The sequence below is a fragment of the Lotus japonicus genome, chromosome 2, assembly GCF_012489685.1.
Source record: "Lotus japonicus ecotype B-129 chromosome 2, LjGifu_v1.2".
Taxonomy (NCBI): domain Eukaryota; kingdom Viridiplantae; phylum Streptophyta; class Magnoliopsida; order Fabales; family Fabaceae; genus Lotus; species Lotus japonicus.
The window spans coordinates 56,429,689-56,501,136 of record NC_080042.1 but is presented as its reverse complement, the minus strand read 5'-3'; the positions used below and the strand labels follow the sequence as shown (position 1 = coordinate 56,501,136).

General features: G+C 41.1%; 3 protein-coding genes and 1 non-coding gene across 6 annotated transcripts; 2 read left to right on the top strand and 2 right to left on the bottom strand.

The window, feature by feature from the left end:
* Positions 1–26,236: 26,236 nt before the first annotated feature.
* Positions 26,237–26,343, top strand: LOC130741577 (small nucleolar RNA R71). The gene has a single exon (XR_009020468.1). It is a non-coding gene; the product is annotated as a small nucleolar RNA R71 (small nucleolar RNA).
* Positions 26,344–31,672: 5,329 nt separating this feature from the next.
* Positions 31,673–56,851, bottom strand: LOC130738463 (AT-hook motif nuclear-localized protein 7-like). The gene is made up of 6 exons (XM_057590447.1): positions 56,806–56,851; positions 56,617–56,686; positions 34,405–34,472; positions 33,144–33,275; positions 32,569–32,730; positions 31,673–32,003 (listed from the first exon to the last, which is right to left on the bottom strand). Exons 2-6 carry the CDS (start codon positions 56,630–56,632, stop codon positions 31,923–31,925), a joined length of 459 nt encoding a protein of 152 aa, XP_057446430.1. The 5' UTR covers positions 56,633–56,686; positions 56,806–56,851; the 3' UTR covers positions 31,673–31,922.
* Positions 41,538–43,788, top strand: LOC130738464 (60S ribosomal protein L9-like). 3 transcript variants are annotated; one of them, XR_009019418.1, is made up of 5 exons: positions 41,538–42,068; positions 42,194–42,262; positions 42,411–42,529; positions 43,013–43,079; positions 43,225–43,788. XR_009019418.1 is itself a non-coding variant. In XM_057590448.1 (3 exons), exons 1-3 carry the CDS (start codon positions 41,955–41,957, stop codon positions 43,058–43,060), a joined length of 231 nt encoding a protein of 76 aa, XP_057446431.1. In that variant the 5' UTR covers positions 41,538–41,954; the 3' UTR covers positions 43,061–43,788. The 3 variants fall into 3 exon arrangements, 1 of the variants encoding a protein (XP_057446431.1); XR_009019419.1 differs by lacking the exon at positions 42,411–42,529 and having other exon boundaries at positions 43,225–43,384; XM_057590448.1 differs by lacking the exon at positions 42,411–42,529 and having other exon boundaries at positions 43,013–43,788.
* Positions 47,709–50,596, bottom strand: LOC130738462 (uncharacterized). The gene is made up of 5 exons (XM_057590446.1): positions 50,180–50,596; positions 49,981–50,096; positions 49,800–49,909; positions 49,472–49,708; positions 47,709–49,385 (listed from the first exon to the last, which is right to left on the bottom strand). Exons 1-5 carry the CDS (start codon positions 50,586–50,588, stop codon positions 49,196–49,198), a joined length of 1,062 nt encoding a protein of 353 aa, XP_057446429.1. The 5' UTR covers positions 50,589–50,596; the 3' UTR covers positions 47,709–49,195.
* Positions 56,852–71,448: the final 14,597 nt, after the last annotated feature.

Genomic DNA, 71,448 nt, shown 5'->3' with positions numbered 1-71,448 from the left:
CATCTTCGCGATACTTATGGTTTGATTTTCCTTTGTTTTCCTTTTGCAGCTGAGCCGATTCCGCGACCGACCTCTCAAGCCTCTCCTCGGGTAACTTCTGCTACTGTCGAAGTTGAGGATGATGAAGATGATGTTGCTCTAGCTGATAAGCTCAAGATGCCTAAGGTAATACTGAACCCTGTGAAACTTTGACCTTTATTCGACATGTATATCTTTGTGATCGTTTGTTTTTTGTCTTCAGAGTCGAAAACGAGGGGCCACCCCTACCACTTCTGCAAGCAAAAAAAGGGCTAAAGGTGCTGGTGAACTTCCTGTGGGAAATCCCTCCCCGGCTAAGTCAGCCAGTCAGCGCGAGGAAATGCAGCAAGGTGTTGATCAGCAGGCTTCCAGCCCTCTGCTTCAAGGTACTACACTGATTCCTGTCGAGATGGCTCTGGCCAAGAAGACCTCCAGGAAGAGGTCTAGTCGTAAATCTGGCAGCTCCTCTTCCCACCATTCCAAGAGTTTGACCAGCTCCAGTCCTCTCAAAGAATCTGGCCCTAAGGTGAATCATTAACTCACATCTCGTCTCAATTCGCTTTCTTTTCCTCTTTCTCAATCGTTTTTACTTTTATTCTTCAGAGGGTTGGCATGTCTAAAATGGCTGTACCTCGAGCCACATGGTTTTCTTCTAAACCCCCACCAGTTGTCCTGTCTAGCTCTCCGAGCAGTTTAGAGTCCTCTAGTTCGAGTTTAGACTCTACTGAGTCAGACCCTGTGTGGGACAAGCTGACATTCTATTTTAACTCGAAACCAATTGCTTGGCAACATCCTGGTTGTGAACCCTATTATACCAAAGAATGTCGAGATAACCTTTCTAATTTTCCTCCGCAGGACATGCAGAACATGCCTTCCCCTGCTCGTGAAGAAAATGTACCACATGATGAGGTGCAGGGTAGTGAGGGTCAAGTGCCTCCAATCATTCAGCCTGACCAAGTGATTGGTGTGATGCCCCCTCCCAAGGCTGATGTTCTGGTCTCGACTCATTCTGAACCTTCCTCTCGACAGCCTCAAGCTTCTCCCCAACAGCCTCAACCTTCTCCTCAGCAACCTCAACAAGGTGCCAGGGTCGCTTTGCTTTCTCCTCATGCTAAGGGAGGCTCAGCTTCCTCTAAGACGGCTGCCTCTTCCCATACTTCTGGTGAGAGGCTCAGTGCTCTTTTAGTCGAGGACCCTCTTTCCATCTTCCAGAGCTTCGATGGTACTTTAGATCTCGAGTCTCCACCACGCCAAGCTGAAACTACTGAGACTGCTCAGTCTGGTGGAGCGGCCGACGATAGCCGGATTGAAGAGGCTTTTGTGAAGTTAAAAGGGCTGGTTTTCGATGCGGGCTTTATCAACGGGGTTCGAGCTAACCCTCGATTAGGCCAGGAGGTTAAAGAGCTGCTTGCCTTCCTATTGGGCCAACGACTTGACCAAATTCGAGCAGATGCTCTCGTCGAGCTTCAGACTCTCTTGGTCGATATCTTGGCCACACTTGACAAAGCCATTGCGGTGGAGCAACTCATTGAGACTAAGCAGGCACAAGTGGCTTCCAACACCAATGGACTCCTGCCTTCGAAGGATGAAGTTCTGAAGCTGACTGCTAGGAAAGCTCTTATAGCAGATGAGTTGTCAAGTGTTGATGCTCGACTGGACGAGCTTCAAAGGGAGGTGGCGAGGCTAGAGAAGCAGAAGGCAATGTTGATTGATGAAGGCCCAGCTGTGAATTCCCGGCTGAATACTCTTGCTGCCGAGTGCACAAATGTGATGTTATCAACAGCTCAACTTTCTAAAGAGGTTGCAGCGGAGCGGCGCGTGAAGCAAAGCTTGGATTCCAGGATTGCTGCTGCCGGGGTTCAGCTTGAAGCCTTCAAGTCGAGGATTTAGGCTTCATAATTGTTGTTTTATTGTAATGGCCATGGATCTATTGTGGCCTTTGTTGCCAACTTTGTGACAATCATTCCTGTAACTCTGTTCGACTTCTGATTAATGAATGAATTTGTATTGGCAATGCTCGACATGTTTTATTTCTCGATTTGCATTTTATTGTCGATTCAGTCTTTGTTGCATTACTTCCTGCATTGTATTGTTGAGTTTCACACCATTTAACTTGGCAACCTTTCACCTTCTAAATTTCCTTGGAAACCACGATAATTTATAACGCTTTTATCACGTTCTCGTTCAACGATTTAAGAACTTCCTCCACTTGTGGTGGTGGCTGACGTGGCTTGCCGTGTTTGGCTAACGCTTTGGTAACTGCATGCTTGCATTAATGCGGCTGTTTGTTACTTCCCTATTATAAATGGAGCCGTTTTTTACTCGTCTTTCACCAGCAACTCTTCTTCCTTCCATTCTCATCTTCTTCCTGCGATCTAAGAACCTTTCACCCTTAACCATGGATAGCAGAATCATCCTTCATCGTATCAGGGACCTGGCTTTCCAGGATGACCTTTTCCAGAACCTGTATGACTCCTCTGCTGGCCTTGATGAGCTTTTAGAGCTCATTGATCAACTGCTTCATAGGCCAATCATCGCGCGCGTCAGAATTCTTCTTCAGGAATTCCAGGGGCTCCTCTTGGAAGCCAAGCCTCTATTTGAAGAGTTCCGGGAGCTTTCAGTAATGGTGTTCTTTCAAGAACACCAAATAGATGAGTGGAGGGAGAAATTCGATTTTCTCCAGGCCTCTTTGGATCAACAAGATCCAGAAGGTCTCGTTCGATTAGCCGTCGAGATATCTACAGCCTCCCTTGAAGACCTGGTTGCTCGTCAAAAGAAGGCTCGACTTGAGGGCCAGATGGTGGCGCTGGTGGATCGATTAGCACCCATGCAAGCTAGATATGACGGATACAGGGCCATTCTTCCCTTTTAGGCTTCTAGTTTTATTTGTATTTTGCCATACCTGTAATGTTTTTCCGATCAATGAATATAATTTGGCAATTTTAACGCTCATGTTTCATTCGATTTTAAGTTCGTGCAACATTGGCTTATATGCTTTTAAATACTTGCCATTTATTGTAACACATTGACGCTGATTGCTCAATTCCTTAATTACGTAAGCATTAATAGGTAACGTTTTCTCGACTGCAAATGGCCCTTCCCAATTGGGGGTCCATTTCCCATAAGCTCTATCCTTTTTATCCATTGGGAGAATAACTTTCCACACGTAATCACCTGTACTAAAAGATCGATCTTTAACCTTTTTATTGTATGCTTTAGCTATGCGATCCTTTTGCCTTGTTAAAACGTCCAGTGCCAAGAGCCTTTCTTCGTCGAGGTTAACCATTTCATCTAGCATCATATTCCAGTAAACTTCACTTGGAATTTCCTCTTGTCTTTGAATTCGACACGATTGCAAATATACTTCTGCGGGTAGCACGGCTTCTTGGCCATAGGCCAGTCGAAAAGGCGTTGTTCCTGTCGCTTCCCTTGGTGAATTCCGGTAAGCCCACAGGACTTGGCTTAACGACTCATGCCATCTTTTTGGTTTTCGACCCACATGCTTCTTGATTAAGCTTATTAGAATTTTATTGGCTGCTTCTACTTGGCCATTAGCCTGAGCGTAGTAAGGGGTCGAGGTTAAAAGCTTGATGCCCCAGGATTCTGCAAAGGCTGCCACTTTGCGTCCCACAAACACTGTGCCTTGGTCTGTCGTGATGGACTCTGGTAATCCAAATCGATACACAATATGGTTTTGTATAAACTCGATTACCGTTTCTTGTGTCACGTTTGGTAGTGGAATGGCTTCGACCCATTTAGTGAAATAGTCGACTGCCACAATAATATATCTATGCTGCTTTGATGAGGGTGGGTGAATTTCGCCAATTAAGTCTATTGCCCATCCCCTAAAAGGCCATGGCTTGATAATAGAGTGCAATTCGCTAGCTGGCACGTGCTGGATTCCTGAATGTTTTTGACAATCTTGACAGCCTTTTGCATATTCAATGCAATCTTTCATGATAGTTGGCCAATACAAACCTTTCCTGAATAGAATCCATTTCATTTTGGCCCCTGCTTGGTGAGCACCACACAGGCCATCGTGAGTACCTGATACAGCTATAAATGCGTCGTCCTCGCTTAAACATTTCAACAATGTGCCGTCGACGTTCTTTTTGAACAACTCGTTGCCTAAGATGGTGTAACTTAGAGCCCTGTACTTGACTTTTCTATCAGTTGACCCTACTGGGTTCTGCAGGTACTCGACAATTGGCTTTCTCCAATCGTTAGGGGTTAGGTTATCAATGACCATAATGTCGAGATCCGAAGGGCTCAGCTTTTCTTTGATCTTAATTAGCTCTGTCAACTTTAGCCTATCTATCATATACCCAGAAGCAATCTGCGCCAATTCATTGGCTTCTTGGTTCTTTATTCTAGGAACATGACCTATTCCGACCTCGTCGAATTTAGCCAACAAATTGTTTGCTTTTACATAATATTTGGCTAGATGCTCGCTAACGCACTTGTATTCTTTGGTGAGCTGCTTTACCACCAACTCGGAATCTCCTTTTACGACAACGTTCTTTGCCCCCAGAGCTAGCAAGATCTCGAGGCCCGATATCAATGCCTCATACTCAACTTCATTGTTCGAGCAATTATCCTTGATCCTAAATTTGAATTTAGTGGGGATGCCTTGCGGGGACATGATGAACATCCCGATTCCGGTTCCATTCTTATGGCTGGAACCGTCGAAATATAACTTCCAAGGCTGTATGCCCACGTAAGTTACGATTTCTTTAGGCATAGTATGATCTGCTAAGAAATCAGCAACTGCTTGCCCCTTAATTGCTTTTAATGGGGCATAAGTTAGTGAATATTCGGTTAGGGCCAAAGCCCATTTACCAATTCGACTATGCAAGATTAGTTTGGATAACATGTGCTTTATTATATCATAATGAGAAAAAACCATTACATCGATTGGCTTTATATAATATTTCAGCTTTACACAAGAGAATGGCTTTAGCTTTGTTTTTGTTGATCTCGATGCCCTTTTTATGCACCACAAAACCCAAAAAATCACCTGCAATAACACCAAAGGCACATTTAAGGGGGTTCATCTTTAAGCCATATTTCCTCATCCTCTCAAAGGATTTCCTTAGATGGGATAAATGGTCATCCCTTGATGGGGATTTCACCACAATATGCCATCAATGTAGACCTGCATGAAAGTTTCAATAAAATCATGAAAAATGGTATTCATTACCCTTTGGTAGGTCGCACCAGCGTTTTTCAACCCAAATGGCATGACCACCCACTCATATGTCCCCAAGGCACCAGGACATCGAAAAGCTGTCTTCGACACATCTTCTTCTGCTATGAAGATTTGGTTGTAGCCTGAATAACCATCCAACAAGCTTAAGTATTCGTGACCAGCAGCGGAATCCACCATCATTTCAGCAATAGGCATGTGATACTCATCTTTTGGAGTGGCAGCATTGAGATCACGAAAGTCGATACAAACCCTCATCTTTCCATTCTTCTTGATTACTGGGACCACGTTGGCTAACCAATCCACATATCGAGCTGTCCTGATAAACTTGCACCTGAGGAGCCTTTCGATTTCTTCTTTGATTTTTACTAACATGTTTGGATGGAACCTCCTAGGTAATTGCTTGACTGGTTTCTTATCTTCTTTGATGGGTAACTGCAATTCTACCAGTTCTCAACTCAGTCCTGGCATTTCATCATAATCCCAAGCAAAACAGTTTTTGAACTCTTTGAGTAATTTCACCATCCTATCTTTTAACTCTGGGTCAATAAGAGCACTGATGTATGTTGGCTTCTTTTCTGAGCCATCACCCAAGTCCACTTCTTCCAAAGGGTCCTGTGCTTCCATTTTCTTGGAAATATCGATCGCTGGCTTTTCGAAACCCAATGGGCTATCATCGTAGATGCAATCCAGCCTTAAATTACGGAGATCTTCAAATTCTTCGACACTCTGCTCGTCTTCTTCCAAGCGCGTGTTATCCTTATTCATTGTTGCCTCCTCCTGAGATGTCATTTCGACAGGCAGAATTGAGACATTAGCTTCATCAGTAGCCATTTCTTTGGCCATTCTTTCGGCCTCTAAGGCCGTTCTTATTTTGTTCTCGGCTGCGTAAGCCGAAATTCGAGCTATGCTCGAATTAATCATCCTTACCACTGGTTTGCCACTCAGTAGTGGCATCTTTTTCTTCATCGCTGTGCCATCCACTCATGGCATCAGGTTTGCATGCTTCATTGAGGTTTAGTCCCCGGATGGGATCCAATGTCACTGGGTACTCTGAGTATGGGTTGAAGTACTGATTAGCCACTGTGTCCAAAGGAGCAATTGTGGCCAGGCTCTTCTCAAAATTCTTTTTACCAACATAGCCTGTTTCTGCTAGATAGTAGCTTTGATCTGCTTTTACATTTTCGACGACCCCATCAGCCTTCCAAATAGATATACGTTGGTGCAAAGTCTAGGGAACTGCCCCCACGCCGTGAATCCATTCTCTACCCAGCAGAAAATTGTAATTGGCCTTTGAAGGGACCACAATGAACAATGTGGAGCGGGCCACCGTTCCTACGGTTATATTCAGCATGATTGCCCCCAGGGAAGAACCTGTCTTCCCTTCGTAATCAGAAAGTACCATATCATGTGGGATTAAATCTGCTTCAGTTTTACCCAACTTTTTGAGCATAAACCCAGGCATCAGGTTGATTGCAGCCCCTCCGTCGACAAGGACTTTGTTAACTCCTTTCTCTTCGACTTTAGCCCAAACAAATAGTGGCTTCAAATGGCTCTTCATTTGCTCGGTTGGCCTCTGGAAAACAGCTCTCTCATCCTCAACAGATCCTCTCTGCATCACATAATAACACAAAGGGTTATTATCTGGCTCTTCCTCGACATAGTAATCTTCTTCACTTTCTGTGACCTCTGAGATCCTGTCGAATTCAGCAGGTAAGATAGACACTATGCAAATGATGTTGAGGTCTTCTCCATCACTGTCATCGAAATCTTCGAGCATATCTTCATCCTCATCTTCAACAGCGTCTTTCCCCTTTTCCTTCGCCAATCGTTCCTTGTTTAATGGCGTGGTCCAGTTGATTGATAATCGACGCCACACTAGGTTCATTGCGAGGGTTATCTTCTGGCTTTATGTCCCATAGTGAACGGAACTTGCCACCTCTTTCCCTTTTAGCTTTCCTCTTCCTCAAGAAGCGTCTGAACTGAGTTCTGGTCATTTGCTCAGGAGTATAGTAGTTCCCAGAGCCATAGGAATAGCTTCGCGACACACGGGAATTGTTGATGTAAGAGGATCCCTGGCCCAGGTCGATTTTCTGCCACTTCTGGTGTTGTTTTGGCCTTGGAGGTGCTGGCCTGAACCATTGGTTTTTTGGCAACCCAGCATCAGGGACGTAAGTCTTGTCTTTATTCTTTGACTTCTGGCCTCTATGGCCATCGAGTTCCTGGCCTCTCTCAACCCACTCCTCATGGGGATATTTCAACCTCCTAGACACAGGCACTTTGTTCTGATAATGCCTTTTCATTTCAGAATCTTGGTAGGCTTTGGCTGCAGACTTGTCGAAAACGGCGCTGCATCGAGGGCACAGCATGACTTCCTTCTCGCCATCTTTGCTCCGGGACAGAAACTCAACAAGAGTTTCTCTGGCCTTAGGGTAAACCTCCTCTAAGCTCACCTCTTTCTCGACCTCTGGCTCTTCGACAGCAATGTTTTCCTCCTTTGCTTCTCCAAGTGTCAAGCCCAGATCTAGCTTTTCAGAAATGTCGACCATGCCAATGTAGAAAGGCTCTACATAGTTGGCCTCAGCTACTTGCAATGGGTCAGAGTCAATCTTCATTTGGCCTTTGGCTTTTTCATCATACTTGAGTATTCCTGAATCCAATGCCCCCTGCACAAGGTCCCTGAAACGAACACACTGTGAGGTCCAATGACCAAAAAAGTTATGATATTTGCAGTATTTCTTCTCTTTCCTTTGTTCAGGAGAAGGAAGTTTTTGGTCTTTAGGGACCACAAGCAAACCATCAGACACAAGTATATCATAAATTGCATCACATTTAGTCACATCAAAAGTATAAGTTTTTACAGCAGGAATCGTGTTCTTGGGGTTTTCCTCCCCGAGTTTGTTTTCATATGGTTTTAATGCTTTACAAACATAAGGATCGCCTGGCTGGAGTTCAGCCAGATTGACATCACTTAGGTCGACGTCTGTAGGGACTTCTCGATAAACACATGGACTTTGACACACTGGGTCAGTGTCTATGTACGCTATTTTTTCCTTCTTTGGCCACTTAGTAGTCTTGGCCCTTTCTTCAGACTTTTCAGCCTTTAGTAATTCGATATGCCTCACTCTGTCTGCGAGAAGAGACATATCTCGAATGTACTGGGTATCGATTTTCTTCCTGATAGAATACTCCAGACCACCAGCGGCTAAGACCACTAACTCATGTTCAGGGACATGAGTGAAACATCGAGATTTAAGCATCCTAAACCTGTTTAGATAATCATCAATGGATTCTGCTGGCTTTCTTTTGACACTAGCCAAGTCTTTCAAACTCACTTTGCACTCTCCCCTAAAGAATTGCTCATGGAAAATTCTTTCCAACTGGGCCCATGTATGGACTGACCTAGGAGCGAGGGTGGTGAACCAGGTAAATGCATTCTTAGTTAAAGAACTCGGGAAGTACTTCATTTTTAAATTTTCATTGATGGCTAAATCCCCTGCTTCGATTTGGTACATGGCTATGTGTTCTACAGTAGACTCTCCTGAATCCCTAGAGAACTTAGTGAATTTGGGGACCTTCCAGCCTCGAGGAAGTTCTGATTCGAGAACTTCCTCTGTAAAGGCCGACACAAAATGGGGTCTATTCGCGAAACCCACGTTGAAGCCATGTTGGTTCAACAATTGTTCCACTACAGCAGCAACATTTTGCTGCCCCCCAACATTCTGATGTCGAATTCTTTCTAGCACACCATCAGCGTGTTCTTCCCTGTTCACCATATACACATTGTGCAATGGTGGCTGCACCGCCTCGTTTCCCCTAAACAAAGGGTTTGCCCCCATATCTTGGTGTTGTGGCGCTTGATAACGCACAGGGGCAGGAGCATGAATAGGCAATGGGATTTGGTTAATCCCTGGTGCTGGTTGCATTTCGACTGGTGCCCCCAGGGCTGTAGCCAAACGATCCATCTGACGTGCCAAATGCTGATTATTGACAACATTATTTTGGAGCACAGGGTTAATTATTTCACCTATCTGACGAGATAGCATGTTAACCATTTCATGGTTACTATCATCTACTTGCTGCCTAATGGCTTGAAGTGAACCAGTGTTCATACCTGTAGACAAATAAATTTGTGAACTGGACCCAGGGATAGGGCCAGGAGGGCTAACTTGACTCCCTAAGTTCAACATTGTTCCATTTGCCCCAAAGGGGGGTATGCTAAATGGTGGAACATTCTCGGGGAATGTCGAATATGTGCCCTGTATGCCTTGCATTACAGACATAGGCATACCATAAGGCATATCTCCTCTTGTAACCGTTGGAACAATTTGTGCCTGCACTGATGTAGATACAGGCATTTCCGCAACTGCAGACATTGCCACGTTCTGGGTTGGCATAGTGGTGCCAGGCCCCATCCCAGTGGACACTTCTTCGTTATTGTTACCACTACTTCCCCCAGGGCTGCTCTGATTACCCACGTTAGACCCTTGGGGGGAGGTTCTTCCTCGATTGCTTGCCATGCTTATAGTCTTACCACTTCTCAGGTGCATATAAAACGTAAATCACAATCAAGGCAAGTAACAAATACCAGATATCATGCAATAGACCAAACACACAAAACGCTTCTGTAAAACTTAGTTTTCACAAAAACGGTCCCACTGGGCGTGCCAATTTGTTTACACTGATTTTTGGTAAACAAATATCCTCTTAGTTCGACTAAAGGAAGTTTAGATTTCAGGGTCCTTTTGAGAAAACGTCTTGCCAAAGTGTCATGTGTGAGTTAGTGGTTTTCGACAATGATGATCGGCTCAAAAGATAACTGGATTTAATTACATAAGGATCAATTACATGAAGTCAGACAAATCAAAATAACATGAACACTATCAGGAATATGGAATTCGACAGGAAACTACACAAAAGAGCTGGAAATTAACAAGCTTCATGCACAAAAACTAAAATGCTGGTTCTGCAACGTACTCCTCCATCATCACGCTTTGCTCCTTGAGTCTCATTGATGCGGACATTAGAGCTTTCTGGTGAATTTTTCAGAGTTTGAGTTGGGAACCCTTTTTTCTGAATCGGATTTTCCTATTTATAGAGCTCCATGTCCTGCGTGTCCTTGGCGGTTTTCTTCCTTGTTGGACGGGTTAGTGGGTCTGATTCCCCACGATCTGATACTTGCTCCGGAAGTTCCATGCGTAGTGGTGGGGGTTGTGTTCTTCAACTGCCTCAACCGTTTCTTGGCCACGTTTTCGACTAACGTGGTGAGAATCTGACTTGGTCAATGCGGCACGTGTTACATGTGCCTGCGTTTAGCAATAATCACTATTGTCGAATTCGGCTGCCTCATGAACTTGGTGCATTTTCTTTTTCCTTTCCTTAGTCCGAATTCGACTACCTTAGGTATTTTTGGGCCGAATGCGTTTTTCTTTCTTGGGCCAAAATATTGGGCCAACAGGATGCTAGTATTATCGATGTTTTTGAGGGGTTTGTTGGGTGTATTTGGGTTTGTTCTCTTTTTCCTGACTTGGTTTTTATCCCAATGAATTTTTCCTAATAAGATTTTAATGAAGCACACTCTTAGGATTTTGTTTTTAGACATTTTTGTGAGGAAGCTCTTAGGTGTTGTTTCTAATCGATGTTTGGGAAGCATTGCTTGTACTCTGTCATTAGAACCTTTATCTCATGTTTCAATATTTATCAATAATACTTTCATTATAAAAAAAAATAATGAATAATATAGTGGATGTAGTTTTTTTTTTTCAGTTTTTAATTGTATTATTTAATGTATTTTAAAAAAAGGAAATTTGTTTATTTCTTAATGTATTTGATGTTCCGGTAAGTTTTACACACATACACACTGACGATTAATTGACAAATATTGATATTGATGATTCGTTGATTTAAGCTATGTTTGACAATACCTAACTAATAAGCTAAATGTAAGCTAAAAAGCTAGCTAGTTAAAAGTTCATGAGCTACTTGATGGCTAAAGCTTAAGACTGAAAGCTGAAAAGCTAGCTAGTTAAAAGTTCATGAGCTACTTGATGGCTAAAACTTAAGACTGAAAGCTGAAAAGCTAGTTGATCGCAAAATAAAGGGCCTGTTTGTTTACTGTTTTCAAAACAGTTTTCAGTTTTTAAAAACTGGAAACCTGTTTGGTACGACCTGTTTTCGAAAACTGTTTTTGAAAACAGTTCTCATTTTCAGTTTTTATAACTAAAAAACCAAAACAGGTAAAAAATGTTTTCAGTTTCAGTTTTTAGTTTTCAGATATCAGTTTTCTAAATGTTCGAAAACATGTCATTCAAACTATTTTCTTCTTCTAAAAACTGTTTTTAAAAATTGTTTCTGAAAACTGTTTTAAAAACTGAAAACTAAAACTGCTATCGAACGGGCCCAAAATGTTTGAGAAAACTAACTGCTGAACAAGCTGAATTTAGATAATGACACAAAATGAGACACTTATATATATGAATTATCTTATATTTAACATTACTTTAAAATTGTAATATTAATTTCAAAACAATTATCACTTTAAATTATTTAATTCATTTCAAACTCTATCTCATAAAAAATACAATTTTTTCACTTTTCATATTTTTATTACATTAATAGGATAATAAAAAAATAACATTATATTTAACTACTAAATTATTAAATAAATTTATATTTATATAGGTTCATAAAATATTTAAGGCAGGTGCAATGATGACAATTTCATGTGAGATGAATCTAATATGAAAGTATCATAGTTAATGTTTTTTTTTGAAAATATCACATGTTAAAATGAAAAAAATAGCGAAGGAAACTTATTAAAATGAAAAAGATAAACATGAGAATAAATTGAACAAGTTTTAAGCTATAAGCAACCTCAAGTAACTTTTAAAAAAAGCTTTAAATTAGTGAAGTGAGCTACATTACTACACACTTTAAAAAAGATTTTAACCTAGTCAAATAAGCTTTGAAGATGATGCCAGCCAATTGGGGAGAATTAGCGCTTTTCTGGAAGCCTTCCTCTAGGCATCAGGCCAAAAAATTAACTTTGACAAAACTTACCTTAGTGGATGCAATGTGTCACAAGACAGGTTGATTGAGTTGGCTGAGATTTTTTATGTGAATGCCGAGGGACTTCCCTTTGTGTATCTTGGGGTGCCACTTGATGACAATCCTAGGAGGAAACTCTTTTGGACTCCTATGATTTATAAGATGAGGCGCAAGTTGTCTAAATGGAGATCTAAATTCTTTTCAATTAGTGGGAGATTGGTTTTGCTGAAATCAGTTATCTTTGCTATTCCTATTTATTACATGACGGTCTTCAAAGCCTCGATTGGAGTTGTGGGTGAATTTGAGAAGATTATGCGATCTTTTTATGGGGAAGTAATGACGGCCATAGAAAGATAGCTTGGATTTCATGGGAGCAAATCTGCAGAAATTCTCAATTTAGAGGCCTAGGCCTCGGCTTCCTCGGCTGGAGGAATAAAGCCTTTCTCTTGAAGTGGGCTTGACGCTTTGGTAAGGAGAAGGGATCTTTGTGGAGGAAGGTGATTTGCTATAAATATGGATGGGATGACAATCTGCTAGTCTTCCACCTTGTGATAGGCAGATTCAACTCTTTCTCCATCGTGATACAAGACATTCTTAAAACACTTTCAGAGGATACCGTTCTTGCAAAAGAATTATGCAACTAGCTGCGTTGTGTTCTTGGCCCTGGAATTGTTGTTCGGTTTTGGCTAGATCCATGGGTGGATCCCTACCCCCTTCACATGCCCTTCCCGAGGATGTTTGCACTGGAAATTAACAAAAACACTCTGATTCGTGATGTGGGGAGACGCACAGATCGTACCTGGTCCTGGCAGATAGATTTAAGAAGAGCTTGTTTCGGATGGGAAAGTGATGAAGATAATCGGTTTTATCAGGCCATTAATTCTTACATTCCAAGTGTTGTAAGTTGTAACTAATAAATTGTTATGGCTTGGGGATCAACGCGTGTTATTCTCTGTGAAGACTATTTGCGAGCTTAGTGAATTTAAAGTGTTGGAACTTGTGAATTATTGGAGAATTCCCAAATAATTGCGGTCAATAAGATTGCGGTCAAGGAAAATTTGTTAAGTAGAGGTTTGATATTGGAGAATGAAGGTATGTGTAATCTTTGTGGGAGTGAAGTAGAGACTGTATCTCACATGATGCTCACCTGCAACAGAATCTGAGTGCTTTGGGATGGTGTTTTCAGCAGAGAGGGCTCGGTTTGGTGTTGTCCCGCTTCCCTTCATGACTTGGTGTTGTCCCGCTTCCCTTCCCATTTGCCTTATGTTGGTCAATTTGGCTGGCTCGCAATGTGTTGATTTTTCAGGGCAAAGGCTTCAATTCTGAGTATGTTTGGGACTTACATATATGAATATTGATAGTTTGGTGGATTAAAGATTGGTGAAAAGAATTTCCATTTAATTGGAATGATTTGCTGCTGTACTTTGTGGATGTGAGACTCCTTTCTCCAAAAGATACAGGGGACTTGTGGGCATTTGAAGCCGAGGTCAAGGTTATCCTTCACGCACTGATTTTCTGTAGTCACTTTCATCTGAGGCATATTTTAATTGAGAGTGACTATGCCCTTGCAGTTGGATGGGTCAACAACAAAGTTAATAGAACTTGGAAGTTGATCCAGGACCTTAATCTCATTGATCTCCTCTACATTGAAGTGGACTGCATTGGCATCAATCACATCTACAAGGAATCAAACTATTTGGGTGATTACCTAGCCAAATCCGAATGCAATAAACGTGTCCCTATTTGGGCTCCTTTGTCCAATTAACAGATTGGAATTTGCTGCAACTTTTAGAACAACTTTTGGATGGTAAGAAGTGCTTCAAATGGCTCTTGTTTTTCTGGTTTTGTTCTATGTGCCTTGTCGGGTTTGCTGTTGTTATTAACTCCGGACAGTTCTGCTGGGTAGTTTTTTATGGAAGTAATTTTTTTTCGTGGAAGCAGGTCGTTTAAATGCCTTGTCTCTACCACTGGAAGTCACGTTCTGATGTTTGAAGCTCCCTTTATTTCATGTTTAATTGTTTTCTTTGGATGTTTCTTTTTTTTTCTTTCTATTTTTTAGTTGTTTTTGGACTGGGCGAGACCACAGGGTCCCTCGCCCAGGAGACTCAGCCTTAGGCGCGGAACATGCCTGGACCTTGGGCCGCTCTCCCCAAGGCCCAATCGGCCCATTTAGACAGATTAAAGGCACAAAGGCCCAACCCCAAATCTATAAATAGGGGACAATTACCAATTGTAAGGGACTCTTAGCTCATTTGGCAATAATCACATTGAAATTCAGTTATATTTTTTCTCTCTAAATAGTTAGGAGTTCATCTCTCAAAGATTTCCGATCACACTCCACACACTCTAGGCACCATGCCTTGATTCTATGTTCTTGACCGGAACATTTGGCGCCGTCTGTGGGGATCGATAAATTTTGATTCCCAGACTACGTGGATCGTGAATTGAAGGAGAAATTCTCTGGTTTTTTGTGAGACATTTCGTTAGTTCTTGAGTTTTGGTGAGCATTCGTAGGAGTCGATGGAAGCACGTCGCAGACGACGGGAAGAAGACCCCGTGCGAAGACGTACTTCGCCGCCGCGTCGCGTTCGGGGCCGACCGCGCCGCCAGACGATTCATCGCGAGGAGGCAACTCCAGTAACCTCTCCGGCTCCGCCCCCGCCTCCTCCGTCTCTAACACCTCCGCTGCCTTCACCGCCAAAGTCACCGGAATAAAGAAGGTCGCCAGAACAGTCACCTGAGGACTCAGGAGGAGAGACGCAGGCACCTCAAGCTCCGATCTCCGGACAAGATTGGAGACGCTTGATCAGCAGCATCGACGAGATAAGGCAGCAGAACGACTATCTTCAGTAGCAGCTAGAGTATTATCGTTACGAGCGGCAGGACGAAGGAGAGCGCGAGGCAGAGGCTGTGGCTGAATTTGAGCCATTTTCAGCGGCGGTAAGGGAGGTGGCCATTCTAGATAATATAAAGAATATAGTCCTCGAAACATACAGCGGAAAAGCAGATCCAAAGGAACACCTACTGTATTTCAATACAAAGATGGTGATAAGCGCCGCTTCAGACGCAGTCAAGTGTAGAATGTTTCCAGCGACTTTCAAGGGAACAGCAATGGCGTGGTTCACAACTCTTCCGCGAGGATCCATCACCAACTTCCGAGATTTTTCGTCCAAAATCCTCGTCCAGTTCTCAGCGAGCAAGACTAAGCAAGTGACGATCGAGGACTTGTACAACGTGCGACAATCTGCAGGGGAGACTCTGAAACCATACGTGAAACGTTCAGTGCTGCGTCGGTAAAGATTGAGGAATCGGAGCCGAATGCCTGTGCCCGGGCCTTCAAAAATGGTCTACAACCTGGAAAGCTAAACATCAAACTGAGTCATAAGCCGGCCAAATCGATGGCAGAGGTACGCGCGCGGGAAAACACGTACATCCTTGATGAGGAGGACGACGCTTTCAAGCGACGAAGGGCGAAGGTGGAAAAGGTTGGTGATCAGAGGGACGCGTCGCCAGAGGATAAAGCAAGCAAAGACAAGGTTGAAGGGAGTAAGAGGCGAGACAGGAAAGTCCGGGCAGCGGAGAAGACAATGAGAGACCCTTTGTATCCAAGGAGGGACAATGCTGAGCATCACCGACCCTGGCACCAGGCTGACTCTCGTCGGCGTGGAGAGTCGGGAAAGAGTCTTAGTGCTCATCTAACGGAGCTGCTGCGTGAGGTCAAGGCGACCCATGCCGTTGAAGAGGGCGAAAGGGAAGTAGACCCGCCGCGACCAAAATCAGATAAGACTAAGTGGTGTGAGTATCATCGGTCAGCAGGACATGATACAGGGGATTGTTTCACTTTAAAGAATGAGATAGAAAAGCTCATCAGAGCAGGGCGAGCGCAGCTAAATGACTGCAATGAGCGTTGGAATGGCGAGCGACAACAAGGAAATAGGTATAAGAACTCTCGCCAGCAGGATGATCACCGACGGGAGGATCGCCGCCGCACGCCAAGTGCAGAAAAGAAGGAAACACTGGCTACCAAGAAAAAGAACGCAGAAGAAACATTTAATAAAGATCTGGACCCACCGGTGGGCACAATTAATACAATTGCAGGTGGTTTCGGCGGAGGGGGAGATACAGCTTCGGCAAGAAGAAGACATGTCAGGGCAGTAACCTCAGTGCAACAATACAAGCTCTTTTTTGGTTTCCAGCATCCGGATATAGTAATCTCATCAGCGGATTTTGAGGGAGTCAAAATGCATAAAGATGATCCGGTGGTCATTATGGTTCGGATCAACAGTTTTAATGTTCGCCGGGTACTTTTGGATCAAGGTAGCTCCGCCGATATCATTTACGGGGATGCGTTTGATAAGCTGGGCTTAACCGATAAGGATTTGATGCCCTATACAGGAACGCTAGTAGGGTTCTTTGGCGAGCAAGTGTAGGTGCGAGGTTATATAGATCTAGACACCGTTTTCGGAGTAGAGGACAATGCCAAGCTCCTTCGTGTAAGGTACCTGGTGATACAAGTTGTAGCCTCGTACAACGTTATCATTGGGAGAAATATCTTAAACCGTTTGTGCGCCGTCATTTCAACAGCCCATCTTGCAGTAAAGTACCCGCTGCTTTGTGGGAAGGTGGGGAAAATTGTGGTGGATCAAAGAAGGGCGAGGGAATGCTACAATAATTGTCTCAGCATGTACGGGGAAAAAGGAGCAGGCGAGGGGCACTGGTGTCACGAAATTGAGATCCAACAGGAAGGTCAGAACGGGCATAGTAGGTCAAGGGTCGAGACGCGGGAGATAGACCATGGGAGGACGAAAAGGCAGAGGAGTAACCAGAGGCGAGTTGAAGAAGAAGTCGGGAAGACAGAATGGGACGGACCGTTCACAGACATTTCAGCGGAAGAACGCTGGGCAGGCATCATGGATGACCTAGAAAGGTATAAGTTCAGTAGAGGAGTGTTGGCGATTGAGCCTAGGCTCACCCTTGAGCAAGAAAGACGGTTGGAAAAGCTGGTAGAGGGCAATTTTGACCTCTTCAGCTGGAGTCCGAAGGCCGCTACACTTTGGAACTTTCCGCGGTTCAAAGCGTCAGCTCTTTTGAGCATGGGAACAGGCGACTGGAAGGGGAAAGTGGCGATGGGCCGAAGCATGGACTTGGAAGCATCTCGGCGAGAAGATTATGGACAAGGGTTGAGCAAAGTGCCTGACCGCTTTCGGAAGAAGAAAGGCTCGACACACGGTGGTAGGAACAAAGGGAAATCCGTGGCGAGGGAAATAGCCTCCAAGAACAAGAAGGTCAAGGGTAACAGGCAAAAGAAAGAACTAGAGGTGAATGGGCATTCTGCGAGTGAATGGATAGCGAGTACCTCGGGGACGAAAGAGGAAGTGCTGGGCACCATACTTTGAGGGACGAACTAGGCAAGCAGGGGCGCGTCAAAGAGGATGGCGATTGGGGTTAGCCACGAAGTAGGACTAAAAAATAAAGATGCACTCTTTTTCTCCGACACGGGAGTTTTTTAATGAGGCATCCCTCGATGTAAAAATTCAAAGAAATCAAATACAAAAGGATATTCGCCAGAAATACTCCTAGCTCAAATCATTCAACTCCGTTCGCCCGGTGAGGAAAATTCTCCGAAGGTGGCAATCCCAACACGACCTTGATTTCTGGGGATTGCTCCGGGAAAGTCCGGCGCGAACCGTCACTACCCAGATAGCAAAAATTCGATCATTATATCACGTTCGCCGGGTGAGAAAAATTCTCCGAAGGTGGCAATCCCAACACGACCTTGATGTCTGGGGATTGCTCCGGGGAAGTCCAGTGCGAAACGTTGATTTGTCGTTGGCGATATGTGCGGGAAAGCGACTTATCCCCAAAATGGGGCAAGTCCCTTATCCCCTTAGTCTCCCCGAAATCTGGGAATAAGAGACCTCCCCGAAATATGTGGCGAGAATATAAACTAGGCGTAAGTCTGGGTAAACCCATGTGGCCATTGGGCCCCCAGCATTGTAAGCCCTTGGCGGGAAAAAACCGTCGAGGCCACATCTGCTCTTACGGGAAATATTGGTGCGAAGAAAAGCCTCGGTTCAAAAGCTGAGCAAAAGTCCTAGTTTCTTTGGCACACCTTCAAAATCGCTACACGAATGAGCAAAAGGAAAAGCTAAGCCTAAAAGGCGAACGGAGAACACGAAGCAATGGAATTTAAGGCAGAGCCTAAAACGACGACGAAAAACTCGAGAATAAAACCATGCACGAAACAAGTTAAATGAATACAAAGATACAATTCAATTCCCAAGAAAGCAAAGTACATACAATTAGTACGAATATAACTGTGTTTCATTAACTTTTCTCCCTCATCTTTTCTTCCTCAATTTCAGCAAAGTGCTCGGCGGAATAGCCTGGGGGATCATCTCGACCAACAAACCCGTGAGGAGTAACTTTCTTAAAAGCTCCCATGCCATCAAGGTTGATTCCTTTGTAGAGATGTTGAACTTGAGCTTTGGCAGGGAAGAAACCACGACCTCGCTCCTCCAAAATTTCAACAACAGCGCCAGCCACGGACCTAGCCTGAGAAGTCTTGATTTGCGAGTCCCTCTCGGCGAGGGCCCGTTTCTTTTCCTCGAGCTGCAACCTCACGTCGGCGAGAGACTCATTCGTTTCCCCCAGTTCACAGAGGAGAGACGCAATTTCCCGATCCTTAAGGATGCAAGTGGCCCTGCCGGCGTTGATCGACTCTATCTTTGCGTTCACTTCTCGTCGTAGTTCAAACCAATCCAGCTCCAAATCTTCCATCCTATCCTTACAAGCTGATAAGTCTTCCTCATGGCGGTTCAACTCTATGCATAAGTTTGCTTTCTTGTTGGTTTGAGCCACTATTTGGGACAGCATCTCGTCATACTTGCGGTGCGCTTCCTGCGCTGCTGCCTGGTAGCCTTCAACCTCCTGCTGGAGTCTCTCCATCTTTAGAGAAGAAGCTGATCCTTGAGACAGTTGGGCGAAGAGACACCCTGCGCGTAGAAGGTTGAACAGAGCTTCCTGCGCGGCCTGATCAAGGTCGGGAATCTCAGCCACTCTCGCGCTCCCAAAGAAATTGTCAGAAAGGACGAAATCAATAGGAGAAGTCCGCTGGTTTGGAATGGAGCTTGCTTGATCACCAGTGGAAGTGAGATTGGCCTTGAAAGAGGTTTGGCAGGGAGATGGCGGGGTGCGAGGAGCAAGGTCTTCACCCTGTGGGTCTACCAGGCGGGCAAGCAAGGTTTCATCTAGGGTCGCCTCGACTTGAGGAGACAGGCGATCAGGGAAGAGTGTTGGTCAATTCGCAAGTGTACGAATACCTCCGGGTTTTAAAATATCGAACCATAGGGATTGTGAGTGAGAATTGTTGATTTAAGTCTAAAGTTTGCAAGTTCTTAAAGCAGTAAAATTCAAAAATTGGTTTTGGTTGATTGTGACAAACGTTTTGCAAAAGAGCAATGTTGAAAATGATGTAAATAACAATGATGGAGAATTGCCTTGGGTTTTTGATCATCTAATCCATTTTAGTCCACCTATCCTATGCATGTGATATCTTGATCTATCTCTTGTTGTTATAGCCTATGTACTTACTAGTTGATTCCTCACAAAAGTAATTCTCTCAAACTGAAAGATAAGCCCAATTCCTTGTGTACTTAAACATTCATAAGAGGTAAAAAAGCATGTATGTTCAGGCCAACAAAACCCTACCCTCACTCTATTCCTAGAAGCAAGTATAGAAGGATCTATTCCAATTCATGTCCCTAAATCATAACAAATTTCCATTCAATTATAATCTAGCCTATAGCAAAGGTGCACCAAAGCTAGGCATGCAATAAGGAATTGAAATACGAGATTAAATCAAGACTCATGCATAGAGATAGGAATTAACAAACTAAAATTTCATAGAATCTCTTAACCCAAAGCAGAAGTAAACTAGCCACTCATGGCTAGTGAATTCATAAAGGAAATGTAAAGAAAACCTGAGAAGAAATACAAGTTGGAAGCCTCCCTTGGCCCCAAAGTTCTCCTCAGCTCTCAAACTTGATCAAAAATGAGTAAAATGTCCAAATGTATCGAAGAAATTGGCCTAAGCCTTATTTATAGGAAAAATGAACGAAACTGGGCGCTCAGGCGCTAATTCAGAGCGCCTGAGCGCCAATTGCATGTTGAAAAACATGCTCTCTGACCCTATTGGCGCCTAGGCGCCCATTCCCAGCGCCTAGGCGCTCAAGCTCGCCTGAAAATGACTTTTTGGCTTCTGAAACTCCTCTTTTCAATTCTCTTTAAGTTCTTCATCAATTCCATGCTTCTTGGCCTTCTTTCTCCTTCAGTTTCTGCTCTCCAAACCTAACCAACAAGACAAGGAAGATTCTAGAAGCTCCAAGAGCTCATTAGCACAAGAAGTCCTTCATAAAACACAACAAAACCATGCAAGTCCTAAACTTTACTTAAAATGCAAGAAAACTACCTATAAATCTACTAAATTACCAAAACGAAATAAAAACTAAAGAAAAGAATAAAAATGCATGAGAATGCATGAAACACTACATGAGACTCAACAAAAAGACTCAAAACAACCAAAGAAATGACCCTAAAAACACTACTAAAATAGGGTCATCACACCACTATACTCAACGACAGCTCGCCCTCGAGCGTAAAAAAACACTCGCTTGCCCTCAAGCGCAAGAAATGCTCCCACACAAGTGCTCTCAACAAGGAATACTTCACAAAAACAGGGGGACAAAGTAATCACAACTAGTTCCAAGAGAAAGACCCAACAACCTACTTCATGCATCTTTTGAAAAGAGAAGAGTGTAGAGTTCGTTCATGAGAAGCATTTAGATCTACAAATCCTAGGATGAGATGTTCATTTAGTGCACTGAGCACACAAGCAAGTTCATAGGTCCTGAATGTCATTCACTCAATAGCAACAAAGATCAAACATGCAAATATTCAAAGAGACTTCCATAAGGGTTGAAACATTGGCTAGGTAAAACATGATGGTGGTTGGTCCCTAAAAGAAAAACTAGGCTTTCAAGCACATTGAGTGTGGTCCTCTGCTAAAAATCCCGGAGCTTACAACACCCTTTTCTTTTTACACAAGTCTCTTGCACCCCCTTTCCAAACTCTTCTTTTCTTTTTCCAACTCCAACTTTTATTTAGGAGTTCTTTTTTCTTTCTCTTTTTTTTTTTACTGTTTTTTTTCTTTGTGGGGCAAGAGACTATTTCTCATTTTTCCAGCTCCATAAAACACAACAAGGACCATCACTCCCCTAATATTCCAACCAAACATCCATCCCAACTTTTGGCTACAAAAAGATTCTCCACTTAAGCTCAAATAGGGCAACTAAAGGTAATGTTCAACCACAAACTCAGAATCTCAAGAAATCCTATAAGTCTCAAGAATAAAACAGAAATCACTCAGCATGCTATGAGTGAAATTAATGCAGAACCAAGAATTGCAAGTGAGTCAGGATCCTCCAGGGAATTTTTATGGTAAAGGGTCAAAGATAGACCCTCAATGGACTCACACCGACTCCTTTCTCAAGAGACACTCGGAAGACCGAAGTCTCCTCCTCTCTTCCCCAACATGCAATCACTCATCCCCGAAAACAACAACAAGTATTCACAAAAGCATTTTCAAAAAACGGCACAAGTAGGGAAGCAAATCTATAGCTAAAAGCATGTGAGTATAGGGAAGTAAAGACCCAAAAATAAAAACAAAACCAGCTAAAACAATGCATGATCAAAAGAAAACAAAATCTACAAATTGAAAATATGCTAAAAATGCATGACCTAGACTAAGAGTAGAGATACCTCAACATAGTCACTCCATGGGGTCATGGTCACCCCTTCCATCGTCATAATCCGGATGAACACCGGCATCATGCATCAAGCTCAAGTCTATCATCCCCTGCTCCAAGGTATTAAAATCCAAGGGCCCATTATACTTGGGGTCTGACGTGCTACCTCCCCTCCAATGGAGATCAAGATCCCTGTGTAGGCGATCCTGCCTCAAAAACATCCGCCCGAAAGCGGCCTCCATCCAAGCAGGAGAAGGATCAGCACGTGGTGGAGTAACCACCTCATTCACCACCTCAACATTTTCTTCTTCCTCCTCTTCTTCTTCCTCTTCCTCTTCTTCTTCTTCCTCCGCTGGCTCCTCAGGATCCTCTTCCTCCTCATCCTCTTGAGGCATCCTTGCTGTCCATTCCTTATAAAGTTGAGCGATCCTCTCCTTACTGAGCAGAGGTGCCACAGGCAACCTCTTCTCAATAACATGGACTGGCCTCCTAGCTCTGTCCCTCACCGCATGAATCAAAGAGCAAATCAAGTGAGGAAAGATGGGCCGATGCTTGTCTTTACTCCTGTTGTAGAGGGAATAAATCCGACCAGCAATGATGGTGGCCATGTCCATAGGATGACCTCTCACAATGCAATAGATAGCAACCAATGTAACCTCTCTAACTTCAGACTTGTTAGAGCTAGGAATGAGGGAATCCTGCAAAAATTCAGCCCAAACTCTAGCCAGCGGTGTCATATCCTTCCTTCTCACAAAAATGATTTCATCTTCAACGGCTTCCCAGTTCCGCCCAGGCCTAACAATCACTGCCTTCATGTCTTCCAAAATCTCCGGTGACCTCTCCTTTAAGAGCTCATGATAAGTGGCCTGCTCGGGGAAAAGCTCCTTCTCTTGGTCCTCCGTGAGGAGACCAAGATGCCTGCGAATGACTGCTGGATTGTAGTCAATCACATCTCCCCTGAACCAAGATGAATTCACCGGTGGCCTGGACCTGTCCTCTTGATATTCACAGTAGGTGTTCGCGTAGAACTCCCTAACCATGACTTCACAAGCAAACGGAATGGGGTTGACCCAATTCTTCCACCTCCTAATCTCCATGGCTTCTTGCATGCCCAAGAGGTCTCTCCTTCCCTCCCGATACAAAACTCCCCGCTCCTTCACACACTCCTTGTGTGCTAGGTAAGCTCGGTAAAACTCCTCCTTAATCGCTGATAGGAAGCGGGAGCGATCAAAACTCCGGGAGGTGGAGGAAGAAGCTGCAGCTCTTGCGTTGGTTCTTGCTCTTTTCACAGGCATCTGCAAAGTTGTTAGCCCATACACAAGCCACAAACGTTAGAAATGTTAGTTCAAAAAGAAATGAGAGGAGAAACTTTGTACAAAAACAAAAATAGAACAACCTAAGAGCACCCAACAAGTTTCTTAGTGATTTTGGCAAAGAAAGAAAGACTACCACAAGCCCTTGCCAAGAATCGACTAAGAGAACCCATTGAGGCTTTCTATCAAACACCTAATAAGCAAAAGCTAAACTAAACTAATCCACAAAATCCTAACTACCCATTCCTCACAAACTCACAACCCTTTCCTAATTAAGCACAACATCAACCCAATAAAGAACAAACACAACCCAAACCCAACTTGCACTAGCACAAATTCACTCACCCTTACCCAAAAGAAGCATGCATTGCAAAACTCATGACTATGATGAAGGGAAGTGGAAAATGGAACTTACCTTGACTTGAGAGTGAGTGGGTGCAAGTGGAATAGACTTGATGCAATGCAGAACTTTGAAGCAAAAGGAAGAGCTGATGTGTGTGCAAGTGAGAAATGAGAAGTGGAAATGGGGTATGGAGAGAGTGGGGTGCGTTTTTTATGGGAGAATGAGAGTTAAGAGTGGGAAAAATGAAAGGTTGGGGTTTTAAAACCCAAAATGTAAGCAAAAATACGAACAGGAGCGCTCGAGCGCTCGAGGGGAACGCTCAGGCGCTCACCCCAGTGCAAGAGGCAGTGCCTCTGCCACTAATTGGCGCCTAGGCGCCCATGAATTGGCACCTAGGCGCTCAACCCAGTTTTTGCACAAAAATTTTCACTTTTTTCTTTTTTTTTTTGAAATTAAACACCTAAAATACTACAAAATTAAAAGAAAGGAAATAATAAAAAAAAAGAATGGGTTGTCTCCCATTTAGCCCTAGGTTATAGTCCTAGGTGGACTCTCCTTCCGATGGAATTAGGAAGGAAATTCCTTTCCATTGATTAACTTACCACAAGTGCAAGGAAGAAACCTTGCACAAAACCTCTGGAGTAAATCCTCCCATGAGGCAATGTCCTCTTGCTCATCAAACCAAGCTCTAGCCTCCCTCGTCAAAGAATGAGGGAAGAGCTTAATCTTCACTTCATCACTTGAAACACCCTCAATCTTAGCAAGGGTTCTAGCTTGGGTAAACTTCACCATATGAGCATGTAAGTTCTCGTACTTGGACCCCCCATACTTGTTACCATTAACAAGCTTGATGAGAGCCGGATGGAACTCATCAATTTGGGCATTAACTTTGGGGGTCTCTTCTGAAACCTTTGACCTGCTTCTAATCACATCACAGACAAAGTCATTGTCATGGTTAGTCTCAATCATAGGATTAAAAACAGAAAACCGTACCTTTTCCTTACCAACACGGAGAATGAGGTGACCCTTGTCAACGTCAATCTTAGCTCTACCAGTAGCTAAGAAAGGTCGACCAAGAATGAGAGGAATCTTCTCATCCTCCTCCATATCAAGCACAACAAAATCCACGGGGAACACATACTTGTCCACCCGCACCATTACATCCTCCACAATCCCATATGGAGTCTTGCGGGATCGATCCGCCATTTGCAAGGAGAGCATGGTTGGAGTAACCTCTCCTAGGTTAAGCCTTTCAAACATGGTGAGCGGCATCAAATTGATGCTCGCTCCAAGATCACACAAGGCTTCCACATCCGCCATGCCTTCAATTTCTACCGGAATAGTGAAACTTCTGGGGTCCCTTCTTTTCTTTGGAATCTTCCGCTGCAAAATGGCACTACATTCCTCCGTCATCAACACCGTCTCATCTACTCCCTTCAACCTTCTTCTCTTATGCAGAATATCCTTCATAAACTTAGCATATATAGGCATTTGTTCCAAAGCATCGGCAAAAGGAATACTAATGTGGAGCTTTTTGAAAACATCAACAAATTTTGAAAACTTTTTATCTAAGCTCTTCTTAGCCAATGCTTTAGGAAACGGAACCTTGCTAGTTTCAGGAGTAAGATCAACTTCCTCTCCCACCTTAATAGGCACAACTACTTCTCCTCCCACTATCTCCTCTCTCTTTTCTCCCTCTGTTTTCTTCTTCAATTCACTCATCACTCTCCCACTTCTAGTGGCTACAACAGAGGCATTTTCTTGCTTATGATTGGGGATAGTGTCGGAAGGAAATTTACCTTGAGGTCTCTCGGCTATTTGCTTGGCTAGCTGGCCAAATTGATTCTCAAGATTCTTGATAGCCGCCTCTTGATTCTTGTAATTGTTCTCCGTCCGGTTGATGAAAGTTTCCACCAACTCTTCTAAGCTCTTCTTGGAACCACTACCTTCACCTTCTCCTCGCTCTTGAGGTTGTCTTGAGCTTTGGCCTTGAAATCCTTGGCTAGGAAATTGTCTTTGAAAGCCATTTCCTTGCCCATTATTACCTTGCCTCCAAGAAAAATTAGGGTGATTCCTCCATCCTGGATTGTAAGTATTTGAAAATGGGTCATTCCGAGCTTGACCCATAGCCTTCACTTCCTCCTCCGGTCTAGTCTCTGTGCATTCTTCGCTGTCATGTGGCCCTCCACAAGTCACACACTCCACCTTGGCAACTCGACCACCAATCTTGGTAGTCTTCATTTGATTTTGAATCTCATTCATTTGCTTGGAGAGTTGCTTGTTGGAGGCCATAAGTTGATCATAAGCTTCAACCTCAAGGACTCCTCTTCGGGCTTGGCGATCATTACTAGAGTTCATGGCTCTTATAGCCATCTTTTCAATCAACTCATACCCCACTTGTGGAAGTAAGGCATCGAACTCTCCACTTGAAGCCGCATCCAAACCAAACCTCGAAGAATATTGGAGACCATCATAGAACTTTGCTACTTGCTCAGCTTGAGTAAGGTTATATTGAGGACACCTCCTCAAGAGCTTCTTGAACCTCTCCCAAGCTTCATAGAGATTCTCATCGGTGGATTGAGTAAAAGTCATGATGTCATTCTTGAGCTTTCTCAAGAGGGCTCTCGGAACAAACCTTGTGGTGAACTTCTCAGCCAAGTCTTCCCAAGATGTAATGCTACCTTGGGGCTGTGAATTCAACCACTCTTCAGCAGTATCCCTCAATGAAAAAGGGAATAAACTCAAGCGGATGGTGTCCGCTGAAACATTCTGAACTCTGTAGGTGTTGCAATTGCGGATAAACCGCTCCATGTGTGCATGAGGATCTTCAAGAGCACCTCCACCATACTTTGGCTCACCAAGTTAATGAATGCCGGCCTCAGCTCAAAATTTCCCGTGCCATCGGGGGAAACTATGCTACCCGGATAATCGTAGCTCATGGCAGCCGAGGTGAGGTCTCTGAGAGAACGATTGGCATTCTCCAATTCTTGCTCCTGAAGTCTTTGAGCAAGAGCCTCATTCACTCTTTCTTCAATGTGGGCTTGCATCTCCTCTTCCGTCATTTGAGCAGCCATGGCTCCAAGCCTTTGTTGGGCTCGACGACGGCGAAGAGTACGTTCAGGCTCCGGATCAAACAGCAATGGATCCGTGCCAAGCCTACTGTGCATAAACTGAAATCACAAAAACAGAGAAAAGGTTAGTAACACCTATTCAATGCAATGCCTAGTAAAACAATCAAACAAACTCTTTAACTTAAACCGAAAACCACAAACAATCCCCGGCAACGGCGCCAAAAACTTGTTGGTCAATTCGCAAGTGTACGAATACCTCCGGGTTTTAAAATATCGAACCACAGGACTTGTGAGTGAGAATTGTTGATTTAAGTCTAAAGTTTGCAAGTTCTTAAAGCAGTAAAATTCAGAAATTGGTTTTGGTTGATTGTGACAAACGTTTTGCAAAAGAGCAATGTTGAAAATGATGTAAATAACAATGATGGAGAATTGCCTTGGGTTTTTGATCATCTAATCCATTTTAGTCCACCTATCCTATGCATGTGATATCTTGATCTATCTCTTGTTGTTATAGCCTATGTACTTACTAGTTGATTCCTCACAAAAGTAATTCTCTCAAACTGAAAGATAAGCCCAATTCCTTGTGTACTTAAACATTCATAAGAGGTAAAAAAGCATGTATGTTCAGGCCAACAAAACCCTACCCTCACTCTATTCCTAGAAGCAAGTATAGAAGGATCTATTCCAATTCATGTCCCTAAATCATAACAAATTTCCATTCAATTATAATCTAGCCTATAGCAAAGGTGCACCAAAGCTAGGCATGCAATAAGGAATTGAAATACAAGATTAAATCAAGACTCATGCATAGAGATAGGAATTAACAAACTAAATTTCATAGAATCTCTTAACCCAAAGCAAAAGTAAACTAGCCACTCATGGCTAGTGAATTCATAAAGGAAATGTAAAGAAAACCTGAGAAGAAATACAAGTTGGAAGCCTCCCTTGGCCCCAAAGTTCTCCTCAGCTCTCAAACTTGATCAAAAATGAGTAAAATGTCCAAATGTATCAAAGAAATTGGCCTAAGCCTTATTTATAGGAAAAATGAACGAAACTGGGCGCTCAGGCGCTAATTCAGAGCGCCTGAGCGCCAATTGCATGTTGAAAAACATGCTCTCTGACCCTATTGGCGCCTAGGCGCCCATTCCCAGCGCCTAGGCGCTCAAGCTCGCCTGGAAATGACTTTTTGGCTTCTGAAACTCCTCTTTTCAATTCTCTTTAAGTTCTTCATCAATTCCATGCTTCTTGGCCTTCTTTCTCCTTCAGTTTCTGCTCTCCAAACCTAACCAACAAGACAAGGAAGATTCTAGAAGCTCCAAGAGCTCATTAGCACAAGAAGTCCTTCATAAAACACAACAAAACCATGCAAGTCCTAAACTTTACTTAAAATGCAAGAAAACTACCTATAAATCTACTAAATTACCAAAACGAAATAAAAACTAAAGAAAAGAATAAAAATGCATGAGAATGCATGAAACACTACATGAGACTCAACAAAAAGACTCAAAACAACCAAAGAAATGACCCTGAAAACACTACTAAAATAGGGTCATCAAAGAGAACCGCCGAAGGGACCCCCTCCATATTTGGCTCGCCGGTAGAAATTCCTCTAGGGCAGGGTGAGGGTTCAGCGTCGCCCGAAAAAGCATTTTCCTCACCCCCCAAAGCTTGAGGGAAAGCAGCAGCGTCGCCAGTCTTGGATCTTTTCACCTTTTTCTTCTTTTTTCTCTCTTTATGAGAAGAGGGAGCATCGATACCAGGGGCGCCCCTTTTGGATTTTTGGATTTCTCTTAAGGGTGAAGGTTGGACGGTATCCTCCGGCGTAGGTTCGGGCCCTTTTGGAGAGGGGACGGCCTTAGCCACCTCAGTGGAGGGGATGATGGTAATGGAGGAAGACCCCCTGACTCTCTTTGCAGGAGGGGCAGCGATTTCGGCGTCTGATCTAGCCGTGGGGCGTTTCTGTTTCACTCCCTCGGTGTTAAAGGTGGGAGGAAATTTGGGAGAATCAGCGGCCAAAGCGCGTTGCAGCGAGGCTTCGGTGAAATTGTACCCCTCCAAGAAAGAGCAGAGGGAGCCGCTGCGGACAACCTCCAACAGTTGGGAGCACTCAAAGATGGGAAGTCCGGCGAAAAGGCCGATGGTGGCTTTGTCCTCGCTGCTCAGCGACGAGTCAGTTGGCGGGGGAACATCACAAGGACTCTTCGTCCAGTAAAGGGGAAACAGAACGAATCCATCTGGTCGGGTGAAGGCTTCAGGGTAAGAGGGATGAACGATCACACGGAAATAGCGTCGCTCGGGGCCCTTCTTAACATTACTCTTATAAAGGTAAAAGCGCTGCCGACCTGAGCGGGATTTCAAGGAAATCCATCCGGGAGTTTCCGTCTTCAGGCATTTTGGGTCTACCCCATAAAAGTAGAAAAAGTGTGAGGCTTTTGCTTCGAGGCCGATAGCTTCGCAGAGGATCTCGAAGCAACGGATGAAGGCCCAAGCATTCTGATGGAGTTGGCAAGGGGCCACGTTGATTTCCCTCATGACTTGGCAGAGGAACGGGGAAAAGGGTAATTTGATTCCTAACTCAAGGTAGAAATATTCATAAACATAGAAGAAATGTGGTCGTTTAGCCTTTTGTTCAAGATCACGACACCTCCAGGGGCGACGAATGTCCAAGCCTGGGCCGATGATGAGGGCATCCTCCAAAGACTTCTCACGGCAGAGCCCTCCGGCTTTACGAATTGACTCGGCGATGGACTCGTCAGTAGACAGCTCAGAGGTTTGACAAATGGCCGCATGCTTAGGCTCTACGACTGTGGGCTGGGGAAGATTGATGAAAATTTGTTGCCAAAAGGCATCTTTCTCATCTTCGTTAAGGGGAGTTCCCCCGGCAGGAGGTGTAGCCGCCGAGGCAGGAGTGGGGGGCGCAGAGGCAGCACTTCGGGATTAGGAGGACCTATGGGTATGGCGCTTGGGAGTCATTTCTGAGAATGAAGGGAGAAGGCTCACAGGAAATGTTGAGTCGATGACTTTTGGATTATCGCCGGATGTTCAAGAATGGCGAAAGTGGAGAAGAAAGAAAGTTTTAAAGTGGGAATTAAGAGTCGGTTCGGAAATCGTGTCCATCATGACAAAGGTGGAATGATTATTTGGGAAACGTGGCATTAATCCTGAAAAAGCAAAGGCAGCGTGTTAGGCGAAAAGTTGTAACCGTTGACGTTGATTGGTTTAAATTCAAAAAATGTCAGGGTTTGACATAACGCATTAAATGGAAGGTACCGTAACTGAAGCTTATTGGTTGAAATTCGGTTTGACAGGGTTCACTGGGAAACGAAAAGACATTTCAAAAGTGGCAGTCGAGATTCGGGGGATTTGCTGACTTAAAAACTACTTCAGGGCGCAACGCGTGGCGAACGCACGACACTTGTCAAAGTGTCATGAGTTAGGGCACGTGCGCAGTACTGACAAGGCGAGGAGGTCAAGTGCCATCGCCCTGGGACTTCTTGTGGACTCAGGTTGCCTAGGAAAAGGGTGGTGCAGTGAAAAGTTAAGAACACAAAGATTTTTGACTTTATTCTCCCAGCCATGTTGGCAATTGTTTTTTTTTCATTTTGTTAAAAACTTTAGGTTTTATCATTGTTTAGTCCTTCATAGTCCTCGCCTTGGTTTCTTCTGTTTAAAGACACACTTAGCTCTCATGCTTCGAGCTCGGTGTCTTGTGGACATGTGGACTGGGCGAGACCACAGGGTCCCTCGCCCAGGAGACTCAGCCTTAGGCGCGGAACATGCTTGGACCTTGGGCCGCTCTCCCCAAGGCCCAATCGGCCCATTTAGACAGATTAAAGGCACGAAGGCCCAACCCCAAATCTATAAATAGGGGACGGTTACCAATTGTAAGGGACTCTTAGCTCATTTGGCAATAATCACATTTAAATTCAGTTATATTTTCTCTCTCTAGACAGTTAGGAGTTCATCTCTCAAAGATTTCTGATCACACTCCACACACTCTAGGCACCATGCCTTGATTCTATGTTCTTGACCGGAACAGTTTTCTTTTCTGATCTTTCTTGACTTTGTCTCTTTTAAGCCTGTTATCTTGTATTTCCTATTTCTGAGAAGGATGTTCTCAGATTATCTTCTTTTATATATATATTATCTTCTGTTTTCGAAAAAAAGTAGTAGAAAAATATTGCCAAACATAGCCATAGTACCTGATAGATTCACAACTCAACATGCATGTGTAACAACCGGTTTGGAGTTCTGGACGCACGCCATAAAAAAGGAACTTATTCCTTCCTTCAACTTGAAAGTCCTTTAAGAACTTATCTTAACATAAATGTTTATATAAGTATTTGGAAAAACTTATGTAAATAGCTTATGACATACGTAAAAGTTTTAGGGAGTTGATTTTCATAACTTTTTCATATGGTCATAAGCATTTATTGCATAAGCGCTTATTCATATGCTAATTTGAGAAATTTGTTGAAATAAGTTGAAGAACGATTATAAATAAACATAAGAACTTATTCATAAGTTGTTATGAATAAGTTATGAAAATAATCTCAAAACAACGTATAGGTAGATCACAGACAATTTACATAAGTTCTCCAAAACACTTGCATAAGTGTTATGCTATAAGGTAAGCTCAAATAAACTCTTCCAAATGGACCACAAACTTTTTTTAGCATTTCAATATGCTTATCATATTAGTTTATAAATAAGCGCTTATGCACGAATGAATCATTGTTCAAGTTTGGGATTAACAGCACTTTCATCAAAACTGGGCCAAAGCAAACAGCTTTGGTAAAATGGTCTCAAAGCAAACAATACTCGAACCAGCTTTGCCACATGGACACATTTCAATAGAAAAAAAAATATAAAGGCTAAAATGTCATTTCCATTTTCACAAACAATAATAATGTTCAAAACAACCCACATAAAACCACATTTCAAAAATCGCTATAAAATCTAAGAATGTCGCATAACAGAAATATTATAAATAACACATGTGAAATTTGACTAATAGGTTTGACTCAACAGAATAAAAAATAAGCCACATTAGGGGCATCTCCAACATGCAACTCAAGCACCTGATTGGCTAAGGTTAGACATAGCCAAAGGAACTTCCTAATCAGAAGATAAGTTCACAGAGCCTCCACGATTACTAAGAGCAGAAATGTCGTTGACTTTAAAACTGCCAATCATAACCTGATGCATAAAACAAGAAAAAGAAGTGTGCTAAATAAAATGTTCCTCATAGATGTGATTTAGCTTTTTCCATTGCATGTGTTAATATTTAAAGTATACTAAAAAACTATTCATTTGTCTTCACCTAACAGCTTAAGTGTTAATTTGCTACCTATGACTAAGTTGATTAGAGTTCGATTCTTGTTTCCCTACTACTCTAATAAAAAATTGAATTTCAGCACATGGTAACTAGGCATGTACATTTTTCATGTTTCAGGTCCAATGAGCTCTTACGGGAAAATGCACATTAGAAATATTATATAAAAACATTCACGTGTCTTCCTTCAACCTACAACTTAAGATTTTGGAATAGAAAATTCATGACAATTATAGTTTCTTCATTTCTATCTATCTATCTATCTATCTATCTATCTATCTATTAAATAACCATTATTAAAACCAATGTTATTTATTTGCTTTTTTTAACAAAGGTTAGAAACCTCAATAAGCAATTTCACAAGATTTTTTAACAACCATTGTTAAAACCAATGTTCTATCAAATATTCTTTTCTACAGCAAATTTTACCTCCACACGACCTCCAGCTACTAGCGAACCAGCAAGTTCACCCCCTATAACTTGACGATCAGGACCTTCAAAACTGATGCTTATTCCACCACATCTTTTTTTTGATAATCCAATCTCAATAGGCACAAATGAACCGTTCAAGTGTATAAGCTCGAAATTTCCCTGAAAAATCACCCAAGTAGGCCACCAGCAGACTCATTTAATGCGTTCCTATAGCTACTAAAATATATAATTCAAAATTCAAAAGAAGTTATATCATGATAGTATAATCAGCCTCCAAAAGAAGTATCGCATGCAAGGAGACATTTGTCAAAGAACAAGGTCATAAGTATCTACGAGGACCAAAGCAACTAATCATGGAAAGTGTTACAACTCGAGACATTAAAAATAAAGTACCACATAAATGATAGAACATTTTGCCCTCTTAAATAAACTAACATTTGATGTATAATACTACAACAGTGGAAAAAGAATGTTGTAGATAAACCATGTAAATTGTTGTTATCTATTAGGTAACCTTGCTATTTTTAATGTTAAATATAAATAATCCAAAATAAACATAGGACCGAACTAACCTCATAGGTCGAAGTGCCACCAGAAGAACTAGAGGGACGAATTGTGACATTTGATATTGTACCCTTTGCATGGAGAATGCATATAGCACGGGGTCTTCTTATAGAAAGTGACATGATCTTCATAGCAATATCCTAAAATAGGTCATAGGGTAATTACAAATACAATACGTTAGTGAGCACACTAGACTGCGAAACTAAAATAAAGACAAAATATTAGGGTAATAGATTACTTTCAATAATAGCCTTATTGCGCACAATCTAAAGTTATGCTTCATGAAGTATACAAATTTTACTATATATAGCAGCTAACAATATTTTACATCATAATAAAAAAAATTATTGCCAATAAGATTATTTATATTTCAGAAATTATCTACTCCACAACTATGATTTATACATCATTAAATATTTAAGATTTAAGATTTCCATCTCTATTTGAAACTCAAAAGAATATTTGTAAATAAGAATTTGAAATTGTCTTTGCCTCCATCGTTAAACTTACACATATCACCTTTCAGTTTAGCTTTAGTAACTTCAGTGTAAGGAAAATCACATGAAAGCTAATATATGCCAACATAACTAACTCAGATCAATAAACATATTTTAGCTCTTTTCTATCCTCCTCCCCCCCCTATATTCTCATACTCATACAATATAAGTTTCTAACCCTGAGTAGAACCAATCTTCAACTTCTAAGGAAGCACGAACGAGCAACCTTGAAGTTACTAGCGGGTAACATTTAATACAAGATGTATGATACAACTTGTTTATAGTTACAATACAACATATTTGAACATTAAACTCATTTTTCTATTCAAAGAACCCAAATTTTTCCTGATTTAAAATTCAATGCCACCAAACACAGAGAAACATTAAGTATTGTTTACTTTCTTCTTATTATTATTGAAATATCCTAAAATACATTCATAAATAAAAATTTTGTTTTTGTATTAGATTGTGCACTCCAAAATTACTTTACTGTATAAAAAAGACAACATATTATGCACCAAAAAGGGAAAGGGAAAGGGAAATATCATATATCTTAAAAGGTAAGATGATATTGTATTTAAAGAAATGTATGGAATTTAAACAAATAAATTTTTAAGGTCCCATAATGATTAGAGTTAGCCCTAACCCGAATTCTTAGACAAATAAAAGGAATAAATTTTACATTTGTTTTGAATATGGCATTCACACAAATTCATATGACATAATCAGATTCTTTTGAGAATATAGACCTAAAAGGAAATGAAAAGAATACCTCGCCCTCATTAGCTGTAATAACATCGGTCTTGAAATCGGAACCACTCGAGCATGCAAGTTTACCACCTACAAAATACATAGGTAGGTATAGGCAGATGAATGGATAGACATGGTATGAGAACATAAGTTCAGTGAGAAAAGTTATTGCCTAATTCACAGAGAACTTGCCCTTGCTTTTATTATGTAAAAGTTATCCATTACAACTGGGCATGATAAATTTCGAGAAATAAGTTTGATCAAGAGACTGTTTACAAGAGAATACAACAAAGAAAGGGATAAACAAAATTTTCCTTTTCAAATCATATCTTAACCCACCTTGTACACACATATATAGTTGAACAGTTAACCAAACCTTACGTAGCATACCATTCTAAGAATGATATAATCTTTTACCACAAAACTCTAATTCATACGCATCATTATAGTTGGTCTACTTTCTTTTGCTAAAATAAGTTAAAAAGTTATTATATGCTTTACTTATGACATTCTAAACATCTAGCACACAAGATACCTTATTTAAGATTCACCATGTTTTACTTATCAAATGCATGAAATTAGCTACTATGCTTTTGTTAAGCCAAAATTACAAGCATTACAATTATCGACACCATGGTACAAAAAGTGGTTTCTCGACAGAAGGGGTTGGGCGAAGCCGGCAACTCAGCACACGATGTCCCTCAAGGACAAGTTAGTAAAAGCCATAACTCGACACACTCAGAAGATGAAGAAATCTCGATCACCTTAATGGAAGAGGCAGTTACCGAATAACAAGCGAGTACGAGCACGTGCGTACACCCACGATGCCACGAATAGCAACGGTTGCCCACGACTCAGAACCATCCACGTGGCAATAGAGTCACGTGCGCGAAGACCATCGGCTAAACGTGGGGTATGGCGCCAAAATTCAAAACCCACGAAGCCATCGTGCATCCAAGGAAAACCGCCAAGAACATGGGCAGAAAGAACAATATAAATAAAGGAAGCAGCAGCAGAAGAAGGGGTTCCCAACTAAAAAACTCTGAAAATTCACTAAAAGCTCTAAACGTCCGCATCAATGAGACTTCGAGAGCAGAACGTGATGATGGAGGAGTATGTTGCAGAACCAACGCTTTAATTTCCTTGCATTGCAGTTTGTTAATTCCCAGTTCTTATGTGTAGCTTGTTTTGTCGAAATTTGCTTTCATGTTATTTTGGTTTGCTTAACTATTTTGTAATCGACTCATATTCAATAAAATCCAGTTTCGTTTGAAGTTGTTTATTGTTGTCGAAAACACATCCGTCCACACACTACACTTTGGCAAAACGTTTTCTCAAAAGGACCCTGAAATCTAAACTTCCTTTAGTCGAACTAAGAGGATATTTGTTTACCAAAAATCCGTGTAAACAAATTGGCACGCCCAGTGGGACCGTTTTTGTGAAAACTAAGTTTTACAGAAGCGTTTTGTGTGTTTTGTTTGCTGCATGCTATTTGGTATTTGCTACTTGCCTGGATTGTGATTTATATGCACCTGAGAAGTGGTAAGACTTTGAGTATGGCAAGCAACCGAGGAAGAACCTCCCCTCAAGGATCTAACGTGGGTAATCAGAGTAGTCCCGGGGGAAGTAGTGGTAATAATAATGAAGAAGTGTCTACTGGAATGGGGCATGGCACCAATATGCCAACCCAGAACGTGGCAATTTCTGCAGTTGCAGAAATGCCTGTATCTACATCAGTACAGGCACAAATTGTTCCAACGATTACGAGGGACATGCCTTATGGTATGCGTACATCTATGATGCAAGGCATACAAGGCACGTATTCGACGTTCCCTGAAAATGTTCCCCCATTCAGCATACCCCCTTTTGGGGCAAATGGAACAATGTTAAACTTGGGAAGTCGAGTTAGTCCCCCTATTCCTGGATCTAGTTCACAAATTTATTTATCTACAGGTATGAATAATGGTTCACTTCAAGCCATTAGGCAGCAAGTAGATGATAGTAACCATGAAATGGTTAACATGCTATCTCGACAGATAGGTGAGCTAATCAACCCTGTGCTCCAAAATAATAATGCCAATAATCAGCATTTGGCACGACAGATGGATCGTTTGGCGACAGCCCTGGGGGCACCAGTCGAAGTCCAACCGGCACCAGGGATTAACCAAATCCCGTTGCCTAACCATGTCCCTGCCCCGGTGCGCTATCAAGCGCCGCAACACCAAGAGATGAGGGCAAACCCTTTGTACGAGGCAGTGCAGCCACCATTGCAAAATGTGTATATGGTAAACAGGGAAGAACACGCTGATGGTGTGCTAGAAAGAATTCGACACCAGAACGCTGGGGGGCAACAAAATGTTGCTGCCGTGGTGGAGCAATTGTTGAACCAACATGGTTTCAACGTGGGTTTCGCGAATAGACCCCATTTTGTGTCAGCCTTTACAGAGGAGGTTCTCGAATCAGAACTTCCTCGAGGCTGGAAGGTCCCCAAATTCACTAAGTTCTCAGGGGATTCAGGAGAGTCCACGGTAGAACACATAGCCGGGTACCAAATCGAAGCAGGAGACTTAGCCATCAATGAAAATTTAAAAATGAAGTACTTCCCGAGTTCTTTAACCAAAAATGCCTTTACCTGGTTCACCACCCTCGCTCCTAGGTCAGTCCATACATGGGCCCAGTTGGAAAGAATTTTCCATGAACAGTTCTTTAGGGGATAGTGCAAAGTAAGTTTGAAGGACCTGGCTAGTGTCAAAAGAAAGCCAGCAGAGTCTATTGATGATTACCTAAACAGGTTTAGGATGCTTAAATCTCGATGCTTCACCCATGTTCCTGAACACGAGCTAGTTGTCTTAGCCGCTGGTGGTCTAGAGTATTCTATTAGAAAGAAGATCGACACTCAGTATATTCGAGATATGTCTTTGCTCGCAGATAGAGTGAGGCACATCGAATTACTAAAGGCCGAAAAGTCAGAGGAAAGGGCCAAGACTACTAAGTGGCCAAAGAAGGAGAAGGTAGCGTACATAGATGCGGATTCAGTAGGTCAGAGTCCATGTGTCTATCGAGAAGTCCCTGCGGACGTCGATTTGAATGACGTCAATCTGGCTGAACTTCAGCCAGGGGATCCTTATGTGTGTAAAGCATTGAAACCACGTGAAAACCAACTTGGGGAGGAAAACCCCAAGAACACGATTCCTGCTGTAAAAACTTATACTTTTGATGTGGCCAAATGTGATGCAATCTATGATATACTTGTGTCTGATGGTTTGCTTGTGGTCCCCAAAGACCAAAAACTTCCCTCTCCTGAACAAAGGAAAGGGAAGAAATATTGCAAATATCATAACTTTTTTGGTCATTGGACCTCACAATGTGTTCGTTTCAGGGACCTCGTGCAGGGGGCATTGGACTCAGGAAGGCTCAAGTATGACGAAAAAGCCAAAAGTCAAATGAAGATTGACTCCGACCCACTGCAGGTAGCTGAAGCCAACTACGTGGAACCTTTCTACATTGGCATGGTTGACATTTCCGAGAAGCTGAATCTGGGCCTGACACTCGAGGAGGCAAAGGAGGAAAACACGGCTGTCGAAGAACCAGACGTCGTGAAAGAAGTGAACTTGGAAGAGGTTTACCCCAAGGCTGGAGAAACCCTTGTCGAGTTTCTATCCCGCAGCAAAGATGGCGAGAAAGAAGTTATGCTGTGCCCTCGATGCAGCGCTGTTTTCGACAAATCCGCAGCCAAGGCCAATCAAGATTCAGAAATGAAAAGGCATTATCAGAGGAAGGCTCCTGTATCCAGGAGACCGAAGTACCCTCACGAGGAGTGGGTCGAAAGAGACCAGGAACTCGATGGCCATAAAGGCCAGAAAACAAGCAGTAAAGACAAAACTTACCTCCCCAATGCTGGATTGCCAAGAAACCAATGGTTCAGGCCAACGCCTCCAAGGCCAAAACCATACCCTAAGTGGCAGAAAATCGACTTAGGCCAGGGATCCTCTTACATCAACAATTCCCGTGTGTCACGAAGCTACTCCTATGGCTCTGAGAACTACTATGCTCCTGAACAGATGACCAGGACTCAGTTCAGGCGTTTTTTAAGGAAAAGGAAAGCTGAGAGGGAAAGAGGTGGCAAGTTCCGCTCATTATGGGACATAAAGCCAGAAGACAACTCTCGCAATGAACCTAGTGTGGCGTCGATTATCAACCAGCTGGATCACGCCATCAAACAGGGAACAACCATACCACCAAATCCAGCTAAGGAAAAAGGGAAGGATGTCGTCGAGGATGAGGATGAAGACATGCTCGAAGATTTCGACGACAGTGAGGGAGAAGAGCTCAACATCATCTGCATCGTGTCCATCCTACCTGCAGAATTCGATAGAATCTCAGAGGTCAGTGAAAGCGAGGAAGACTACTATGTCGACGACGAACCAGATGACAATCCTTTGTGTTATTATGTGATGCAGAGAGGATCCGTCGAAGATGAAAGAGCTATCTTCCAAAGGCCAACCGAGCAAATGAAGAGTCATTTGAAACCGCTATTTGTTTGGGCCAGAGTCGAGGAGAAGGGTGTTAACAAAGTCCTTGTCGACGGGGGAGCTGCAATTAACCTCATGCCCGGATTTATGCTCAAGAAGTTAGGAAAAACTGAAGCGGATCTAATCTCACATGACATGGTGCTTTCCGATTATGAAGGAAAGACAGGTTCTTCCCTAGGGGCAATCATGTTGAACATAACCGTAGGAACAGTAGCCCGTTCCACATTGTTCATTGTGGTCCCTTCAAAGGCCAATTACAATTTGCTGCTGGGAAGAGAATGGATTCATGGCGTGGGGGCAGTGCCTTCGACCTTACACCAACGTATATCCATTTGGAAAGCTGATGGAGTTGTCGAAAATGTACAAGCAGATCAAAGCTACTATTTAGCAGAAACAAGCTACGTTGGTAAGAAGAATTTTGAGAAGAGTTTAGCCACAATTGCTCCTTTAGACACAGTGGCTAGCCAATACTTCAACCCCTACTCAGAGTATTCAGTAACGTTGGATCCCATCCGGGGCCTAAACCTCAATGAAGCATGTAAACCTGATGCCATCACTACTAGAAAAAGGATTTTTCACATCAGGGTTTTCACATCAGTTGATTAAATATCTGATGTGAAAGGTAATGCGGTGGCAATTTCGAAATTACAGTGAACTTTCATAAGACTTTTCACATCAGTTCAGAATATGTCCGATGTAAAAAATAATTAGTAAATATGTTTTACATCGGTTGCTATAAAACCCGATGTGAAAGGTTAAAGCGGTGGCATTTTTGAAATTTTAATGAATTACTTTTCACATCAGGTATAATACAACCGATGTGAAAAGTCCCTCATGAAGTACTTTTCACATCAGATATAATACAACCCATGTGAAAAGTCCTTCATGAAAATTAAACCCAAACACATCACAAACCTAGCATTCTCACACAGAAACCCAAAACAAACCCAAAACCCGATCGTAGCCTCACCGCTCTCGCTGCATTCGCATCGTCGCCTCACCGCCACTACTCACCGCTCTCGCTGTCACCGGTCCTCGCTGCCGCCGCTCTCGCTGTCGCCGGTCCTCGCTGCCGCCGCTCTCGCTGCCTTCGCTCTCGCTGCCTTCGCTCTCGCTGCCTTCGCTCTCACTGCCTTCAAGGACCTTGTTGTTAGCTTCGTTCAGCGGCGAGTTGTTAGCTTCGTTCAGGACCTTGTTGTTAGCTTCCTTCAAGGACCTTGTGAATTCGACACAACCCTTTCTTCCTCTCATTACGAAAACAAATATCTCGCGCTCTAAGCTTGAAACCTCACCAGATCGAACTCTATCTCTGTTTGACACTCCAGGCCTCGACCTCTCTCTCCCTCCCTTCAAAGCCTTCGTCAAGCAGATCGTGCAAGCTTTTCTCGAAGAGAAGCAGCAACAGCTAGATGAAGAACAACAAGAACAACAAGGAGTTACCCAGGACAAGGAGTTCGATGACGATGGCGATCTCATCATCTGCAAGGTCTGTTTCATCTTCACACTCTGGTTATTTTTTGAAGCAATGGTTGCTTAGGTTGAAAAAATTTGATTGTTTTCCTGTTTGTTTTGGTGGGTTGTTTCAGCTTTCGGAGAAGAGGAAGGTGACGATTCAGGATTTCAGAGGGAAAACACTGGTCTCCATTAGGGAGTATTACAGAAAGGACGGCAAGGACCTACCTACTTCAAAAGGTGCTTGTATTTTCAATTCTGCTCTTTGCATTCCTAGAGGAAAAACAATTTTGGATTGTGGGTTTTCAATATTTTCTTTCTTTGTTGAAATAAGGATATTTTGGGAGTTTATGTTATGTTTTAAACATGTTCTAATCCATGACTTACTATAAACCCTCGCTGTTGGCATTGCAAACTCCCAGTTGAGAACTTCCTTTGTAGCTTGGCATGAAAATGTTTGTGCACATTTGAGAGTATCTACTATTTATCTAGGGTTGTATTCTTGTGTAAAGTGAAGCATTTCCCCTATACTAGTGTGATCAATAATTTCTGCAATCTGCATTTGTATTGTCAAGTTCATGCTCACTGGCTGTCTTGCTCATATGTGATTCAATAGCAGGTCTTTTCACTAAGAAATACAGAAGCTTCTCTTTTTATACAGATCACGCCTCGAATGATTTTGCCACTAAGAAGGTCAAGGTAATATATTTGAAAGTTCCTGAATGTTTAAACGGTCACTCAATTTAGTCACTACAATCAACTTAAACTTCTGTAACTTGACTGATGTTTTATACGTTCAGGGACTTGCAACTTTGCAAGTATTTTCTTCTTCCAAAGACATACTTACTAGCGGCAAAATCTTTTAGGGAACAGATTGACCATTAACACAGTTTTCAATTTTTTGAGCTGTACTTCCTATACCTATAGTTTCTAGTTATCAAAATTCAATTATCCTCATTGTGTTATTCATCCTGCAGTTATACACTGGTTCCGTCCTCTTTGTTTCTTGGGTTTTTTGCTTCTATAATGTTGGTTGGACAGGTACATACATGGAAACATGTCTAAGTTCTATATTTTCTTCAAATTGTCATTAGCCTCTTGTATCTTTACTAATCTAAGTTTGGGCTTTCAGGGAATATATCTCACTTCCACTGCACGCAGTCATGCTAAAGATAACAACTTGCATGAAGGTGCACTAATTGGCGACTTCAATGGGGAATTCTGGAGTGTGCACTACTAGAAAAATGAATTTTGGCATCAAGATCCATAGCTTTCTACTTTTCGTTCACCCTAAACCCTATGTTCAACTCCTTTGATGATTTTCGTTAAGATTGGTATATGGGTCAGATAACAATGTTCATTTTCAGTCATCTTAGTTTCTCATTTGCTTGTTTGTTTAACTGGTTAAGTGCTGACCATTTTTTATTTTTTATTAACTTTGAACTGTGCATTTGTGTCAATAATGTGCTTTTTTTCAAGTAATTTAATTTTGCATTCGTTTGTTCGTTTAGTTGGGTAATTCAAGTCTGATTTTTCTTGTTGATTAATTGAACTATGGATTTTGTCATTGTGTGATTAGGTGAGGAAAATGGATATGCTTGATGGAGTTTCCATTGTGCGATCTGAGAAGGTGAAGGATGAGTTGGTTTTCGATGGAAATGACATTGAGCTTGTTTCTAGGTCATGTGCCCTTATCAATCAGGTACAGTTTTTTTTCATTCTATGGATACATGCTAATGCCTGACTTTGTTGTTGTCTAATTTTTGTCTTGCTTGGATTTTAATTTTGGTTATTTTGTTGTTTTTGTTACATAAATCCCATGTTAAGAACAAGGATATCAGGAAGTTTCTTGATGGTATTTATGTTAGTGAGAAGGGGACCGCATTAATAAAGAAGGTACTTTTTTATCACCCTTTAAGTTCATTGATGATTTCCGTAAAGATTGTAATATATGATAGATAGTAATATTCATTTTCAGTGATCTTAATTTCTAATTTGCTTGTTTGTTTAACTGCTCATTTTGAATTCCTTACTTTTTTCCTAGCTAGAGAATGATTTTTTGAAGAGAGATAAAAGTGGTGGTTATTTGAAAAGAGTTTAGCTATATTGATATTGATTCCTCTTCCACATCGGTGACTGTCTCTGGCCAGATTATTTTATGAGGTCTCACATTTACCCAAATCTTTTCTCTTTTTTTTTTATTTGCAAAAATAAGCACTCCTTCATGCTGCTAATTCTGATTACCAAAGTTTCATAATCATCGTTTGCTCATAAAATTCACAGAGCCTCATCCATGTCCATAAAAGCATGATCTGAGTTTTTTTATTGTTGCAGGCCTCAATTGTCATTTTAGAAATTCACATCCCTCACTCCTTAACTGTTTACCTGCATCATTTTGTATTTGGCTTTTCATTTTTCTGTCATTTAACAATTTCAGTGTTAGCTGCTTCTTGCTTTTCAATTTTTTATTCTCTTTTAGACATCCTGATTTAACTCCTGTTTTTAATTTTCAATTGTTTAACCTGCATCTATGTAGAAAAGTTAAGTTTGCAATGGATCAATTGTAAATAAATGAGAAAGCTGAAGTTTGTTGATTTAGTTCTCTATTTCTCCCTCATCTTTATTCTTATATTCTTCCATATGTAGGTGGTGAAAAAGATCGTTATGGGGAAAAAGATTGGAGCATGTATTTAGTAGAAAGTCTAAATTAAGGGTATGTGTTTATCTATACTTGCAGTTTTTGTTCATCAGATTCATTATGTAATGAATGAGCTAGTTATACTGGTTGAGAGATAGTTAGTGCAATGTACTAATGAAAATAATATTCATCCACTTTCTCTCATTTCCTTCTATGTTAGGTTAACAGTGTGTGCTACTTCACTTTCTGTAACTGGAACTTTGGAAAGTTAAATTAGTTATGAGCTAATTATATGAGCTATTTCTGAATGGAAAATGTGCTAGGTATGACTTTTTAATTGATTCCAAACATAACTGGTTTTGTTTTTTTTTTTAAAAAAAAAAAGACTTTTCACATCGGTTTTGGCATAAACCGATGTGAAATGTGTAGTTTTCACATCGGGGATTTGATTCCACCGATGTGAAATACATGTGGAGAGTTGAAAAAGAAATGACTAAACAGACTTTTCACATCGGTTGCGGCATAAACCGATGTGAAATGTGTAGTTTTCACATCGGGTATTTGATTCCACCGATGTGAAATACACGTGCAGATTTGAAAAAGAAATTACTAAACATACTTTTAACATCGGTTGCGGCATTAACCGATGTGAAATGTGTAGTTTTCACATCGGCTGTGTACCCGATGTGAAAAGGTGGGGACATACCACATCACCTTTGTTTACATCGGTTGTATACCCGATGTGAAAAGTACTTTTCGCCCGATGTGAAAAGTACTTTTTGTAGTAGTGCATGAGCGGATGGCACAGTGATGAAGAGAAAGATGCCACTGATGGGTGGCAAGCCAATGATAAAGATGATTAACTCGAGCATGGCTCGAATTTCGGCTTACGCAGCCGAAAACAAAATAAGAACGGCCCTGGAGGCCGAGAGGATGGCCAAAGAAATGGCTATAGACGAAGCTAATGTCTCAATCCTGCCTGTCGAATTGACACCTCAGGAGGAGGCAACAATAAATAAGGATGACACGTGCATAGAAATAAACGAGCAGAGTGCTGAGGAATGCGGATTCGAGGACCTTTGCAATCTGAGGCTAGATTGCATCTATGATGACGGCCCATTAGGCTTCGAGAAGCCAGTGGTCGAATTTTCCAAGAAAATGGAAGCGCAAGACCCTTTAGAAGAAGTAGACCTGGGTGATGGCTTAGAAAAGAGGCCAACGTATATTAGTGCTCTCATTGACCCGGAGCTAAAAGACAGGATGGTGAAATTACTCAAGGAATTCAAAGACTGTTTCGCTTGGGATTACGATGAAATGCCTGGCCTCAGTCGAGAAGTGGTGGAATTGAAGTTACCCATCAAAGAAAACAAGAAACCAGTCAAGCAACTGCCCAGGAGGTTCCATCCAGATGTGTTGGTGAAAATCAAGGAAGAAATCGAAAGACTCCTCAGGTGTAAATTTATCAGAACAGCTCGATATGTGGACTGGTTAGCCAACGTGGTTCCAGTAATCAAGAAGAATGGAAAGATGAGAGTTTGCATAGATTTCCGAGATCTTAACGCTGCCACTCCAAAAGACGAGTATCACATGCCTATTGCTGAGATGATGGTGGATTCAGCTGCTGGTCATGAATACTTAAGCTTGTTGGATGGTTACTCAGGCTACAACCAAATCTTCATAGCAGAAGAGGACGTGTCGAAAACAGCTTTTCGATGTCCCGGTGCCTTGGGGACGTACGAGTGGGTGGTCATGCCATTTGGGTTGAAAAACGCTGGCGCGACCTACCAAAGGGTAATGAATACCATTTTTCATGATTTTATAGAAACCTTCATGCAGGTTTATATTGATGACATTGTGGTGAAATCCCCATCAAGGGATGACCATTTGTTGCATCTAAGGAAATCCTTTGAGAGGATGAGAAAATATGGCTTGAAGATGAATCCCCTTAAATGTGCCTTTGGTGTTATTGCAGGTGATTTTTTGGGTTTTGTGGTGCATAAAAAGGGTATCGAGATCAACAAAAACAAAGCTAAAGCCATTCTCGACACTAGTCCACCAACTAGCAAGAAACAACTGCAATCACTATTGGGAAAGATTAACTTCCTAAGGAGATTCATTGCTAACCTCAGTGAGAAGACCAAGTCATTTTCCCCACTTCTTCGACTTAAAAAAGAAGATGCGTTCCGCTGGGAAGCAGAGCATCAAAAAGCGTTCGATGAACTCAGAGTGTACTTGTCTAGCCCACCTATAATGGCACCACCTATAAGAGGAAAGCCAATGAAGCTGTACATCTCTGCCACGGATGGAACCATCGGAAGCATGCTGGCTCAAGAAGATGAAGATAGCAAAGAAAGAGCCATATTTTACTTAAGCAGGGTGTTAAATGATGCAGAGACTCGATACACCATGATCGAGAAATTGTGTTTATGCTTGTACTTCTCTTGTGTAAAGCTGAAATATTATATAAAGCCAATCGATGTAATGGTTTTTTCTCATTATGATATAATAAAGCACATGTTATCCAAACCTATCTTGCATAGTCGAATTGGTAAATGGGCTTTAGCCCTAACCGAGTATTCACTAACTTATGCCCCACTAAAGGCAGTTAAAGGACAAGCAATTGCTGACTTCCTGGCATACCATACTTTGCCTCAAGAAATCATAACTTACGTAGGCATCCAACCTTGGAAGCTATTTTTCGATGGTTCTAGCCATAAGAATGGCACTGGGATCGGGATGTTCATCGTATCCCCAAGGGGCATCCCCACGAAATTCAAGTTTAGGATTAAGAGTAACTGCTCAAACAATGAGGCTGAGTATGAGGCATTAACATCAGGCCTCGAGATCTTGATAGCCCTCGGGGCAAAGAATGTCGTCGTAAAAGGGGACTCTGAGTTGGTAATAAAGCAACTTACCAAGGAATACAAGTGCATTAGTGAAAATCTAGCTAGGTATTACACGAAAGCTAGTAATTTGTTGGCCAAGTTCGACGAAGTTAGGCTAGGTCACGTTGCCAGAGTGGACAATCAAGAAGCCAATGAATTGGCACAAATCGCATCAGGATATATGGTCGATAAATGTAGGTTAAAAGAGCTTATCGAGGTCAAAGAAAAACTGAACCCCTCTAACCTCGACATCCTGGTCATTGACAATATGACACCTAATGATTGGAGAAAGCCAATTGTCGATTACTTGCAAAATCCTGTGGGTACTACAGATAGAAAGACAAAATACAGGGCAATGAGCTATGTCATCTTGGGAAACGAGCTATTCAAGAAAAACGTCGACGGAACACTACTGAAGTGTTTAAGTGAAGACGACACGTTCATAGCGATCTCGACCGTTCACGACGGGCTATGTGGTGCCCACCAGGCAGGGATCAAGATGAAGTGGATCCTATTTCGACAAGGGATGTATTGGCCTACTATTATGAAAGATTGTATGGAGTATGCCAAGAGGTGCCAAGATTGTCAGAGACACGCGGGGATACAACATGTGCCAGCAAGTGAACTACACTCGATCATTAAGCCTTGGCCATTCAGGGGTTGGGCTTTAGACCTAATTGGTGAAATTAACCCATGTTCTTCTAGGCAGCATAAGTACATCATAGTGGCTATAGATTACTTTACCAAGTGGGTAGAGGCAATTCCTCTACAAAATGTGACCCAGGACACGGTGATCGAGTTCATTCAGAATCACATAGTGTACCGCTTTGGGCTACCTGAGTCACTTACTACAAACCAAGGCACAGTGTTTGTAGGCCAAAAGGTAGCATCATTCGCAGAATCTTGGGGTATAAAACTCCTAACCTCGACCCCCTATTATGCTCAAGCGAATGGTCAAGTCGAAGCGGCCAACAAAACGTTGATCTCCTTGATTAAAAAACATGTTGGTCGAAAACCTAAAAACTGGCATCAAACGTTAGGCCAAGTGCTTTGGGCTTACAGGAATTCACCTAAGGAATCTACCGGAGCAACGCCTTTTCGACTAGCATATGGTCAAGAAGCGGTACTACCGGTAGAAGCATATTTACAGTCATGCAGAATTCAAAGGCAAGAGGAAATTCCAAGTGAAGATTATTGGAGTATGATGCTTGACGAGCTAGTCAATCTCGACGAAGAAAGACTATTGGTGTTGGATACCTTAACCAGGCAAAAGGATCGCATTGCTAAAGCTTATAACAAAAAGGTTAGAGCTAAATCTTTTATGCTTGGTGATTACGTATGGAAGGTCGTCTTACCAATTGATAAAAAAGATAAACGTTACGGAAAATGGTCCCCAAACTGGGAAGGCCCTTTTTCAGTCGAGAAAGTACTTTTAAACAACGCTTATTCGATTAAGGAATTAGGAGGTAATCGACAAATAACGATAAATGGCAAATATTTAAAAACATATAAGCCAACATTGCATGAGATAAACATCGAATAAAGAAGTAAAAGAGAATCAATTGCCAAATGCGAATGTTTTATTGAATAGAATAGAGCATTACAACTATGGCAAAGAAATTTTAAAAAGGAGGGTTGGCCCTACAACTATTGTATCTGGCCCTAAGAGGCTCCATGCGCCTCAAGACATCTTCTTGTTGGGATTCCAGTCGCGATTTCTCCTGTCGAATATCCAGCTCTTCACGGGCAGTAGAAGAAAGCTTGTCCACCAAGGGTTTCAGAGCTCCCACATTCCCCTCGAGGTTCGCCTGGCTAAGAGCAGCCTTCAACTCTTCATACTCCTCCATCTTCTCATCAATCTGGTGTTCAGCAAAGAACACTCGAGCAGTAAGCTCCCGGTGTTCTTCATATAGAGGTACAGCTTCGTGCAGGAGGCCCAAGAACTCCTGAAGAGGAATTCTTACCGAGGCAATAATATTCCTCGAAAGAAGTTGGTTAATGAGCCCCGTAAGCTCTTCAGCCAAAGGGAGGAAAGAGTGCAACTCCCAGAATAAGTCTTGATCAAAAGCCAAGTTCCGGATCTGGTTAAGAACACGACGGCTAGCCATGGCTGAAGGGAGTTATGAAAGCAAGAAAAGAATTCTGGAAAAGAAACAAGGGAGAGTTTGGAGAAGTTACTGTAAAGGAGTAACCAAAAACGCTCCATTTATAGGGTAACAACCAAGGAATGCATTAATTAGTGGCAATCAGTTGCCAACTCTTCATCTTACGGTTATATGCCATGCAGATTACCACCACCATCGTGAATAGCTTTGGCTTTTAATGAACAAAGACTTGCATTGAATCAAGAAAACGTGGTATAAGATTGCAATAAATTGGTTCATTCCCCAAAAACAAAGCGACGACTGTGTGAGGGGGTGCAAGGAAGTTTGAGCGATGCAACAATAAATGAATAGCCGTCAAAATAAATGCGTAGTGGAAACTGAAAAGACTTGGCAAATTAAACGTCAAATTATATGGCTTAGGTGCCAAAACCATTGTCGAAATATTACACGCAATTGGCATCGAAAGCCATGGTTAGAATTGTGCCATCATTACATATTAATAAAGAAAAAAAGTCCTACAGCAGGGTCTTAAAAGAGTTCAAACAATCAGCAAAGGTGGCAATCTTGGCATCGAGACCCTTCTTCACAGCCTGATCAATCTCCAATTCCTTGATAACCTCTTTTGTCGAGATGATCAGAGCCTTGGAGTCTTTAGTAAGCACGTCCAATTGATCCTTCACAGCAGGGCCTTCCTCGACCAAATCAGCTCGCTTTTTCTCCAGTTTGGTAATCTCTCGATGCAGCTCTTCAAGTTTGATGTCGACTTCAGAGATTTCATCTGCGATCAAAACCTTCCTAGCAGTGAACTTCTTGAAGTCCTCTTTCATTGCTGCAACTTCAGCTTTACCAGCAGAGACTTTTGCTTCCTTAAAGCTAAAAGCTTGACCAACGTCCTTGATTTGATGAAAGGCGGCTGAAGCATCCACTAAAAAAGATTGAAGGTTAGCCAAAGCAGCAGCCTGTTGAGAATCGAGTTTTTGGCCAAGAAGAAAGACAAGCAATTCCTTAGCAGCATGGCTTGCTTGAGGATCAGCTTGGATCTGGTCGAGAAACCCATTGGCGAAGACAATAGCCTTCAGCCGACCCATACTCTCCTCGATCTGCTGAGAATTGGCTACCCCACTTGATTGAGCAGTCTCAGCAGTAGCATCAGCTTGACGGGGTGGAGAGTCCCATTCCAAGGTGCCATCGAGGAAGCTATCTAAAGCTGCCAGCGGGTCCTCCTCAAATAAAGTGTCGAGCTTTTCACTAGACACATGAGATGAAGAGCCACCCTTGTTAGGAGGCGAATGTTGCACAGTGGCAGTCGATTTTGGAGGAGGCATAGGGCTGTCATCCTTGCCTGGAAGGGGCTCTGTTTCGCGGATGGGAGAAGTTGTACCCTGAGTCTCCTGCAAGAAAAACCTCTTTTATGCCCTTTCGATAAAGTAAAACGCATATTAAAGGAGTCAACAAAACATGAAAAGTATAAAGATACCTAGCAAGCAGAGTCTTTGGAAGGGCTCGAGTTGGTGGAGCTTCTGGAACGGCGAGGAGACTTATTACGAGATTTGCTCCTGACCTTCCTCCTTCCCTCAGATGTGGAGGTCTTCTTAGCTGAGGATGCGGCCTTGGGAGGTTTCTCGACACCTTCAGTTTTGGATTTTGCAGGAATGGGAACTGGAGAATTCTCACGGGATGGAGGATTGGAGGTAGAGTGCTCATGAACATCAGTCTAAAGGAAACAAAACAAACAAGAGATGACTCAGATTAGGAAACCACGGGTTAAAAATATCACAAGGTACCCTCGAGAATGGAGAACATACCTGAATGGCGGCGCCGCCACCACCCTCTTTGTCAGCGACTTCTGTTTGAGCATCAGATGCCAACTTAGAAGCCCCACTAGGGGTGGAAACACCAACCCCCGTTTCCGGCTCTGTCGAAAAATACGTCAGCCCATAATCCAAGGAAATCGAAAGGGAAAAGGTAAAAGCATGAGGAAAGTACCTTGAGCTTGTCAGCAAGACTGACATCATCATCCTCATCATCATCATCATCATCATCCTCAATCACGACCGGCTGGTCCTTGGAGGAATGAGCCACTGGGGAAATAACTTGAAGAGCTGGTCGAATAATGACTTCAGTTGCAAACAAAAGAAAAATTAAGAAGTAAAACAGGAAAACCAAGGCCAAGTCGAAGTATTACCTTGACCAATACGCATGTTCAGCGATATGTGGTTGAAGATTTCGACGGGCACATGATACGGAAAGTTCCATAGGTGGTACTTAGTCCAAGTCACTCGCTTTCGAGGAGGTAGAGCTTGATTGGCCAATACATTTATGTTTATATGGTCAACCCATTTAGGCAAGACCGGTGGAAAAGCCAATGCAAACTTACTCGTAGGCAAAGACGGGAACCTAAAGCCAGTTTTTCGAATAACAAAAGATAGACCTTCCTCACCAGGAGGAACCACTAACTTGGATTTCTTGGCTTTAAGTTCCCATTTTTGCCTTAATACTTGAGCTGCTTGCGCAACTGTATCTCGAAGGCGAAGAGTTGGGTAATATACCACACCAAAGAACTCTTGAAAAGATCGAATTTCTGCCAGGTGCATACCTTTGGTCTTCTTCGGATCCTGCTTCTGCAAAAGAAAAGCATCTGTCATGCATTGCAGACAATCGACGAGGGGCTTCGAAATTTGAGCCCAATACTCAGACCACCAGGCTTTGAAAGCATTAGTGGCATAATATGAAGGAGCGTAAGTGAAGGGGCTCAGGTTGAGGAGTTTCTTGTTATAAAATTGAACAGTCTTGTCGAAAACAGAAACCCTCTTAATAGTTCCGGGGTACAGGACTAGACTCTTGTCAAATAGAGTGTTGGGTAGAACTTGGCTAAGCCCAAACTGTCGAGAAACCAATTGAGGGTTGTAGCCACATAGAGTGTAGTCACTGCTAGCAAAGCCCACAGTTAAAACCCTAGGAGATAAGAGGGTCCTCCAAAGTGTGATGTGGTGCTCCTTGGGCAACGCAGAATCAGAGGCATTAGGATAAGAATTCCTCAGCCAGAAAGGGCCACGAATAGCCTTGCTGTAAGGAGAGAAACTGGAACGGTAGTGTTTCAGCTCGAGAAACATGGTAAAGTACTTCCTGAAGTCCGCTTCGAAACTCGACGCATCATAAGCAGGGGTCAGGGTCTCGAGCCTATGGGCATCAATCCTGGTGTTAGAAGCAGTTAGAGGATTATCTTGTACCGGCAGAAGAGATTCGAAGACTGCATTCAACCAAAGTTGAAACAGCCAAAGTGGTCCAGCCGCATTCAGAGAGACGGTCTTGGTGTTCCGGATATCCTCAACAGCTTCATTCAGCATTTGATACAGGTTGCCAAGGACGAGCCTAGCCATAGCAAGTTGTCGACCCTCGTGAAGCAGATTGGCTAAAGGCAAAAGCTTGGCGGGTATGCGCAAAGATTTGGTGCAAAAGACATAAGCAGACAGCCAATACAGCAAGAAAGCGACATGTTCAGCATCAGACACCTCACCACTCTCGACATAATGGTCCTTAATGAATCGACTAAACGAAATGTTGTCAGTAGGAATCGAGATGGGTTTAACAGGAGCAGGTGCAGAATGATAATCATCACCAATGGGCCACAATCCGGTGATAGCAGAAACATCCAAAAGGGTGGGGGTGATCATACCAAAGGGAACATGAAGGCAATTAGTGGACCTCTCCCAGAAATAAAGTGCACTCAACAGCATAGCAGGGTTATACGAGAGTGGAGATCTCGACAACTGAATCAAGTCGAAAATCCCTACATCCTTCCAGTGTTGTTTCTTATCTCCCTCAACCCTATCTAACCATTTCAGGTAGGCCTTGTCGTTAGCAGAAGGGTTAGGAGGGGCCGAACGAAAGGCTCGTTTCGGGTCAGAAAGAAATGGCATACGGTAAGAGGGTTGAAATGCCAAAATGAGCTCCTCTCCCCTAACGCTAGGGTGAAATGATTCATGTTCTTCAGGGAGACTATTGGGCCTATCATGCTTCACTACTTTCAAAGGGCCCAAAATGGCGCGTAAAGTACCATTAACAGAGAAAGGAATGAGTACCTGGGATTTCCAGATAGCTCTCTTCTCTGCTTCGTTGGGAGGTTCTGGGATTGGCACGCGTTTGGACTCATCCAGCTTAAGCTCGGTGGCCAACGGAATGGTTTGCTCAGGATTGGAAGCCATTGAAAGACGCAGCAAGTATTTCAGAGAAGACGGAAGAAGATGAAGTGATGAAGTCTGGAAGAAGAAGTTGCAGGTTGGATGAAAGAGTAAAGCTTGAACAAGGAATACCAAGAGGGTATTTATAAACGGAAGGGGAAACGGAACCCAAGCCGCATTGAGCAGCAATTTATAAAAACTTTGGGTTCCAAGCGATTATTTTATTAATTAATTCATGTCACCTCTCAGCTTTTTGGCATAGGTGAAATCATGGCCCTAAAAAGGCTATAACTGTCAGCTAGTGGAGAAGTCACCAGACGTTATGGTTGCCGATTGGACTTGAAGATCGAATGGTCGAGGGCACAAAGCATTTGAATCGTTGGAATTGAACGGCTGCGATAAGAAAAAATGCTTGGTGTCTTTGAGCTAAAGCAGTCGACAACCAACATTTTTGGGGGGCAACTGTTAAGCCAAAATTACAAGCATTACAATTATCGACACCATGGTACAAAAAGTGGTTTCTCGACAGAAGGGGTTGGGCGAAGCCGGCAACTCAGCACACGATGTCCCTCAAGGACAAGTTAGTAAAAGCCATAACTCGACACACTCAGAAGATGAAGAAATCTCGATCACCTTAATGGAAGAGGCAGTTACCGAATAACAAGCGAGTACGAGCACGTGCGTACACCCACGATGCCACGAATAGCAACGGTTGCCCACGACTCAGAACCATCCACGTGGCAATAGAGTCACGTGCGCGAAGACCATCGGCTAAACGTGGGGTATGGCGCCAAAATTCAAAACCCACGAAGCCATCGTGCATCCAAGGAAAACTGCCAAGAACATGGGCAGAAAGAACAATATAAATAAAGGAAGCAGCAGCAGAAGAAGGGGTTCCCAACTAAAAAACTCTGAAAATTCACTAAAAGCTCTAAACGTCCGCATCAATGAGACTTCGAGAGCAGAACGTGATGATGGAGGAGTATGTTGCAGAACCAACGCTTTAATTTCCTTGCATTGCAGTTTGTTAATTCCCAGTTCTTATGTGTAGCTTGTTTTGTCGAAATTTGCTTTCTAGTTATTTTGGTTTGCTTAACTATTTTGTAATCGACTCATATTCAATAAAATCCAGTTTCGTTTGAAGTTGTTTATTGTTGTCGAAAACACATCCGTCCACACACTACACTTTGGCAAAACGTTTTCTCAAAAGGACCCTGAAATCTAAACTTCCTTTAGTCGAACTAAGAGGATATTTGTTTACCAAAAATCCGTGTAAACAGCTTTCAAAGACAGGGAGGAAAAATCTCATATTTAAAGACATCAGGAATCAGAAATAGAGGTACAAATCTTCGTGTTCATGTGGATTCAATGACAAAAATTTTAATAAGCATGAATTTGATATTGAAAACAAAAGAAAAAAAATAAATGTTTAGACCAATAACTTTTCCACTTTATGATACATGATCATTTGAATGACATTGTAAATATATAAAAAAAAAGTACAAATTGGAGCCAATGTTATAACATTCTTAAAGGAAACAACTTATCAATACTACTTTGAAATAATATTATCCATTTTTCATCTATGGATATTCAAACATTCATCGAAACAAATACCCCACGAGTGAAACAACAAGCTTACTAATACAATTAATTATCTGTAGTCAAAAGTCAATTGAATTCAAATTCATATTCTTTGTTGCCTCTATAGCCAATATATAATCATAATTTTTTTTATTTAAGAAGTTATATTTTATTTAGATTAATGTTAGCCAATCATGACAAAACTCAAGGGTCTGTAATCATGTAGAAAAGAGCTATAAAGGACCTCTTAGAGAAAGAATCCAAATTGAACCTAAAATGAACCTAATGAACTTGCAAAAGTTGGCTCCCCAATTATTTTAACTCTGTTTCCTTGGTTAGATAATGTCATCTTCCCCTTACCAAGATAAAAAAGAGCATCATGCGCAACTTGAACTAAAACCGAGTTCACTTGATTCTAGCCACAACACATCCCCTTATACCATCACACATCTTCAATTTCATATTTGAAGAGAATCTAAGATAAGGGGCAACACATACTTCCATAAATAAACTCTACTTAAAAGGAACGAATCAAATACAAATGCACAGAAAATCCAAATTAAATCAACGACAGACATTTTTTAGAATTCACTTACGTTAAATTTGACAAAAAAAAATAGTAAATTGACAAACATGCGAATAAGAACCCTACGGATTTTGACAAAAAAATACATTCATATTACAACAAATATAATAGTATATTAACAAACATGCAAATAACTATGAAATATCATAGAAATCTTTTTCAACCTACTCTAACTTCGGAATCATTAAATTTAGAAGACTCCCTGATTGAATCAAGAGGCTTCCCTTTAATCTTTTTCCTAGATAAGAACCCTCCCGTCAATGGAATCAATGACGATATTGCCATTGCCGACAATGCCTCTTTGTCGCCAAGTCCATACTTCCTAGGCCTACATCTTAAAAATGTGTTCTATGTTTTACTCTTAACATTCTAAATCTTTTCCACCAAAGATACCTTATTTGAGATTCACCATGTTTCACTAATCAAATGCATGAAATTAGCTACTATGCTTTCCAAGACTGGGCGGCAAAAAATCTCATATAAAAAGACAACATGAAGTAGATGTAGAGGCGCAAATCTTTGTGTGCATGTCGATTCAAAGACAATTGTACTTCAATACAAGGCAAAGATGCCCAGAAACAACACAATGTAGTGTCATTGCATAAAAAAAATCCAAAACGCAAAAAACCCAGTACTAGACTTTTCAATTGTGGAGGTTGAGTTCCGAGGAAGACACAACCTTGTAGCTTAAACCTCCACCATTGTAGATCACAGAATGAGCTTAAAAAATAAAAAAAGATCAACAATTACTGAGAAAAATAACATCTCTGGTTACCGTAAAAAAAATAACAACACTAGTTCATAATTCCCCAAACTGAATCAAGAAATTTAGGGATTGGTATGAAATTTTTTTGAATTAATAAGTAAACTTGAAAATGAAAGAAAACATATATAATAAAATTTAGGCTTAAATGCACTTTTGGACCCCCCAAGTTTACATTTTTTGCGATTGTTGACCCTGATCTTATTTTTCTACGAACCGAGACCCTCTCCAGGCAAAAAGACCAGCCATCTTCTGCATGCAAATTTCCTGGAGAGGGTCTCGTTTCGTAGAAAAATAAGATCGAGGTCAACAATCGCAAAAAATGTAAACTTGGGGGTCCAAAAGTGCATTTAAGCCTCAAATTTAAATCAATAAAATAGTTAGATAATGAGGATTTACAACACAAAAAATATAATGAGAATTTAATAATTTTTTATTGTATTTTAATTGGAAAATTCTAAGTATAAATTTTGGTTATGAAATTGGTTCACGTCCATCTTGGAAATTTAATAATGATAATTTATTTTAATTGCAAAATTTTATAATTTTTGTTATGAAATTGGTATGCGCCAATATTGGAAATTTAATAAAGTTGATGGTTTTGGAAAACAAAGTAAATACTTTATTTGAATATATTAAAAAATAGGTGATGGTTTTGGAAAACAAAAGAAAATACTTTCATGATATAAATTTCCATTTATTTATTCATTCTGAAAAAAAATTGAAAAATAGAAAATACGAAGCTTTTATTTCAGGTGTGAAAAAAATGTAAAACTATTAAGCTAAGGTTCACAATGAGAGTTTAGATTGAAAGAAAACGTCATTGGTGAAAAAAACAATACACTACAAAAATCGCACGGATTGTTATTCTCTTTTTCTTCCGTTAGTCTTCGCCTCCCGCTCTTTTTCTTTGAACCTTTCTCGACTTGGGACCAAAATGAGGAAATCGATGTTCTAAATTGAAAATCATCTAACCATTTTGATAAATAAAAAGTAAAATAAAATTAAAGCAATGATAAAATGGTGAAGCTTCACATGTTCAATCTTTTATACAATTAAGAGGAATTATCTCCATGAAAACAAAAATTTAGAATCAACCAATAAAAAAATCTTTGCATATATTTGTTTTAAAAGTGGAGGTTGAGATGAGGGTAGTGTTTTCTGTGGGTCACCTGAGAAAGTGACTCACTGTGATATATCATATATTTGATGTGCATAAACAATAATAACCTTCTGAGATCTCTCACACATCATAATAATCGGGGAACCTTTGTTTCTCATACTTTTTCAAGCATATGTTGTCTCCCCTCATTCTCCCTTTACAACAGCCCCAAGACCTCCACTTTTCCCTCTATCACACAATCATCGATTTACCCCTGACCCCTACTTTGTGCACCTCGTCACCCATGAAGTAAACCCACTTTCAATGTTGTCCTTGTACGAAATAAATTTCAAATGGGATCTATAATAGGATCCTTAATATTTATCTAAGAATATAAATTGCATACCTCTTGAAGAAGACATAATGAGAACTTTGGGATCTTTTACTTCTCGAAAATAGATATCTTGAAGGGAAGACTGCAGGGAATATTCATGCAATTGATAGCCACAACAGATTCAGAATTCGCTATATTAGATGTCTTGCAAAACCATATTTCAATGAAATAGATAGAAAAGTAACAAAAGACAAAGATTACCTCTTGACGACTTGAGAAAATGAAGAAGTAGCAGTCTCATGTGTACAGTAGTATTATGTACTATTTATATGCCCTCTTGTGGTGGCTAGCCCTAGTTCTCATTGGTGTCTACCAGTTCAGCTAATGAACCCGGCCCAATAATGGTTCATCTAATGAGCCGGTCCAATAAGACAATTTAATTTATATTTTCTAGTGGGATAATGCAATGCATGTGGCCCAATAGGTATCTCTTACATATTTAAATTGTAATATGAATATAAATTATATTAATCTACTAGTGCATATTCCATCAAAGACTATGCAGCTATAGTTTAAGACAGGAGAGGGGATCTGACCCTAGTTCCCATCCATATTAGGCCCCAGGTTACTTGGTCCTATAGCATAGTCCAACCCACATACCAATTGAGCTTAAACCCAACAAATATAAATATAAACATACTGATACCCAAACTCATAGTGGATCAAATAATTCATGGGCTTCCAGGGAAATATCAAGTTATCCATTCAACCTATTTTATGAATATATGTTCAACTAAAATACGTCCAAACCTAAACAATTCTAACAATCATCACATTTTGTTTGGGGGTTGATTTTGGCACCCCCATGGCCCCAAATTCCATTTACTTTAATGTAGTAAATTTTGATAAGACCTTCATTTTTTTTCTTTACCAGGTTCTTTTTTTTTTTGAAAGTTAAAATAGATGTTATATAAATAAGAAATCGTAAGAAACATCTCATCTCAACATGGGTATAGTAACCTAGCCAGCATAACACCGGATAAAATTAAGCTCATAAATGCGAAATTTGTGTTAAGTTAGTCTTTCGGAAAACAAAAACTAGAACATAAATACAGATTTTTATTTTTAGCTCCTATAACCTGGAAGCTAGTTTCAAGAACGAATTATGGGAACTAATGTTCTCGATATAGCAAATTAACCTTTCCAGATTTTTGAGAACTCGACTGTACAAATTCTGTTTTAGATGTTTCGGGTTTACTAATTTCTCGTACACAACATCAAATAGTACGGAGAACTTGAAAATCTAGTATTGTATTTTAACAATACCAAATTTTAGAACACGGTATTGTCCAACGAAGTAGCTTTTGGGGTTTAAAAATTAGAAACATAAAACTTGTTCAATAGCATCGTAATCAAGAACTTAATCCAAGACATAAACCTAACAACATAATTATTATAATAAAAAATATCATCCAAAACACAAACAAAATCAACAACATAATGCAAAAATTGCTACTAGGGCTTGAGCATCTTCAGCTAATGAACACAGTCAAATAATAGTTCATCTAATGAACCGGTCCAATAAGACAATTCAATATATATTTTTGAGTGGGCTAATTCTATGTGTGTGGCTGAATAGACATCTTTTACATATTTAGATTGTAACATAAATAGAAATTATATCAAACCACTAGTGCTTATTCCATCAAGGACTACACAACCGTAGTCCAAGAGAGGAAAAAGATCAAACCATATACATATAATCATAACCTTAGTTCCCATCCATATCAGACCCTTGGTTACTTGGCCATATAGCATAATTTAGCCAACATACCACTTGAGGTTCAAGCCAACAAATAAAAAATATATACATAGTGATACCCAAACTCATAATGGATCAAATAATTACATAGGCTTCTAGGGAAATATCAATTTAGCCAGTTAACCTATTTTATGAAATCAAAACCTGCGAATCAATACACATCACTAACAATCATAACGCAATGAGTATCAAGTGATGTTGTTTAGGGGTCGATTTTGGCACTCTCTGACCCCAAATCTTACCTCACTTTAATGTTGTGAATTCTTAAAATACCCTTATTTTATCATTTACCAGGTTCTTAGAATAAGAAACTTGTATCAATTTAGTCTTCCTAGACATAAAATCATAACATAAATACATCTTTTTACTTTGGAGTTCTATAACTCGAAAGCTAGTTTTAAAAATGTGTTTGGGAACTAATGTTCTCGATATAGAAAATGAACCTTTCTGGGTTGTTGAAACTTGGTTATAATTTTTTTTTAAATGTTTTGAATTTATTAATTCCTCGTACACAATATCAAATAATACGAAGAACTAGAAAACTCAGTATTATGTTTTAGCAATATCGAAATTTAGAACTCAGTATTTTGCAATGAAGTAGCTTCCGAGATTTAAAAATTAGGAACATAAAAATGTTCAACGACATCATAATTATGAACAAAATCCAAGACATCAACCTAATCAACATAATAAAAATAATGATCCAAAACACCACCATAATCAACAACATAATCCAAACATAATGTAATACATAATCTGAATATTCAAAACATGTCAAGACCTTCCAATAAATACTTCAAATATCATTACATCATCAATACAAATATAAATGTCTACGAACTAGAGCTAGATTTTCCGAAGGCCTTCCTCTTCCTCTAACATACAAAGTTGGTCGTCGTCATCCGCGTCGCGATTTCCAAGGCCCTCTCAAATATAACTTGGCTATGTGTCCTTGGGTAGGTACATACTATTTTGTAGTCCTTCTCTCATCCACTACTCTATTCAATTGATGACAGCCTCAAATATACCATTTCATTATCATATGACTGTGTACTCGAGGGTATGATCAAACAATGTCATATCCGGCTATACCAAGGAATGTACTCCAAGAAATGCTTTGTCGGAAATGAAGGTCGAACCCCTGCCAAAATGAGTTGAGTGGTGTAAGAGGCGTAACTTGCATTTTCCCCTCTGTCATGGGTGGTGTGCTTGTAACAGTCTGGGGTGGGCTAGGATTTTCTGCCCTTACTGGAACTATCGGACCACCCTCTCCAACATATGAGGTCTTACGATATGTGCTACATGAATGTATCCATATTACAGTGAGAGGGACTGCAATGGTCAGTCCTCCCTGTGTACATGATAGGGCATCTAGATGACGACATGAGTATCCATGTCATCTAACAGAATCTTCCAGTGATGCGCCGAAGAAAACTGTCCTTGGGTTTGAAGAAGGCTTGGCTCTTGGCACCACAAAATGGAGGTTAGCGCCATTTTTGCAATGACTAGGAAAAGACCATGGCTCTTAGCGCCAAGAAGTGGAGTTTAGCACTAAAGGGAGGTGGAGAAAAACCAAGGGTGAATAAACAAAGGTGCTTAGTGCCAAAAAAATGCTCTTAGCGCGCTTTGATAGCCCATGCTTCTATAAATGATTAGAACTTGTATTTTTTAGTATGTCTCCATTTCTCTTTGAATTTTCTCCCATTTTTGCACCAAAACAGAGCAAGGGAGATCGTGTTTCATGGAGGAGAGATCTTTAGGCTAAGATTGATGGAGTGGAGCTCTAGAGTGTGGTGGCAACCATGGAAGGACCGTGACAACCTCTCGGATGCTATGGTTGAGTTTGAAAGGTCTCTATAGTTGTGGATTTGTCACCATTCTTATGGGCTTCTGATACGTGGTCTGTAAGTGCATAGAATGCCTGAAGTAATATAAAAGAATGTCAAATAACAGAGATTGAGGAATAATCGATTTACAAGAGCAATGGTTGCTTAAATAAGAAGAAAAGTAAAAACAAATAATAATCGATTGGTTGGTAGGTAACTTAGAATTCATAACTATAAAAGAAATAATGTTTAGAGGCTAGCATTTTGGTTAGCTTCACCAAAACAAGTTACGTTTTAAGAAATCTGAGCTTATATGGTATGCAAATAGAATTCTTTCTATTGTTGATCTAGCCTATTTCTTGTTGGGTCCAGGTGGGCCAGCATCTTGCCTGCTAGGTAGCGTTCGAAACGGGGCGTTGTCTGCTACGCTATAAGGAAATAACGTTGCGCCCTCACTAACACCAATTGGTTTTGGCGTAGTGGTAAGCGCGTGATCCTTCATTTCTCTTAGTGCTGATTTCTCACGTCGAAAAGAGCTTTCAATAGACTTCATCGGTTTGATTCCTCACGACCTATTAGCAATCTAATTGAAGATTAAGTTCATTTTAGTTTCAGGCCATCAACTACTAGTCGTTACCCTTATTCCTAAGGTGCAAAATGCTCTAATAAACACAATCACAGATCCTCATTTCTAAACGAAACTTTCATTTGTGCAAAGAAAGGTGAGATAACTTGCATGCATTCATGCTATTATTATAACAGGGAAAACAGGCTCATAGAAATAAAACTTAATTCCATATAAAAACTCAGAAGTTCAAAACATAAACAAGTAAGGGATCTACATCCTAAATGCTAAAAGAAACTTTGCCAAGCATGGCTAAGGTAAACATAATTCTAATCTGAATAAGAGCCTTAGGAAAACTCCAAAACACCTTACACAAGCTCAGACTTCAGAAAAACTAAGATACAAAACATAGTTCCAGTGGGTTTTTCTAAATTTCCACCTTCGATGTATTAGGCCTGATCAACTTAATATTGAGGGGGTGATATTCGGAATCACAACTGGCTATGGTCTTTGTTAGAAGGTTGGTGAGATTAACTTGAATTGATCGAGGATTAGTCGAGTTTGGGAGGAAAATTCGTGTTAAGTATTTGTTTTTCCTTGCGAAGGAGTTGTAGTTTTAAGAGATGAATATTATTTTAGGAAATGTTGAAGAGTTACAGGACATCAGAGATCCAAACTTGGAAAGGGTTTAGATTTTAAGTCTAGGAACTCTCGACTTAAGTGTGTAGGACTTGAAGTTTCTCAGGATTTGATTGAGAGATTAAGAAGTTGATTGATGTGATAGGGATCAAGCTAGAGAAAGAAAGCTTCGACAATAAGTTAAATTGGAGTTCTAGGGTTAAGGTTGATCTAGTGAGCTGAGAATCATGTACGAATAAGAGATTTAGTGGTGTTAGCGGTTACGATAACAGTTAAATCTCGGAAGGTTGGAGGATCGGATGATAAAATGACTAGTTAAGTCCCTTGAGGTATAGTTATGATTTGATCTTCTAGGGGATGAGTCCCGATTTGTGCGAAGTGTTAGGGATTTCAGTAAGTGTAAATTGGTTTGAGTGAGGAAAGTTTTGAGGAAGGAGATGACAATAATGGATTGTTAGATATTAAGAGGATGATTAGCTTATGAGTTGTTGTTGAATTAATGTTAAAGGGAATGAGTCGAGTGATGCACAAGGTATTAAGACTCAAGTCGAGTTTTAATTTGAATGGTGACTAAGTAGAAGGTTGATTTCATTGTGCGAATGGGGATAGTTACGAAGTTGGAAGTGACGTTAATGGACTAGTAGATTCCAAGGGAATAGTTCGTCTAGGAGTTACCAAGCAATTGAGTTGAGTTTTGGATCATGAGTTGAGATCACGAGGACATGTTGAACACTTACTCTAGAATGGTAGAGGTGTACCCAGTTTAAGCAGAATTTCGGACGAACGAAAGTAAAGGAGCAAGTGGTGAAGGCTGTGCGATTGCACAGAATTCCAACCAATATTATTTCTAACGGAGACCCGACGCAAGTGGTCGAGCCGGACAACATAGAGCTGAAAGATGACCTGTCTTTTGAGACGTCGCCGGTCAGCATTGGGGATAGACGAGTGAAACAGTCGAGGGGTAAGCAAAGTGCTTTAGTGAAGGTTATTTGGAACAAAGACACGAGCGGTGCTACATGGGAGTTAGAAGAGAAGATCAAGAAACAGTATCTAGGACTCTTCACGGAACCCTAAGTTTTGAGGATGAAATTTTCTTTTTGGAGAGTAGTATTGTGAGACCCAAAATTTTAGTTATAGAATTAAATAAATAAATTACTATTCACGATTAAGTTTCGACGTATCGTGAAGGAAACCGAACGAGTGTTCAAACATTGTATTAACTTAATAGAGGAGAAAGTTCAGGATATGACTAAGAATAGTACTATAGTCGCTATAGGTTATAACACGAGCCTTATTCACTTCCGCCTTAGGGCGAAAGCGTTAGTTAAGGGCTAATCTGCTCTTAAAGCGCTGTATAAGCGAAATTCAAAAATCTTCTGAGGATTTTAAGAATTTCTCTTATTCCTTTCCATGACAAATGTTTCGACACGAAACCCTGAAATGTACGAACGTCCGATTCCAATTCTCGGAAGTTTGCTGAGACTAAGTTCCTGATAGCTCAAGAACCTTAAAATAAACTATTGATGAAGACTTTTCCATTCGGAGCCTCAAACAAAGATTTCACACGTGTGTACCGATTTCTTTCGATGTTTTCAATCTTTCTTCAGAAGGAAGTTTCTCCATCCGACGTTAATTGCAAAAAGTAGTTATGCGGCATATTTTTAAGCAGACTGCATTCAAGCCATTTTCTCGATTAAAATGAACCCGGAGCAAGTATGGACCTTTTATGGAATGACACTTAGCTTAATTGCATAATATGACAATGTCATATTTGTTCTAATTGTCTAACAATTATTATTTAGCTTAATTCTTACTCACTTCTTGGTTCATGGATCATTTAAATTTGCTCAAAGTGATCCTAATTTATATCTTATTATTTCATAAAGTTCATCATAATTTTTAGAATAATAATATATCACCTTCACATTTTTCTCTTAACTCTTTGATCTAAAACCTTCGGCGTCTAAATCAACTCGTGCCCGGTTTTAAAATATCTTCTCTTTTACTCGGCCCTCCCTTCTCCACGTACCACATATTTCACATACTTTCGAATCCCCATTCACTGAACACCATCAGACAAGGCAATGCACAAACATATATAAGGAAACTCATTCTTTTCCTCTTCACGCACAAGCATCTGATTCTTCTTTCTTGTTTTCTTTTTTTTTTTCTTCCTCTTGCCGCAGCAACCCACACATCACCATCCACTTCTCTTCATCATCATCTCACAACCAGCACCCATTCTTTCATTTCATACACCATCACCATTTTCCTCTCCTTTGCTGCCCGCGCACACCATGTTTCTTCTTCCTCATCACCATGCTTTTTCCTCCCTCACCTAGTTCAATCTTCTGGTTGTGGCAACCAAAGACCCATTTTCTTTCTTCTTCCTCCTTGGCTGAACACGCACACACTTCTTCTCACCATCATGGCTTCATTATCAACCAAACAGCACCATGGCTTCTCCCTTTTTCTACAACACGAGCTTCTTCTCCCTCACGCTGCACCCATACGCAACGTCCATCTCTTCCTCTTCACGGCCACGACACCAAAGAAACCACCACCGACAGTGGCGGATCCAGGACCCCAGGGTCAGGGGGTTCAAATTTTTTAAATGAACACATCGATAAAAATGTGTCCATGACCTTCCTAAAATTAAAAGCATACCATAACCAGTAAAAACATGACAGCACTCTATTTTATCAAAAGAAAGAGGATTAAGAATATAACTAAGCATTTGCATATACAAACAATTGAGCTGCCAATTGGAATCCCAAATTTTTTTTTTTTTAGAAAAGAGAATGGCATTGACAAAAATAGGGGCTTGGGAACATGCTCTCCCAAGTGAGCTAGACTACAATAGACAGTACCATAAATAAAACTAGTAAGAAAGATAGAAAGAAAAACAAGCAAACTAAAGCTAGAACTAACAAAACAAAATAGAGAAAGCTACAAGAGATAAACTAATACAGCCTAAAGCTATGCATAAAACAGAAACAGCCAAGAGTCACGCAGCAAATCACCAAGGAATGATTATCAAAATGAACTCTGCACAGTAGAAATCAGAACAGCCATATCTATACCAGATAGATAGAATTCAAAGACTAATCTCCACCAGATAGATAGAATTCAAAGACTAATCTCCAATTTGAATGGCAAGTTACCATGCCATTATTTATAAATCAACAAAACCATAATGCTTGCAGCTCAACACAATCAATTATTCAATGTAGGATAAACAAATTGGTTACCCGATTCCTCATCAACTCTCTTCTCCATTTTTCTCGTCTTGCAATCACAGAAATAAATCACACATGACACCGATTTCAGTGTATTCACCACAGTGAGGACCCCAATTTGCAGAAAAATTCCAATCCCTCTTTATAGCATTCCATTGACAGACTTATTAACCTTAAACAAAATCCAAAAATAAAGAAAACAAGCATCAAAAGAAGCTCTCTTTTCTGATTACCTCTGCTGAAATTAGATTAATACACGAAGTTATATACAAATCATTCATGACAGACTTTTGCAATCTGAAAACATTTCCCTTCACATTCCAATCTCAAACCAATTACTAAATCAAACCATTTCAATCAAAACCAGTTACTAAATGACTAAATCAAACCAGTTACTACATCAACAATTGCTAAATTAAAAATCAAACCATTTCCCTTCCCTTCACATTCCAATTTCAAACCAATTAGGAGTAAAATTGATGGAATATGTCACTCTCATGTAAACCCCAATCTCATTTCACTACAATTTCATATATACAAACTAAATTCAGCAAAAGGGAAAGCAAAACAAAACAGTAGCAGTTGGGATTTTTAATTTCCTTTCACATTTCAATTTGGGGGTTTAGGTTTTCAATTTGGGGGTTTTCAATTCCTAACTAACCTTCAAGCTTCAACAGCAGCAGAGAGAGAGAGTGGTGGTGCGTTGGCGTTGTGCGGCCGGTGGTGGTGGCCTGGTGCGTTGTGCACTTCACTTGTGAACCAGAGAATGACTGATTGACTGAATGAGTGCGTGAGAGAGAGAGAAAGGAGGAGTGACCGAGAGAGAAAGGTGGTACCGTGGTGGTGGGCGTGGCCGGTGGTGCGTTGTGCGGCCAATGGTGGTCAGGTGGTGTGATTGTGTGAATCGTTTCGGGTGAGGAAGTGAATCATAGATGAGTGCGTGAGAGAGAGGGAGAGAGAGAGAGAGAGAGAGAGAGAGAGAGGAGTGACAGAGTGAGTGAGGGTTGGCTTGGGCTTGGGACCTGGGTGCAATTCTTAAATTTCAGGGGGTTATAAAAAAATCAGTATAGGGGGGTAAGTAGGATTTTTTTTTTCAGGGGGTTCAACTGAACCCCCTCAGCTCTACGTGGGTTCGCCCCTGACCACCGATCCCTCTCCATGAAGAAACGCACCACCATGGATCATTTTCTCCACCCAAAACAGAGCAGCAGCCATCACCACAAGCTTCTTTCTCCATGGCCACAAACGTGAACACCACGACCACCACCTTACCATCACGCGAGCCACACCGCCACATACCTCCTTCCACGCGAGCCACTTTTCCTCTGGTTCAAGGTCGTAAGCAACAGCCACCAACCGAGAGCACCATGGCGAGCTCCATCAACAAGAACAGAGGGAGCGACACGTGAAAACAGAGCATAACGACGCGTTGACGTTGCAAACTTCAACCTTCGGTTCCGGTGTACTCGGAGCTCTGTTCACAGCGAGGTTAGTACCGTTGGAACCCTTGCGACATCCACAACAAAACCCATGTTTCTGATCGTCGTTTCGTCGACCGTAGCCGCTGCCGCCTTCGGGAGCTTTCTCCGGTCAACTCCGGCGACCAATGGAAAAACGGAGTGTACTGCTACGATCCTTGCCGTGAGGAGAGCAAAACTCTATTTTCAATTTCATATTTGGGTATTTTATTCGACGACCCCGACGGCCACCCTCGACCTTCGGCTGAACTTTCAGAACAAACCGTCGACCCTTTGGGGAAACGGACAGCGCCGTTGAGATTCTGACCGCGAAATCTCATATGTGTTGATATATGTGCCATGGTTGTTGTCTTGTGCTAATCCGGTTGTACAATAACAGGGGAAATCCTCTGTGCTTTGGCACTTTGCTCGATGAGCAGGTTTTGTTGTTTGGCTACCTGCAGGATAGGCCGGGAAACTAGTAAGTTTCTAAGTACACTGGTACTCTTTGCTCACTGAGTAGTTTTGACCATCCGATGGATGAATTGGATGATTCGAGTAGTCATCACGAGTGTTTGCACTCCTTTCTTTGTTGTTGGAGTTCTATCGTAGAGTCGACATTAACTTGAGTTTCTTGGAGTTGAGCTTTGTAGCTGAACACTTACGTTGTGAGGAAAATCCTAGAGTGTGATAACACCTTTCGCTCTTTGAGCAGTTTATTTAGCCATCCGAAGGATAAGCCAGGAAGTTTCACTGAGGCGTGAGGCTTCGCGAAAGCATGAAACTTCACTGAAGCATGAGACTTCGTGAAAGTGTGTAAATTCACTGAAGCAGGAGACTTCATGGAGACGAGAACCTTCACTGAAACGTGAGACTTTGTGAAAGTGTGGGACTTCATTGAAGCGGGAGACTTCATGAAGGCGCGAAACTTCACTGAAGCGTGAGACTTCGTGAATGCGTGAAACTTCACTGAAGTGTGAGACTTCGTGAATGCGTGAGATTTCACTGAAGCGTGAGACTTCGTGAATGGGTGAGATTTCACTCAAGCGTGAGACTTCGTGAAAGCGTAAGACTCCATTTAAGCGTGAGTCTTTATGGGAGCACGAGATTCAATCGACGTTTACCCTAGGGCAAACGTCAGAGACCATTTGTTTAGTTAGACACTTGTGCGTTGGGAGGACGATACATTGTTTGACTAACCTTATCACCTAACTGCATATGTTGAAATTTTAATTATTTGATGTTGGTGAACATCGTCATGTTATTTGATGAATTGTGGAATATTGAATACTGGATTGTTGAAGTTGTTGAATATTGTGTTGTTATTCGAGATTTGGTGACGTGCCATGTATATATACCTTAGGGTATGCAACACATAACTTTTATATATATATATATATATATATATATATATATATATATATATATATATATATACCCCCATAATATACACATGTTGCTTGTATTATCTATTATATTCTGTGAGTTGACCCTCGCGCCTTGGCTTTGTGTGTATGTTTGTGTTTGGGCGGTCGGCTGCTGCCAGATTTCCAACAGATGATTAGAGATGACTCATCGCTCAGGGAGGATCCTGAGCGAAATGACTACTACTGAGCCTTCGACGTGGACCCGGACTTCATGCTGGATCGGATGAGGGTCGATGTTAGGGGTGTAGTATATGGGGTGTCATTGTCATAGCTCTGATTGTCATTTCCCATTTTTGGGCAGGGTAAGTCCCCGACTATTAGCTTTTTGTGTGGTTCTCTTTGATGAGGATCACAGGGAGTTTGTCGGACGTAGGAGGTCTTTTGGAGGCCGTTCTGGGTTGACTTACTTTATGGGAGGAATGTATTTATAAAACTTATGACTCTGACTATGGGTCGCACTTATTTGTTTGCGGGCACTACTTTCAGTTACTTTGAGTTACTTCCCGTCACCTGAGGACACTCGTGAAGATGTTTTTAGTTGCAGCGAGGGCTGTATATATATTTATACATTAGTTATGTTTATCGTTGTCGGGCTGAGTCTTTATTTCGACAAGTCTTTTATTTGAAAAGAAAACAAAAACAAAATTCACGATTTTCCGCTTTATTTAATTTTTCGGTTACTAAGTGACGCCACCGAAATCGGGGTGTCACATGCAAACTTGGCCAAAATGCATAGGCACGCATGTGCGTGCAGTGCCTCCACACTTTGCTGGGGAATGTCTTCAATTCTTCAACTCATTTTCTTCATTTATTGCTTTGTAACTCTTCTCCCACAGTTGTTTTAGCCTTCCATCCTCATTTCTGAAATCTCCTTGCTCTAATTCTCAATCACCCCTTGTAGTTCTTCATAAAAAAGATTCCTTGGACAAGAAAATTCATCTTTAAGTGTCTTTACTAAGGGATGCACATTGAATACACCATCAAACCAATCTTTGTAATAAGCTCCCTATCTAATGCACATAATGCCATGAAATTTTAAATTATAAGTTACAAAGATTCCTTCCAACAATTCCCCTAATTGCTCTAACACTCTAGACCAAGGACTCAAATGCAAAAAGACTAAGTTCTAAAGGTTAAAATGCAATAAAAGCCTTCTTCTTCTTCTTCAAATGCAAAAAGACCAAGTTCTAAAGGTTAAAATCCAATAAAAGCCTCCATCATCAATAATTGAAGCAGATTTATGATTTTTTTTCAATTAAATTAAAAAAAATCCTAATCAACATTAATATTTACCAACTAATCTTAATTATATCAATCTACTAATATCATCTAATTAAACACAACACAAGATTAAAAACCATAAAATTTTGAATTCATCCTCTATAAGACTAAGATTTGGTCAGAAGTACAACTCTATGTTTTGATGATAACAAGTTTATATTTGTGTATGAACAATTAAGGTACTCTAACGTTTGTCCTTTAAGTGTTTGACAAACAGGTTCTGAATCTGATTTAAAGGCATATCCATCAGAATTTAAAGACCAAAGAGTAGCCAATGTAACGCTTCTGCAATCACTACGTTCTTCTAAACGGTAGTAAATGCTTCAGATGTTCTCAAGATTAAAGCTCTGATGTGGGCTCTGAAGATTCAAGTACTGAAGACCAGAAGTTCTGAGCGAACGGTCCAGAAGCTGAAGACTTGAAGACTCTGAAGTCCAAGAGTAAGCTGGCTCTCAAGACCAAAGTGCCTCTAATTCTGAAGACCAGATGTTCTGAGTGAACGGTCCAGAAGCAGAAGTTATGAAGGTCAGAGGATCTAAGCTTCCTTCTGACTCTGATCAATTGCTTCACAAGTTCCAACATGAAACGTCGCCAAAGATCAGGAGTCAACTAGGCTAAGGCAATGTCATTGTCAATAGTACAAAAGCAGTGTATTATTATGACCGCCTTACCTACGAGGTACAACCACAACAGGTTCTGCAATTTCCAAAACTGCCCTCCAACGGATAGATTCTTTCAACGAATACAATACCTCACCTTGCAGTATTTAAAAGTTGAAGATAGAAGAAAATGGCTAAGAAACTATTGTGGAATACAAGTGAAAACCTCAAGCAAATACCTTAGCAATATTTCTTCATTGTTCTTATAGTGTTTACCTTGTACAAACTTTGTTGGTAATTCCTCAAGGGACCAGTTAGGTCAGTAGCCTTGAGAAGACTAAGACTTGTGTGTCTTAGTGTTGCTAGTTCTTAGATTTGTTAGTCACTAAGCAAGGTGTGCTAGTGCAGTTGTAACAATCTTTGATTAGTGGATTGCCTTCATTCTAAGAAGGAAGAAATCACCTTAACGGGTGGACTGGATTAGCTTAAGGGATTTATCAAGTGAATCAGGAAAAAATACTTGTGTGCTTTTCTCATCCCTTTATCTCTTGCACTTTGTGTTCTTGAAACCGAGAAGATTTGTTAAAATCTTAGAGGAAAAACTTTAAAACTTTAAAAACTCTATTCAACCCCCCCCCCATTTCTAGTGTCTTTCATACCTTCATCCCCAACCTCCCATCCACCTTCCTCAACACCTTCTTCATTCCCACTCTTCATCTTCAATAATTCACTACCCTTTCCTCTCCTTACAATTCAAAGAAAAAGTAACACATCAATTCAATCATAACCATCGATCCTCTCTCACTTTGTTTCTTTCCCTCTCTCTACATTTTCTCTCTGTTCGATGGTACCATTTTTCTTCAGATCTTGTTTTTGCAATCTGTTGTTGTGTTCACAAAGAATCGAAGGAGACGAAGGGATCCAGAATGAGAGTGAGAGGGAGGCCGACTGCAGATCTTGACTTCGTGCATCTTCATGTCCAGTTTGCTGAGTTTTTCTCTTCACCTTGAGGTTTCACTATATAGAACTAAACTCCAGACTTAATTACTCAAGTATTACACTCTACCCTATTTACTCAAGTTTGGAAGTTAGTGTAATATAGGAAATCTCAAGATAGTGAAGTATAATTTACTCAAAAATATTTATCAGACATCATTTGTAATGGTTTCTGACTCCTTAAAATTGCAAATGAACTCAACAATCAAAAGTGATGTTCATGGTCACGGGTCGTGACTGATAAAATAAACTAGTGGGTGATGTCAAGTGCATAGAAGGTTGGTTTTGGATGTGGTCAAGAAAGCTCCATGTAATTGTATTTGTATAGTATAAAAGACTTTTGATTAATTAATGATATAACTAGTCGAGAAGGTATTTAGTGAGAGGAGGTTTCTTACGCGAGAGTGAGAGGAGTGATTGTAAACCATTAGATTAAAATTAATGGTTGAGATTATTACCCTCTTAAAAAAAACCACGTGACTTTTTTTTTCTCAATTCTCCCCCACAAAACCACTTCCTCTGTTCGTGAAACAACCCATTCACAAACCCTTTCTCCTGAACGTAAAGCAATTCTACCATTGATATTAATTCACATTTCATATCATATCGTTATTGAGGATTAGGACAGAAAACTCTAATTCAATTGTGATATATGATCTAGATGAACAAGAAGCAATTTTTTGAGGAATCTGGAGAGTGGAGACTAAGGTATGCCAAAATAGAAAATCGAACTACCACAAAGAGAAATTTTGAAACAGTGAAGCACGCTCTGGAGTTTCCTGAGAGGGTCGCATTCGACCTTCCAGTTCCAGATGTCATAGCAGAGATGGAGATGAACAGTGAAAACGCATCGTCAATGGTGGAACTCCTTCACGTTCAGAATAGAGGAAGTGGTTTTGTGTGGGAGAATTGAGAAAAAAATAGTCACGTGGTTTTTTTTAAGAGGGTTATAATCCCAACCATTAATTTTACATTAATTTTAATCTAATGGTTTACGATCACTCCTCTCACTTTCACCTAAGAAATCTCCCTCTCACTAGATACTTCCTCGTA

What these genes read in the sequence shown, in the direction of transcription:
- LOC130738464 (XM_057590448.1), top strand. Translation starts at nt 41,955, where the DNA reads ATGGATATGCTTGATGGAGTTTCCATTGTGCGATCTGAGAAGGTGAAG. An exon ending in CATGTGCCCTTATCAATCAG is followed by an intron (nt 42,069 to 42,193) that starts GTACAGTTTTTT and finishes TCCCATGTTAAG; the next exon opens with AACAAGGATATCAGGAAGTT. An exon ending in GGACCGCATTAATAAAGAAG is followed by an intron (nt 42,263 to 43,012) that starts GTACTTTTTTAT and finishes TTCCATATGTAG; the next exon opens with GTGGTGAAAAAGATCGTTAT.
- LOC130738462 (XM_057590446.1), bottom strand. Translation starts at nt 50,588, where the DNA reads ATGCACCTGGCAGAAATTCGATCTTTTCAAGAGTTCTTTGGTGTGGTA. An exon ending in GTGGCGGCGCCGCCATTCAG is followed by an intron (nt 49,709 to 49,799) that starts GTATGTTCTCCA and finishes TGTTTCCTTTAG; the next exon opens with ACTGATGTTCATGAGCACTC. An exon ending in CCAAAGACTCTGCTTGCTAG is followed by an intron (nt 49,386 to 49,471) that starts GTATCTTTATAC and finishes TTTTTCTTGCAG; the next exon opens with GAGACTCAGGGTACAACTTC.
- LOC130738463 (XM_057590447.1), bottom strand. An exon ending in GTGGCACTTCGACCTATGAG is followed by an intron (nt 32,731 to 33,143) that starts GTTAGTTCGGTC and finishes GTGATTTTTCAG; the next exon opens with GGAAATTTCGAGCTTATACA. An exon ending in TAGCTGGAGGTCGTGTGGAG is followed by an intron (nt 32,004 to 32,568) that starts GTAAAATTTGCT and finishes TTTATGCATCAG; the next exon opens with GTTATGATTGGCAGTTTTAA.